The 72089-nt window shown below is 38.6% G+C and overlaps 2 protein-coding genes and 1 long non-coding RNA gene across 5 annotated transcripts; 2 read left to right on the forward strand and 1 right to left on the reverse strand.

Annotated features, from left to right (window-relative positions):
• Nucleotides 1–7916: 7916 nt before the first annotated feature.
• LOC118838404 (proteasome maturation protein) lies at nucleotides 7917–20899 on the forward strand. The gene is made up of 6 exons (XM_036745696.1): nucleotides 7917–8042; nucleotides 9718–9815; nucleotides 10611–10671; nucleotides 15411–15512; nucleotides 17652–17745; nucleotides 19298–20899. The coding sequence occupies exons 1-6, from the start codon at nucleotides 8040–8042 to the stop codon at nucleotides 19363–19365; spliced, it is 426 nt and encodes a 141-aa protein (XP_036601591.1). The 5' UTR covers nucleotides 7917–8039; the 3' UTR covers nucleotides 19366–20899.
• Nucleotides 20900–33145: 12246 nt separating this feature from the next.
• Nucleotides 33146–51488, reverse strand: SLC46A3 (solute carrier family 46 member 3). 3 transcript variants are annotated; one of them, XM_036747009.1, is made up of 7 exons: nucleotides 50747–51488; nucleotides 50064–50247; nucleotides 49369–49582; nucleotides 43933–44803; nucleotides 42631–42714; nucleotides 36731–36887; nucleotides 33146–34053 (listed from the first exon to the last, which is right to left on the reverse strand). In XM_036747009.1, exons 3-7 carry the CDS (start codon nucleotides 49558–49560, stop codon nucleotides 33969–33971), a joined length of 1389 nt encoding a protein of 462 aa, XP_036602904.1. In that variant the 5' UTR covers nucleotides 49561–49582; nucleotides 50064–50247; nucleotides 50747–51488; the 3' UTR covers nucleotides 33146–33968. The 3 variants fall into 3 exon arrangements, with proteins under 3 accessions (XP_036602904.1, XP_036602905.1, XP_036602906.1); XM_036747010.1 differs by lacking the exon at nucleotides 50747–51488 and adding an exon at nucleotides 50315–50475 and having other exon boundaries at nucleotides 33474–34053; XM_036747011.1 differs by lacking the exons at nucleotides 49369–49582; nucleotides 50064–50247; nucleotides 50747–51488 and adding an exon at nucleotides 48463–49341 and having other exon boundaries at nucleotides 33474–34053.
• LOC118839539 lies at nucleotides 51267–52057 on the forward strand. Its single transcript, XR_005009627.1, has 2 exons — nucleotides 51267–51377; nucleotides 51734–52057. It is a non-coding gene; the product is annotated as an uncharacterized LOC118839539 (long non-coding RNA).
• The last annotated feature ends 20032 nt before the right edge of the window (nucleotides 52058–72089 follow it).

The raw sequence follows: 72089 nt of genomic DNA on the forward strand, positions 1-72089 counted from the left end.
ATCACAAGAGACTGAATGCAGATGCAGATATGGGAATTCAGCTGTTTTCTAGTAAGCCAGTCATTAAAGAGATTTGCAAAAATATGTAAAACAATGACACTCATCTCACTAGTTTTTTATTTTAGGAAATATAGTTGCTTTTCATTTAATTTATTTATATTAACATGCAATAAGTTTATTATTTGTAAATGAATTCACATTTTTTAAATGTATCACTTTCAATTTCTAATATGACAAATATTAAAAGACTATGTAAACAAAAACTCTTTGGGTCATCAATAATTTTTAAGAGAATGAAGGGATCCTCAATAATATTAAAAGTGTTAAAGAGATCCTGAGACTAAGAAGTTTGAGAACTACTGATCTAGTCCAACCTTCATATTTTACAAGAAGAAAGGAAGGAAACAAGCATGTTTAAAGCATTTACTATGGTGCCAGGCATTGTGCTAAGCACTTTACCTACATCATCTCATTTGATCCTAACAAAAGCTCTGGGAGCGGGGTGCTATTCTTATCACCATTTTACAGCTGAGGAAACTGAAGCAAACAGAAGTAAAGTCACTTGCCCAGGTTCATACAGCAAGCAAAAGTCTGAGGCCAGATTTGAACACAGCTGCCCACTTGTATTCTGGCTTAAACCAGTGGTGGTATTCAAATGAATTAACAACTGGTTCTCCACGGAACCCAGCTGAGGGCAGCCCCCGACTGCTGATGTGAGGGATGCAGGCCCTGCCCCTGCTAACAACCGGTTGGGGAACCCAATCTAAAATCAGGTTCTGGTTTTACAGAACTGGTGTGAACTGACTGAATCCCACCACTGCTTAACTCCCCATCAACTGCACAATCTTGGGGAATTCACTTATCATCTCTGAGACTTAGATTTCTCATCTATCAAATGAGGGGCATGTACTAATTAGTCTCTAAGACTATTTCTAGCTACAAAGCTCTGGATATTCTATTGCTGGAATTTCAGAATCAAACTAAAAATAGGTGAGGATTCTATTTTTAAGCAACAGAACTAGGCTAGGCATAACTAAATAACATAGGCATTTGCCTACTCCCCATGTGTGAAATGTGTGCCTTCCTCTTGGGTTCTAGACTGTTACAGGTGGTTGAGGTTGCTAACAAGCTAATGAACAGATAAGTGGAATACGGCCATATTTTCCCTGTTCCTGTAGTTTCTCACATAGCTTTTCCACCTTTGCCTTTAATATATTTTTCATTATTATTATTTTTGCAGACTTCTGAAACTTGCTGCTTTCTACCTAAGAGAATTTCAAAAAATATTTTTATTTTTTCCTCTCTAGGTTTAATGTTTGGCTGATCATCAGATGTATCGATAACTTTGTATTTTTATGAGGTTTTTTTTTGACAATGTAATTGGTATGATTGGTATTTGATAAAATGCTTTGTTTTCTTAAAACGTACAGTTGAAAGATCAAATACTGTACTCATATAGCTCTGAAAGAAAGCTTGGATCATGAACTACACTAAGTTTTTGGTTTGTTGTTTTTGCTTTTTTTGAAATCTGTTAAATGTGGGGTTGGCATCCATTGAGGAATAGTTGAACAGAATTGAGGTATATGAACATAATGGAATACAACTGTGTTACAGAATTATTGAGTCAAAACAAACGACAAAAATACCAGAGATCTAATCCAACCCCTTCATTTTATTTATATTTTGAAACTTTTATTGATGCTTTTAAAAAGTCATTTCCTAATATGTCTCCCACCTCCACCCCTACCCTCCACTAAATTCTCTCTTTTTAAAAAGATGACTTTGTAATATCTATGAGGAATTCACAAAAATGTGGGAAAACTTGTATGAACTGATAAAATAAACAGAGCCAGAGCAACATGCCCAACGACTGGAAAAAGGTAAAAAGAAAAACAAAACTAAAAGTTGACCAAATTCAAATTAATTACAATGACCAATATTAATCTCAGAGAAACAATAATGAAATTATTTTTCTCTTCTTGGCAGAGAAGCAGGGGACTATGGCAAAATGTTGCAATACGATCAATCATAGGCACTATGTTGGTTAATTTTACTTAATTGTTTTTCTTTGTAACATAGGAAAATTCAATGGGGATGGGTGAGATGGTAGTAAAAATATTAGCTCTAATATTCAAAATTGAACTCTAATGTTCAAAAATGCTATGAATCTATGATTGGTTCTTATATCCTACCGAGAGACTAATTCCTTGGCCCCACATAGTTTTATGGAATCAATATTCTACCATGCTTATTCCACTACTCAGTGTACCCCATTACCTAGTTATGCTAACTAACTATGGTATTCCTGAAATTTAATTAATCATTCTGGCTGGTGCCAAGATAGCATATTCATTTGGCCATGAATGATGGGGGTCTTTTTTTTTCCCCTAAGGCCCATTGTGTACAATTAGTTCCACCCTGTAACTTAATTAATGGAGTGAAGAATAGCTTCTGGCATCAATCCCTGATCCTGAAGTGGTGAAAAAACATGAACAACACTTGCGACATCCATAAATCCAACTGTATGGCTGAATCCCTGTGACACTGTAAGAGGTATCATTTCCTTGTCAAAGAAGCAGAATCTACACTTTCAGGATATATTCAGAGAGACTGTTTGGTATATAACTATGCTGACAATGAAAAATATTAAAAGTAGCCTATGTGGAACATGGCATTTCTAGAGAAGTCAAGGAAGGATGTACTTTAAGGCTCCAAAGAAAGTAAACTGTGCTATTTGTGTGGAAACCAGGCAGACCAATATTAGAATTAGATAGTCTTAGTCTATTTCCATCAGTTTTTTTGCTTCTGATCAGTATACATCTTGGATATAAATGTCATTTGTAATCTTCCAGTGCTGAAAAGTTGAACTCTGACTGCAAACTAGTAGTGACTCCACAGAACATATCTCCTTCCTGTTAGCAGAAAGGACTGAAGGCACAGAAGTTGAACATCTTATTACAGTGGGTCACCTGAATCTGCTGTCTTTTGTTTACCTGTTTTTCTTTGTTACATGAGACAATGCTGGTATCCAGTTGAGAAGTATAGACGGACAGGGTAGGAAGTAGCCAGAAATGACTGTGATGTAAAAACACAAGGCATCGATAAAATTTCATTTTAAATCATCTTTATCTTCTCTTTCTGATGCTCTTTGTATTCTGAGCACTGCCAAGATTTTTCTTCTCAAGTTATTAAATTTCCTTAGGGCACGACAAACATTTGAAAAACACAGGAATTTAAATTCTCAGCTATTCATGCCAATGGACAACAGCAGTGACACTGATGGACTAAAACAGAAGGCAATCCAAAAATTATTTGTACTGGGCTATGGAATGCAGCTTTACCCCTTACGCTGACATTTCCCTGGGCTGGCATTAAAATCTCTATAGTTCACGTTCCCATGTAAGGGCTAGGAGTTGAAGAAAGATGGTTTGGGAGTGTACAGAGAGAAGAGGGGCTTGCCTAGTCTTAAAAGTCCCTAAAATATGTTCTAAAAATTGGATAATCCACATGTAGATAAATTGAGAGCTGTAGAATATGCAAGTTGTCATTAAAAGTCCAGACGAACTCATGGAACTCTGTAGTGTAGAATACAGAATGCTACTTTGGCTGTGCCTAATGCAATAATAAAAAAGTAAAACAAATCACTTCCTGATCTAAATTCTATGATCCTATGATCTATGACTTCTAGATTCAAAATAATTAGCCTCCTATATATTAGTCACAGTTCAGCTTTTCACCATGGGGATAAAAGAAATAAATCAAGCTAGCTCCCTAATAGTATCAAGCTTAAAAAAAACTCTAATTTATCAGAAGACACTTTTTAAAAGCAGTTCCATTTAAAGTCAAACTCTGGTAAATGTTTCAGAGGAAGTGTGTAAGACTTGTCCCCTAGAGTCCAGAAAAAGAAATCTGACATAATACAATTTCTCCATTCTTTAATACTTAGGAGGGGATTTAGATGAAAGAGGTCAATCATGCCTTATCTTGAGCTAAAAGCTTTGGAACTTTCCCAAAGCCATAGAAATGCAGATTGATTTAATAGTTAAAATTCTGGTGCATCATCTGGGCCCTCAGAAATTAATAGCTGCAAATTTAATATAATTTTAAAAGTATTTCTTTGGTCCCATAGGTCCTTGCAGATAAATCTTTTTCCATTACTCCATTGCTCAGAACCCTTTTACATGAATAAAACCCAAACTTCTTAGTTTGGTATTCAAGGCCCCCTGGAAACTGAAGCCAATTTAACTTGTCTTATCTTGCACTATTCCACTCTCTTGTGTTCTATTCTCTAGCCAAACTAGACTGTTCCATGAGCACATTATATGCTTTTCTCTATTCCTTAGTCTCTGTTTCCTATGAATGGAATCTCTACATCACCACAAATATAACTATGGCATAGTGGAAAAAACTCAGGACTTGGAATCTTAGATCTGCATTTGCTCTGTCCTGGCTGTGTGGCGTTAGAGAAATCATTTAACTTCTGAGAGCCTCAATTTCATTGCTGGAAAAATGAGGATAATGATTATCTACATAGGGTTCTCAGAAAAGCACTTTTCAAACCATAAAGCACCATATGAATGATTACTGATGCCTGTTGAAATCCCACCCATCCTTTAAGACTCAGCTCAGTGCCACCTCCTCCATGGGCCTTCCTGTTTCTAAAAGTCAAAAGTTGTCTTTCCTTCCTTGTAACTCCATTAAACTTATTTTGGTACCTCCCATGCACTTACTATGTTTATTCTGTGCAGTTATTTTGGTAGTTGTATTCCTCCACACTAGGTTTTCAGGGCAGTGTCTTACTTATCTTTATAAACTGCTTAGCAGAGTGCTTTGCTCTACAGTAAGCACTTAATGTTTGCTGAGTTAAACTGGGGAGCTGAATTCAATTAAGCTAAGCGGGAAATCAAAGAGTCAAATAGTACTTAGTACTCTGTGGGCCAGGATTCTTAGTCTTTCTTATGTCATTGACATCTTTAGAAATCTGGGAAAAGCTGAATGAAAAGCTCAATCAATATGGTGATGAGATACAAGAATACAGAGATACCTGTAATCCTTTTTCTGCACCCCAGGAACCATACTGTATTATATATATTGTGGGCATCCAACAAATAGAAAAATCAATTTTACCTGCTTATAGTAAATGAGCTCACCTCCAAATTTCAAGGTTGTTGTTGTCGAGTTATTTCAGACCTTCTGTGACCTCATTTGGAGTTTTCTTGGCAAAAGTACTGGAGTGGTTTGCCATTTCCTTTTCCAGCTTATTTTACAGATGAGGAAACTGAGGCAAATAGTTAAGTGATTTGCCCAGGGTCACACAATTAGTATCTGAATCCAAATTTGAACTCAGGTTCTCCCAACTCCAAGGCCAGCACTTTAATCCACTGCATCACCTAACTGCCCCAAAATTTCAAGGTAAATGTGCTATATATTGAAATCTTAAAATGGAAATTGATATGGTTCCATGTGAATATTTTTCTCTACAACTATGAAAAGATGCACAAAGGATACACAGAGACACATTTATAGGTAAAATTGGTCTATAAGACAAAGGAAGCACAGTACCTATTCTTAAAAGGTAGCTCGATGTAATGAAAAGAGAATTGTACTCTGAACCTTGGCTCTGATAGGTTAGGTGACTGTGGGCCAGTCACTTAAATTTCTTTTACAATGAGAGAGATGAGAATCCTTAGAAACCAACTAGTCCAACCCAAATGTGAACAAGAATCCCTTCTAAATCACATCACGTTGGACCAAACTTTTGCTTGGAAATCTCCTAGGAGGGGAAAGTCACCATTTCTCAAGACAGCACTTTCACTTTTGCCTAAATTTGCCTTCCTGCAAACTTCCATTCCTTGATCCTAGTTCTTCCCAAAAGTAGTTATCATTCCCCTCCCACCCCTAATTCTTTCCTTCTCCAGGCTAAACACACTCTGTCCTTTTAAAAGATCTTCCTATAACATGATATAGAGATCCTTCACTATTGTGGTTAATCTACTCTAGACCCTACTATATCTATCCAGGGGCGGGGACCTCTAGGTCCTCAAGTGTGGCCCTTTGACTGAATCCAACCTTCACAGAATAAATCTCCTTAATAAAAGGCTTTGTTCTGTAAAAATTGGATTCAGTCAAAAGCTTGCACCCAAGGACTTAGAAGGCCACATGCGGCCTTGATGCCCCAGGTTCCCTACCCTGGATCCTCTCCCCAGTTGTAGCCTAAAATTGCCTTAGCACTTTGGGGTGCCACATCAAATCGATGCCTCATAAAGAGCCTGTAACATGCTTATTTTTCAGATGGTCTAACCCTGTTTCTCCCATCTTGTACTAGTGAAAGTAAATTTTTTTTAAGCCAAAGTATAAGACTACACTCATTCTTATAACATTTTATCTTACTTGATTTAGCCCAATGTTCTAGCCTTTTTAAATCTTATTGTCCTGTCCACTAGCTCTCCTCAGCTGTTCATCATCTACAGGTATCAGCACAGTATCTGTGCCTTGATCTGTCATTAACGTGTTAAAACAGCACAGGCACAAACAGAGATCCTTAGGGTATTCCACTATTTCCTCCTCTATTAAATGAGTCTAACTCAATTTGTACAGTCCGTCTCAGAAGAGTGCTCCGAGTAAACACCTAAGGGTATAGAAATATTTATTATTAGATGTAATGAAAAGAGGCGGCACTCTTGTGAACCTAGGCTACAGGGTATTTTCCCCATAGTAAAGTGTGGCGAAAAGCAGCAAGGTAAAGTAGATTGACATTGGTTTTGAGGGACGGCTAAGCAGCACAGCGGGCAGAGCACCTGAGCCACAAAGGCTCATCTTGCTGAGTTCAACTCTGGCCTCAGACACTCACTAGCTGTGTGACCCCTCGGCAAGTCACTTAACCCTGTCTGCCTCAGTTTCCTCATCTGTAAAATGATCTGGAGAAGGAACGGCGAACCTCTCTGGTATCTCTGCTAAGAAAACCCCAAGTGGGGTCACCGAGAGTCTGACACGAGGGACTGAATTGGTCTTGAAGTCCGGAAGACCCGGATTGAAGTGCTGACTCTCTCTATAATCCTTTTCAAACCCTCTCTTGAGAAATCATTATCTTGAAAGCGATTCCTTCCAAGTTACAAACCTCAGATAAAAAGTAAGTTCCTCGGGAGCAGGCCTTTTTTTTTTTTTTTTAAATCTTTGTATCCCGAGAACCAAGCAGGGTCCCCGGCCCATGACAGGGGTTCATGTTCGTCTACAATCTGACTCATCAAGCTGCAATCCTGGACTGACACTTCTGGAAGCCGCTGGATGGATCTCCAAAGGCTGTCAGGCACCGAGCTACGTGGGGGTACTCTCTCTCGTATCTGAATAATGTAACAGCTAGTATGTCTATGGGCTTTGGGATGTTCGTGAAGCACTTCGCAACCCTGGGAGGCAGGTGCTAGAATTATCCTTATTTTACTGACGAGGAAACTGAAGCTAAGAGAGAGGTTAAATCACTGGCCCAGGGCCACACGGACAGTGAGACTGAATTTGAACTCAGGTCTTCACTCCCAAGTCCGGCGTCCTATCCACGGCGCCACCTAGCCGCCTCAAATCAAACCTAAGTCTTCTTTTACCTTTAGCTACAACCTTCTCCCTGTTTCCTCCACCCACGGGTGGGGGGCACTCAGTCCCGGTCTGCACCTCGCACGCGACTGGTCTAAACATAGTTACGAAAGGTCAGGAAGGGGTAACAAGCCTCAGCCGCCCCTCCCTCCCCAACTTTACACAGATGCGCAGGACGCACGCTCGCTCTAACACATGCCTCAGGCCCAAGAGAGCCTCCGGGCTCCTCCCCACGGCCCCCGGGAAGCGCCAAGCGTGGGAGCCTCCGATCACCGCATCTCCCTCAGAACGGCCTGAACCTATTCTTCCTTCCTGGCCCGGTCTGACGCACTTCCGGCGGATGTCGGGCGGGGCGCGGAGGAAGACAGGTCCGCAGCGGAAACGGAAATGGGAATGCGCTGCGTAGCCCTCGGGAAAGAGGAGCCGCGCGGTGGCGGCTGTCAGGCGGAGCGAAGATGGTGAGTATAGTGGCTACGCCGCGCTGGGGGAACCCGAATCTCTCTCTGCGACTTGGGACAATATTGGGTCGTGGCCTTGGCGGCCCGCTTCATAGCTGCCCTTCATAGCTTCCCGAGGTACCGCGGGATGGCGCCGGGACTCGGCGCCCGGCCTGTGCTGATTCATGGGGAGGAGCCTGAGCAGCAGCGGCCGCGGCGGCCATGGCTTTTGTCTTGGCACGGCCTGGGCTTTACTCTTCCCATCGGCCTCCCTCTCGGGGCCTCCGGCCTCAAGCTGGGAAGGACAAAACCGAAAGTGAAATGGGAGGCTGCTAGGTGGCGCAGGGCCTCGAGGCAGAAAGGCCATGTTCAGGTCCAGCCTCTGACAGTAGTTGTATGACCCCGGACAAGTCACTGGACCCCCATTTGCCTCAGTTTCCTTCTCTGTAAAATGAGGATAATAATAGCACCTACCTACTAAAATGACCCAGAGCAAGTCACGTAACCCTGATTTGCCTCGATTTCCTCCCCTGTAAAACGAAGATTTTACAACTACCTTCTAGGGTTGTTGCAAGGATCCAATGAGATAACAAATGTAAAGCCCTTACCATAATGTCTAGCACATAGTAAGCCTACATGGTATAGCCTAGTTACTATATGTATGTGCCTGATATATTTATGTAAGCTGTGTTATTATTAAATATTCTCTCAATTTTTTTTTCCTCCTGTTATGGTTTTCCTAGGGGGTGGAGAAGAGATCCTTCTCTCCCAAACTCTTCAACACCTTCCTCTTTCATAGTTATGACAGTAGAGAGGAAGGGAACTTTTTAAGAAATAAAATAATATTTGATGAGTGAGCAGTGAAAGGGAGGGGTGTGCTGGGTAACTTGGGAAAAGACTGTCATCCATAGAGGAGTTGGATGACTCTAGGTGATGAGGAGCTATTGAAGGTCATGGAGCAGGTTGTCCATTAAAAAGCTTACCTGATTTTTCAGTTTTTATATTGAGATGTTTTTGTGCATGCTAGAAATTACTAACCTATGTAAGGGAGGAAGGACAATATATCAAAGACTAGATTTAGTATAAAATAAAAAATAAACATGGGTTCAAATCCTGATTTTAACACATAATAGCTATATGATGTTGGGCAAGGCATTTATCTTCTCACTGATTCAGGCAACTAAGGCATATAAGTTACTAACAAGTTACCATCTTTTTCATTGAAGGAAATTATACATTAAAACATCACAGATCCAAAAAGAAACAAAACAAAACCTTGCACTAACCAATTTGTAAAACAAAATACTATTAATATGATTTATCTGGTATTTAAATCAATAGGATTTTACCGATACAAAGTAGTTAATAACATCACTAATAGAATAGGTACAATAGGAACTGTTAATGATATAATACTAACCAGATTTAATCTTGTTAACTAATGATTTTAAAAAATTTTCTGCAGAAATAACATATATGTGGTGCTTAAGCAACATAATTTGAAGATAAATTTTATATGACTGCCTGTAATGAAAATTAATTATATCAAACAGTATGATTTTATATATTTCACGGTACAATGTATCTACTAGTCATCTTTTTTTTTTATAGTTAGCACCTTAACCTTTTAAGAAATTAAGCACATAAATTTAACTCATTGCTGATTTGGTAACAACTAATCGTTTCCATTTTGCAGAATACCAGAGGACTTGGATCTCAGCTGAAGGACAGTATTTCAGTTTCTGAACTTTCAGCTAGCGCTCCTTTTGGAAACCATGATATTCTTCGGAGAGGGTATGTCAATAATATTAAGGTTAGCTTTATTGTAATGAAATTATTAGGTGAGAGCCTCAATAAGAAGTTTAGAGTTCAGGCCAAGAGGAAATGGAAAGGAAGAAATGGCTGAGAGAGGCATTACTAAGGAAGTTTTTAAAGGGCTTTAGGATTAATTGAATAGATTTAAGTAGGAGGAGAGCAAAGGATGACTCCAAAGTTTTGAGTCCGGTTGATTGGAAGAATGATGGCACTACAAATAGGAAAGTTCAAGGGGTGAAGAGGCAATTAAATTATTAATTTTTATAGCACATATAAAATGAGTCTTGTAACTTGGCTGTAGTTAACCCTTGACTCTTCATTTATAAGTAAAGAAAAAATGTAAAATGTACCTGGTGGGAGTGACCAGAGATCCCTATTCTCTAGTAATGGAGCTATATAGCGTTGTTGCAGCAAAAAATAACTCCATGGCTGAGGAATTTTTCCATGTGGTATAGCATGAAGATGGGGAAAATACATTTTAAAATATATAGACCTTTATAGAATTCAGAAGCTTAATCAATTTCTTATCTGAAATAATGTTATAACTGAATATTTTTCACAAGATGTCAAATCACCATTAGGAAACTGAGAACTGTTTTGTGCATTCATAAGTCCACTTAGGACAGGTGAGGGGGACGTCTTGTTTTTTAGTTTAAGTGGTTTTTCTGTGATGAATGTGTGTAACCTTCAGAAATGTGCCTTAAAAGTAACATTTTTGTAAGTTATTTTGAATTTTGCATGCTGACTGGTTTAGTCTCTTTTTTACATTTTCAGATTTTCTTGTGTCAAAAATGAACTTTTGCCAAGTCATCCTCTTGAATTATCAGAAAAAAATGTAAGTATATAAATAAATTCATGATTCTCTTATTCTTACCCCATAAATTAAAAATTCACCTGCTAACATTTAACTTATTATGTAATTGTATTAAAGCATTTCCACTGCCAAGGAATAGTCAATAAGCCTTTTATTACTATGTGATAAATAATGTGCTAAGCACTGGTAATACAAAAAAAGGCCAAAACACATGTCACTGTCTTCAGGAGCTCACATTCAAGAGGGCTGGAAGGGGACATATTAAATAAGTGTACATGTAAGAGAGAGACAGAGTAGATGGAAAAAAAATCACAGAAGGCACTAATGGGTAAGGAGGATACACAGAGGGGATAGAGGGATGGATCAGGAAAAACCTCTTGTACAAGGTAGGATTTGATCTGAGTCTTGAAGAAGCCAGGATAGCTAAGAGGCAGAGGGAAAAGGCGGAGCATTCCAGGCCTGGGGGACAGCATAGAGGTGGGGGTTAGTGTGTGTGAGAAGCAACAAACAGGCCAGATTGGGTGGATTGTAATGTGCATAGAGGGGAGGAAAGTTAAGAAGAAGCCATGGTTTTTTGGTTTGTTTTTTTAAGGACTGATTGCTCTGAGTGAACACCTGGAACCTGAGCTACATGGAAAAGTCCAGGGCTTTTCTTTTTTGGGGTCCAGATCCCATTCCCATCACTTCTAAGGCAGCAGATTTCATATTCACATAGCTCTAAGTGTTAAGAAGTTTTCCCTTATATAAAAGCTAATTTTATCTGCTTTTGAAATATTTAAGATTCTTGATCTTTGGTGATTCTGTTCCTTTGTCTTCTTACCTCCAAAATTCCTTTAATTGTTCCTCATGTGCCCAGTACATTTCTCCAGTTTATCAATGCCCTCCCTTCTGACTAGGGCAGAGGACAGTAGCGATATGGTCTGGGGTTGAGGGGTGCTCGAGCCCCCAAAATGCCGACATGCCAGATCCTGCTGAATGGACTCAAGCCTTCTCAGCCAAAGAAAAACGAAGTTTATTAAAGATTCGCCATATTGGGTAGACGGAGCCTGAGCATTTATGAAGCTAATGCCAGCAGGCCAGATTAATCTGAGCTGAGTTAGATTGAATCTGAGCTGAAGAGCCCAGGTTTTAGAGAACTTTAAATGCCAAACGAGTTTATATTTAATCGTGAAGATACTAGAGGTTATGGTGCTCATTGAGCTGGGAGGGAGTAACATGGTCAGACCTGTGCTTTAGGAAGAACCACTTTGGCAGCAGAAGAGTGGATAGTTTGCAGTGGGAAGAGGTTTGAAGAATGAATACTAATTAGAAGACTATTGCAGTAGTCAAGTGAGAGGTGATGCAAGCCTATATGAGACACTATATTAGCTATGTGAGTGGAGAGAAGACAGCAGATGTTATAAAGATAGAAACTACAAGATCTGACACCATTGGATATATGATGAGAGAGTATAGAGTTGAGGATGGTAAAGTTGTAAGCCTGGATGCCTAGGAAGATAGTGGTTCGACAGTAACGTGTGGAAAGAAAACTGGAAAGGGGCTGTTTCAGGGGGAAAGATAGTGAGTTCTATTTTGAACATGTTGTTTTGAGATTCTTATGTTCAGCTCAAGATGTCAAAAAGGCAATTGGTAATGTGGAACTCAGAAAAGAAGGAGCTAGATATATAAATCTGGGAATCCTCTGCATAGAAGTGATCATTGAATCCATGGGAATTGATGAAATCACCAAATGAAGAGTGTAGAGAGAGAATTAGAAAAGAGGCCCAGGTCAGAACCTTGGGGGATATGCCTGGTACGTGGGTATGACTTGGATAAAGAGCTAACAAAATAGACTGAGTAGTTGTCAAATAAGCAAGAAGAAAACAGTGTTGGGAAACTTAAGAGAGTATCCAGCATGGGAGGGTGATGAATGATCAGTGAAATGATAAATTTTCTGAGTTGACACAATATTGCATGGATGCTTACTTTCTACTGACTTTAGCTTCATTTTATCCTTATCCTTTAATTTATTAAACAGTATTATTGTTTAATATTGTTTGTTGGGTACTTGGGATAGGGATAGGGCCTCTTATCTGTGACTTTATTGATCTAAGGAACTACTTGCTGAGGAAAATTTCTCTATCAGAAGACTTAGCCCTTCTCAGCAATACAAGGACTTAAAACAATTCCAAAGGACTCATGATGGAAAATACCATCCACATCCAGAGAAAGAACTATGGAATCTGAATGCAGAGCGAAGCAGACTATTTGCTTTGCTTTGTTTTGTTTTCTTTCTCGTGGTTTCTCCCCTGTTATAATTCTCCTGTACAACATGACTAATGTGCAAAAAAAAAAAAAATTCTTTATCAGTGCAAATCTGTACTTTGCCTGAAACTTAGTCTTAAGAGAGTTAGTTGCCTGAGCATTGTTGAGAGTTTTAAGTGACTTGCCCAGGGTCTTATAGTTAGTCTACAGGTATATGTGCTGGACTGTACATGTTAAAGATGAGAGATAAACCTAGGTCTTCTGACTGCAATACTAGTTGTCTTATTACCTGTGCTATGCCATTTTTCTGGAAATAAAAAGTAAAAAAATGTGACAGTCTGCCTTCAAGGAGCTTAGATTGGGAGGTAGTCAAGAGTTTAGTCCTGCTCTTATATTTTTCCTACTCACAGAGGTTAATCTACCATGCCAAATTTAATTATCTCTTTTCTGTTATTGAGACTAAAATGTATCTCTCTAGCCTTGTTTTTTTCTACCGGGCTCCTCTCCTACACTTCAAAATGAGTATATCTAAAACTGAAGTGATATTTTCTCCAAAACACACCAATACTCGATGGCCAGCACTGTAGTGAAAAGTTTCTTCTAATTTAACTAGCTTGGTTCTTAAACTATGAATTTATATTCCAGGTTTGGGCTTGCATTGTTCTGAGATGGCCCTTAAATTCAGGGCCACCTTTATGCCACAATGAAACTTTTGAAAGGGACTCTGATAAGGAACAGTGTGAGAGGACAGTGCCTGGCACATACCCACTTAGTAAATATCTACAAAAAGACAAAAACAATTTCAAACAATAGAAATACAATGCCTTGATAAAAGGCAAGTCCCTCTATGCGTTTCAGACCACACATCTGGAGTTATTGTGTGGAGTTTTGGTAACCACATTTTACAAACTTAAAAGAAAATAACCAAAAGAAAGTGATTAAGATGAAGAAGGAGCTGGAAAACATCACATGAAGAATAACTGAAGGAACTTGAGATGTTTGGTTTGGAAAATAGAAGACTAGAGAGGGAATATGACAATTGTCTTCAGCTGTGTGAAGGAGTATCATGTGACAGGAAGTAGACTCTCTTATTTCAGAAATAAGAACTAGAACCCATAGCTGGATGGTCCAGGGGACTTTCCTTTTAGAAAGGTCCAACACTGGGAAAAGTAACTGCAAATTACTGAGCTCCCTTCACTAAGAGTGCTTGGCTAGAGGGTGACTTCTACCAAGGTTGCAATGGGAAAATTTTCTTAGGTAGCTTATGCTAGATGACTTCTCATTCCCTTCAAACTTAGATTCTATAACTTACACCTCATCAGTGCAGTAGACACCTGACTGGTCTTCTGATCTCTAGTATCTCATCATTTAAATTCATGCTGCTTGATGTAGGGTCACACAGAAGGGAACTTATCTATGGCTTATCCTAGGCAGTAGTATGAAGCATAGTTAAGTTAAATGACATGGGAGTGTCAGAGATGATATTTGAACCTGACTGTTCCTGATCCTGAACCTAATCTTATGTAGTATGCCATGATTCCTCTACATATATGCATGTATACATATACAGAAGAGATTACTATAGCTATATTTTTGTTATTATGCTGTGACTTCTCAATTAGATTGTAAGCTCTTTGAGGACAGATATGTCTTACTGTACTCTACATCACTTGGCACAGCACTGCATATATTAGGTTCTGAGTAAATATTTCTTGCTAACATCAGTTGCTAACCTTTCCATGATAGATAAAATCTTGAAAAGTTTTGTATAAATTAAATTTTTGCAAATAAAAGACAATATACAAAACTAATATTAGTAAGAGTTTTGTGTTTAAAGGAATCTAGTAACATAACAAGTATTCAATAATTGCTTGTTGAATAGATGAAGGAATAAATGAATGAATGTTTCTGAAACTCATAGAAATTTCTATGTAATTGTCATTTGTATTCGTTCAAGAGCAGTTCAAGAAAAAGTTGCTATTTGAAAAAGATGTGTAGTCTTTTGCACTACTTCAAAAAATTAGCTAAAATTTTGAGACAGTTAAATAGATATGACAGTATATCCTCTTGTGAAATTGTCATTTATTTTTTAGAAACTATTTAAATTTTTTTCTCTCAAAGTGTAATTTTTGCTAAATATACTTTTTTTTGGTGGGAGGAGCACTGTGTCAACAAAGGTTTCTGATGACCTTTGGGCAACAGTCCTCACCTGTAAATGGAAGTACCTTTACATAATGTGAACAAAACTCACACTTTACCACCTTTATAGATCACAATTTCATCTAACACCTTTGCCTAAAGTGAGACTTTACCTGCATTTGTTGCCAAATAAATAGATCTATTAAATATGTGTGTAAAAATATTTGAATTTTTAAGGGATTAAAATAATTATTTTTTGCAATTATTTTATTTCATTTATGATGAATGATATGTCTAATTCAAGTAGAATTTCACATGCATTCACCAATGTCTCTTGAAAAACTCAAGCAACATTTTAATATGCTTGTCTCTTGTAGTTCCAGCTCAATCAGGATAAAATGAATTTTTCCACACTGAGAAATATCCAAGGCCTATATGCTCCCCTGAAGTTACAGATGGAATTCAAGGCAGTGAAACAGGTTTGTTTATCTCAGCAGTGGATTTTCTGCCTTATTCTTTGAAAAAATTGAGAATTGAGTTATTTCACCTCCAGCATTCGTTTCTTCCATGAGTCAGTATCATTTAATTACACCCTCTTTTGGGATAAGATTTTGACAATATTTAGGGGCTAAATTATACTCACTGCCATTTTGTTTTCTCTTCTGCCTATTAAACACTTTTTCCCCCCTTAAAACTAAAGCTATTTTCTTTCAATTAAAATTAGCCTCAAGTTATCTATACTTGACCTGATGTTGCTTTCATTTTCTTCATAGATTATTGATTACGACTTGGATAGCAACAATATACATCAGGGTTAGGAAATGTTGGTACTCATTAAACTCCAAAATCCTAATTCCCCATTAACTGAGTGACATTTAGAACTCTCCTCCTTATATATTAAAACTGGTGTATGCTTTTGTCATTTTGCCTATTCTGACATCCCTTTCACAAGTCCTGTCACAAATGCCTTTTCTGTTAGAATTCCTCTTCTCATAGCCTTGATTAGGTTATCTCTTGCAGGTCACAAGATTCAAAGCATTATTCTTAAGCTGTGTCACTGTCCACGTAGGATAACAATAGTACAGAATTCTATGGTATGTCCAGGTATTATTGTCTTCTTCCAGTAACAGTGTAGTTTAGCCTCGCCAGCTTCTTCCCTTCTCCATACCCTCCCTTTACATCTCTTGTTGGGAGCAGTGTATTTTGAACTAGAGCATTTCAGTTCAAGTTCTAGTTCTGGAACTTAACTCCTCTGTGATTTGGGGGCAGCTTACTCATCCACTCTTTTCTCATTTCTAAAGGGAAGATTTTGGAATCTGGGACTTTTAAGGTCTCTTCCAATTCTAGGTCCTATGATATTTCTCTATCAGAACACTGTTGAGTCACCTCCTTTTTTCATCCATCTCCTAATTCTTTTTCCTTAGTCACTAAGACTTCCGTACGCCATGCATCCAGACCTATTTTTACTATGTCCTTTAACCCACCATTATATTCCTTGGTTCCTATTTTCATCACCATAGCCTGGTGATCATGCATAAGCAGACCCTATTAGGGCACCCATAGTTCTATTGACTTCTGTCCTTTGTCACTCAGGATACTTCTGGGGGGAGGGGAATAGAGTGGCATTAAAAGTTGATGGGATCTTAGAGACACCTGGTGAAATGTATTTTTGTGTAGTGGTTCATAGTATCTGGGGAAAATGTCAGCATAAGTTCTAATTAAAGATATTAGGAAGCTAATAAAGAAAAGAAAAAATAGTAAAAATTTTGATTTTGCTATATTAAAAAGTTAGTCATTTTTTACTAATGGCAAACAGCCCTTTGCTGTTTATGCCTAATTACCATGTTACATAATAACAGTTGTGTAAATCATTAAATATGCCTGTTTAACTTCTGTAAGTCTTAAATTACAAACATGAACCAAGTTCATGCACGTTCATTCCTTCTCCATTGTTACTCGTGGTTGTCTATTCACAAATTAAACATTAATGAGATCACTATTTCTAAGCTGCAACATCTCTTAAAGGGTCCTATGCACCTTTCCTTTTGTATATTTAATGGTACAAAACAATATGCCTACCAGCAAGTGACATTTCATTTGCACAAATTCTGTAGAATTGTTGGGGGCACAATGCACAGAAGTAGTATGGCTGTCATCATATTTGTTTATTCTTAGACTTTACTTGATAGCATTTCATTCATAGCATGTGAATATCAATTGTCAGATCGGACTGATAGACAAAGAGGAGAGCCAACTTTGACAGTAGATAACTATAAACAAAAAGCTACAGTTTTGTATTTTAGCAGTATTTTCTGACATTTTTATCCTATTGCTAAAATCCAATTGTGAAATCATTTTCTTAACTCTTTTCTTGTATCTTCGTGTGAAAGACAATTTGATGTATTTTTAGCTTTCATTTAATAGAATTAAGCACCTATTATGATGAGTGAGCTGCTAGGAAATAGAAGGAAAGAGACAGTGCACTTTAAGTGAATGTTTTCCTTGGCAGGTTATAGCATTTTTAGGTAACATATAATTGTACAACCACATTTTCCCTTGGATTGTAGTACTTTGTGTTGTTTTATATTTTTTTCCCCTTCACACCATATCTCTTGCAGGTCCAGCGTCTTCCATTTCTTCAGAGCTCGAACCTCTCTCTGGATATTTTGAGGGGTAATGATGAGAGTATTGGATTTGAAGATATTCTTAATGGTAAGTATATTGTCATATATACCAGAGATTAAAAAATTAAATCAACTTTTACTGCTTTCAAATCAGTTTAATCTATGTACATTTTTATCAAGCACATTTTCATTATAATCTTAAGCATTAAGTTGTATGCTTAGGTATATCGCACGGTTAGCAACAGAGTTAATAAATATTAGCAAGAAAAATGGCATAGGAACAAATGGAGTAAAATTCCTTTTTTATATTTTTTTCATTAAATTTATTTATTTTTAGTTTACAACATTCAGTTCCACAAGCTTTTGAGTTTTAAATTTTCTCCCCCTCCTGAATAAAATTCTTTTTGAAAAGAAAGGCTTTTATTTTTCTTCTTAGTGACTTTCTGAAATTCTGTAAGCATGATAGGGTACAGGGAGAAAATACATCATTTTTACCAAGTTTCCCCAAACAGTGCTATTGTTCTTGCATGTAAGTGACTTTTGTCAAAGAACAATATAGCCAACATCCTCTACTGTTTCTGGGGCCCAGGAGAATAAACAAATATGATGATAGCCATACTACTTCTGTGCATTGTGCCCCCAACAGTTCTATAGAAACAGACAAACGAATTCTAATTGGATTGCATCAGTTTTGCTTTGCTGCTGATATCCGGTGAGGAAGTGCTGTGGACACAACAGCAGCATAGTTAAGGGATCTTTTTCTTTGAGAATCTTCCCTACAGGAATTTCTTAAATGCAGGAAAAACTAAGGTCTCAGACTCTGTTAAACTTCCTATTACAGTGAAAGGAGAAAGTTTAGTTCTGATGCTTTCTTTCATTATATAAAAGCATTTATTTAAAACTCCGTAACTTTGTGATTTTGAAGGCTGAGTGAAGTGATAACTATTATGAGCCATGTAATGAGGATTTATTTCCATTAGCCCCAAATACTATATAAAACATGTAAGTTATAATGAATAATTTTATAGGAAACAAATGTAGAATTTTTCTGTGTGTTCTAAATGGGGAGGAGCACAGTGATAACTCAGTGTCACCTCCACTGGTAACCAGGGTCACTTAAGTCCTACTTCAGTGCTTTTGTATGGAGGTGACGCCAGGTTCTTGAAAGCTTCTTACAGCATCGTGATATGGTAGGAGTGTTGGTCTGAGAGTCAGAGGACCTGGGCTTAAAATCCCCTTTTGTTCCCTAGTTGTGTGACATTGGATAAGTGCTCCAGACCTTATTGTCCGTATAAGGGAGCTGGAAAGTGCTGCGTTTTAGAAGACCTGGGTGCAAGTCTTGGCTCTGTGCAATCTTGGACAAATCATCCTTTCTGGGGCTTTACTTTCCTCATGTCTAAAATGAGGGCACTGAATTAGCGGACCTGTGATCTCAATTTTAACATTCAGTGAAAGTTCAGCTTCTGGTCTCTGTTGAGTGTGAGTTATATAATAGAAGACAGTGTCAGAACGAGTAATGATCAGTGTGTGGGTTAGAGTTAGTACAAGTTTGGAAAGTACTTAGCATAGGAAAGCAAGCATGAATGTTTCATTGTGGTTCTTTTTTGAGGCTACATTAATTATTTTTCATTGTTTTTTAGATCCATCACAAAGTGAAATAATGGGAGAACCACACATGATGGTGGAATACAAACTTGGTTTACTGTAAGAGAAATATGTTGCTAATGAAAATAGAGGAACAGCATCTTGCTTATAGTTGTCTTTTTATTGTGATTTGATGTGTATAACGTGAAAAGTACTGATATTTACATAACTGTTCTTATGGCTAATATGCCCTATCAGTAATTTGAATTTGTTTGGTCCGTGTTGTACTATTATTATGTCCATGTTATTTTGAGGAACTGAATATTTTAAAGTGAGACAGTAAGAAAAACTGAACTTTAGTTCTTAAATATGGAGAACAAATTTTTGTTGTATATTTAGAGGGATCATCATAAGAGCATAAAACAGGTGTTCTAATTAACCTCATTTTGTTATATCATCTTTGCATTGACACCCCACTGGTTTGAACATAGACCACCTACACACTTAAAATAAAATCTCTTAGGAAAAAAAATATCTATTTGGAGACAAAGCCCTCCAACCCTGTAACTTTAACAGGCTTTGCTTAGCAGAGGAAGAGACCGACACCACTCTTCTCTGTTTTTGTGTAACAATTGTCAAATCTGAAGCTAATCTGAGCAGAATTCCAGTTCCTATTTGAATTAGTACTTAAATTTCTAATTGGAGGAAAGATTAAGGCCTTTCCAAATTGGGAGGGGGAAGGCAAAAAGGTGCAATTCTTTGAAATCAGAAAAAGAGGTTTCCCATTCCTCCAAACATCTGTTCCAGGCGTGGGCACCTGGTGGCCTCAAGGCTGCCAATTCTCCACCCCTAGATTCAATCAAAGGAACATGGAAATAGTAACTGACTAGACAAGGGCCCATTTTCAGATAAGACATGGATTGCTTCAGATATAATTGTGAGAAAACTCCTTGCATCAGTCTTTGGATTTGACTGAGTTTCTGGTAACCTAGGTCCTTAATTAAAACTCTAAAGCAACAGGTAGAAGTGGTCCAGCTTCCCAGTCACGCAGGGCTAAATCCAAACGGTGCAATAAAGTTTTCTCACAGTTCCCATCCCCACCCTTAAATTCAATCAGAGGAACATGGAAATAGCAGTTGACTAGACAAGGGCCCGTTTTTAGATAAGACATGGATTGCTTGAGATGTTAATTGTGAGAAAACTCCTTGCATCAATCTTTGGATTTGACTGAGTTTCTGGTAACCTAGGTCCTTAATTAAAACTCTAAAGCAACAGGTAGAAGTGGTCCAGCTTCCCAGGCACTCAGGGCTAGATCCAAACAGTGCAATAAAGTTTTCTCACAATTCCCATCCTAAGTTTTCTCACAGGATAGAAATTGGACTAGACCCATAATTAAATAGAAAGGGAACTGAGCTAGATCCAGAATTGAGTCACAAGATGGAGTCAGTGTAGTTCACTCAATTCCCACATTATTAGACATGTCTGTGCACCGCCATCGTTCATTTTATTAAGTGTTCAGTCTAGGACTTCCTTTGTGTTTCTCTTTTGCTTTTGTAAGTTGCATCCAGATTCAAGTTATTTTATAAAAAAATAAATTGTACTGTACGGTTTAAAATCTGGGAAAACAGGAAAATCCATAATAAAAATATTCCAAATTATCTGTAAGACTTCAGTCTGGTTTTTTTTAAACCCTGTAGGGGGGTGTAGGAGAAAGTAAATTACATCCCAAGAAAGAAATCATTTGGAATCTAACAACAAAGATGGGATAAAACTTGGGGATCCTGTAGTTTTAACAATGAGAAGCAAAATGCAGGCAGCGGTTTGTTTGTTCCTCCTCTGGGGCATCTTGTTGACAGTTCCTTAAGTCTTATTGTTAGCACTCCCTGAAAGGCCTTGCATCCTATATCTATCTGCTTTAAGAAACACTTTTCCATTGATTTTTGTGCTTTTTGGTGTCTGTAGTTCCTACTGGAATCACAAACTCTGAAACATCTGTAGGAATATGTGCTTTAAATATGGTAAAAATAGACTTGGAGTCAGGAAGACCCAAGTTCAAATTCTGCCTTAGACACCTTACTAGATAATGTTATGTGTTCGATCCACACCGTCCTTGGGTAAATCACTTAACCTCTACTTGCCTTAGTTTTCTCATCTGTGCAAGGGGGATAATAATAGCACTGCCCTCCTAGGGTTGTGAGATTCAAATGAGGTAACATAAGTACTTTGCAAATCTCAAAGTACATGTGTTATTAGCTATGTCATTATCATTATTATTATTAATTCTATTCTTAAGCCTGCAGAACTTGATGGTATCACCCCATTTATCTTATGCCTGTCCCTATTAAGGCCTACGAAAACTTTTTCAGCAAAGTAGTGTCCACGACCATTGCTCTGTACAATTCTTACATAATTCAAAATTTTTAAAAATTTGTATTAACATTTTCAAAATAAATGAGAAGTGAAGTGGATTTGCTACTTTGTGGGGAATTAGACATTTATCATGGGCCAAAAACAGAACCAATAATGTAAAAGGTAGGCTAAGATAGAAAAGGGCATCGTTGGCAGGTAGGGTGGTCTGTATCTGCATTTTTAACTCTGGATTTCTCAGGAAGCTTTAATCAAATACACCAGACAATTATACTATTTTAGAACACTGAGGGAGGTTGATTCAATTCAGTAGTTGAATTAAGTCAGTCAGCATTTTCTAAATTTTTAATTACATCAGGCAAAATAAATAGTTTTCACTGTTTCATCTGACTTGAATCTGACAGAATCAGTACTTAAATTCTGAGTTCAGTCTACAATTTGGATTCTTGAAGCAAGACAGCCAGGAGCACAGATATTAGCTGTTTGTCCCTGATGCAATTTATGCTGTCTGCCTCAATTTCCTCACCTGCAAAACAGATAATAATAGCACCTACCTCCCATGGTTAAAGCATTTTGCAAATCCTGAAGTGTTATATAAATGCTTAGCTACTATTATTGTTAACTGCCTTGATTACAATTTCCATTATCAGTCAGCTGTGTAGACTTTCTTCAATACCTTTTAAGTCTGAACATACTGAAAGTTTGGAGACATTTTTAAGAACATCATTTTCAGGCCATTTAAGGTGAGATAAAATCTTCCCCTTCTTCCCCATGTAAAGTTTGGTTGCAGATCATTTTTACACTTGGATTTATCACAAGAACCAGTGGGTGTGCTTTGTCAGCTGTACCTTGTCCTCTTGCTTATTTTGAGGGTCATGACCTCGTGGAATTAGGACAAGAACATAGATTGTTCATCTGTGACCAGAATCAGTTTCCCTGGTCATGGAGAGGCTATGGCTTCATTTGAGCAGAGCTTGGAAGTCAGGTATAACCTGATTTAAGCTTAGCTAGTATTATTTATGTTCAGAACAGTGAAACCACAAGTTTATTTCACACACTGGACATCTATGAGGAAAGTTCACTGCTAGGTGATATATTACCAGTGTGGTTATTAAATTTGTAACAAGTACAAATGTGTTGCCTAGTAGTTACTGTGTGGTTATAATGTGTTAAGTCCTATACACCATAGTAAACATCACTAAAGGAAGATGAATTAACATTACTATCCCCAGAGGTTGGTTACTCTTTGGGCTATCCCAAAAGTCCCACTGAAGTTTCAAGCTTCAGTAACTATAGAAGTATACATGCTACAAACTTAGAAAAAATATCAGCTGAAAATTTAATTATATTTAAATTTCTTTTGTGAATTTTTAATAATTTAATTTTAACAAGACAGTTCATCCTGTCATTACATTGCATTTCAGACAGTTTGTGGATGACACTTTTTTAAAAATTTAATTTATTTGGTATTTTTAGTTTTCAGCACTGATTTTCACAAGAGTTTGAATTACAAATTTTTTCCCCATTTCTACCCTCCCCCCACTCCAAGATGGCATATGTTCTGGTTGCCCCATTCCTCAGTCAGCCCTCCCTTCTGTCACCCCACTCCCCCTTGCCCTATCCTCTTTTCCCTTACTTTGTTGCATAGCAAGACAAATTTCTATGCCCCATTGCCTGTATATCTTACTTCCTAGCTGCATGCAAAACTTTTTCTTTGAACATCTTCTTTTAAAATTTTGAGTTCCAAATTCTCTACCCTTTTATCTCCCCACCCACCCTTCCTGAGAAGGCAAGCAATTCAACTTAGGCCACATGCGTATCATTATGCAAAACCCTCCCACAATACTCATGTTGTGACAGACTAACTATATTTTGCTCCTTCCTATCCTATCCCCCTTTATCCAATTTTCTCTCTTGACTCTGTCCCTTTTCAAAAGTGTTTGCTTTTGATTATCTCCTCCCCCTATTTGGCCTCCCTTCTATCACCCCCCCCCCTTTTTGATTTCCTTCATCCTTTCCTGTGGGCTAAGATACCTAATTGAGTGTGTATATTATTTCCTCCTCAGGTCAAATCCAATGAGAGCAAGATTCACTCATTCCCCCTTACCTTCCCCCTCTTCCCTCCCAACAGAACTGCTGTTTTTTGCCACTTTTATGCAGGATAATTTGCCCCATTCTATCTCTCCCTATCTCCCTCTCTCAATATATTCCTCTCTCATCCCTTAATTTGATTTTATTTTTTTAGATATCATCCCTTCATATGCAACCCACCCTGTGCCCTTTGTCTATATACATATATATATGTGTGTGTGTATATATATATATATATATTCCCTTTAGCTACCCTAATACTGAGGTCTCATGAATTATACACATCATCTTTCCATGTAGGAATGTAAACAAAACAGTTCAACTTTAGTAAGTCCCTTGTGATTTCTCTTTCTTATTTACCTTTTCATGCTTCTCTTGATTCTTGTGTTTGAAAGTCAAATTTTTTATGTAGCTCTGGTCTTTTCACTGAGAAAGCTTGAAAGTCCTCTATTTTATTGAAAGTCCTCTATTTTATTGAAAGTCCATATTTTGCCTTGGAGCATTATACTCAGTTTTGCTGGGTAGGTGATTCTTGGTTTTAATCCTAGCTCCAATGACCTCCAGAATATCATATTCCAAGCCCTTCGATCCCTTAATGTAGAAGCTGCTAGATCTTGTGTTATTCTGATTGTGTTTCCACAATACTCAAATGGTTTCTTTCTGGTTGCTTGCAGTATTTTCTCCTTGATCTGGGAACTCTGGAATTTGGTGACAATATTCCAAGGAGTTTTCTTCTTGGGATCTTTTTCTGGAGGTGATCAGTGGATTCTTTCAATTTCTATTTTACCCTCTGGCTCTAGAATATCAGGGCAGTTTTCCTTGATAACTTCTTGAAAGATGATATCTAGGCTTTTTTTTTGATCATGGCTTTCAGGTAGTCCAATAATCTTTAAATCATCTCTCCTGGATCTCTTTTCCAGGTCAGTGGTTTTTCCAATGAGATATTTGACATTGTCTTCCATTTTTCATTCCTTTGGTTCTGTATAATAATATCTTTATTTCTCATAAAGTCACTAGGTTCCACTAATTTTTAAGGTAGTGTTTTCTTCAGTGGTCTTTTGGACCTCCTTTTCCATTTGGCTAGTTCTACATTTCAAGGCATTCTTCTCCTCAGTGGCTTTTTGGAGCTCTTTTGCCATTTGAATTAGTCTATTTTTTAAGGTGTGGTTTTCTTCAGTATTTTTGAGGGTCTTCTTTAGCAAGTCATTGACTTGTTTTTCATGGTTTTCTCACATCACTCTCATTTCTCTTCAATTTTTCCTCTACTTCCCTAACTTGCTTTTCCAAATCCTTTTTGAGCTCTTCCATGGCCTGAGACAAGTTCATGGTTTTCTTGGAGGCTTTTGATGTAGGCTTTTTTTTTTGAAGATTTATGCTTTTCTTTTTTTTTTTTAATTTTTTTTTATTTTTAGTTTACAACACACGGTTCTACATAATTTTGAGTTCCAGATTTTCTTCCCTCCCTCCCCAAGATGGCATGAAATCCCATATAACTTCCATGTATAACTTCACATTGAATTAATTTACACACTAGTCAAGTTGTGGAGAAGAATTATGACCAATGGAATGAATAATAAGAAAGAAGAAACAGAACCAAAAAAAAAAAAACCACAACCCAAAAACAAAAGAGAAAAAGGCGAGCATGAAGTGTGCCTCAATCTGCATTCATATTTCATAGTTCTTTCTCTGGATGTAAATAACATTCTCCATCATGAGTCCTTAAGGAGTTGTCTTTGTACCTTGTGTTGCTGAGACGAGCAAAGACTGTCAGGGTTAGTCCTCACAGAATGCATATATCTGTGGTTGTGTATAATGTTCTCCTGGCTCTGCTCTACTCACTCAGCATTATGTCGTGTAGGTTTTTCCAGGTTGTTATGAAGTCCGTATCATCCCCATTTCTTACAGCACAATAGTATTCCCTTTTATATACCACAGCTTGTTTAGCCATTCCCCAATTGATGGGCATCTCTTTGATTTCCAATTCTTAGCTACCACAAAAAGAGCTGATATAAATATTTTTGTACATATGGGTCCTTTTCCCACTTGTGTGATCTCTTTGGAACACAACCCTAGAAGTGGTATTGCTGGGTCAAAGGGTATGAACATTTTTATAGCCCTTTGGGCATAGTTCCAAATTGCTCTCCAAAATGGCTGGATCAGTTCACAACTCTACCAACAATGTAACAATGTTCCAATTTTCCCACATCCTCTCCAGCATTTATCATTTTCCTGTTTTGTTATTTTAGCCAATCTGACAGGAGAGATATGACATCTAAGAGTTGTTTTGATTTGCATTTCTCTAATCAGTAGTGATTTTGAGCATTTTTTCATAGGCCTGTAGATATCTTTAATTTCTTCCTCTGAAAACTGTCTGTTCATGTCCTTTGACCATTTCTCAATTGGGGAATGACTTGTGTTTCTATATATTTGGTTCAGTTCCCTATATATTTTGGAAATGAGGCCTTTATCAGTGACACTAGTTGTAAAGATTTTCTCCCAATTTTCTGCTTCCCTCCCAATCTTTGTTGCATTGGCTTTTTTTTGTACAAAAACATTTCAATTTAACATAATCAAAATTATCCATTTTGCATTTTGTAATGCTCTCTATGTCTTGTTGGGTCATGAATTCTTTTCTTTTCCATAAATCTGATAGGTAAACTATTCCTTGCTCTCCCAAATTGCTTATAGTTTCAGTCTTTCTTCCTAAATCATGAACCCATTTTGACTTTATTTTGGTATATGGTGTAAGATACTGGTCTGTGCCCAGTTTCTGCCCTACCATTTTCCAATTTTCCCAACAGTTTTTGTGAAATAGTGAATTGTTAGCCCAGAAGCTGGCCTCTTTGGGTTTATCAAAGAGTGGATTGCTATAGTCATTGACTTCTCCATCTTGTGTACCTATCCTATTCCACTGATCCACAAGTCTGTTTCTTAGCCAGTACCAGGTAGTTTTGATGACTGCTGCTCTATAATACTGTTTAATATCTGGTATGGCTAGGCCACCTTCTCTAGCTTTTCTTTTTATTGATACCCTAGATATTCTAGACCTCTTGTTCTTCCAGATGAATTTTGTTATTATTTTATCCAGCTCTGTAAAATAATTTTTTGGTAGTTTGACTGGTATGGCACTGAATAGATAGATTAATTTAGTTAAAATTGTCATTTTTATTATATTAGCTCGGCCTAACCATGAGCAACTGATATTTTTCCATTTATTTAGATCTGACTTTATTTACGTGGAAAGTGTTTCATAATTACATTCATATAGGCCCTGGGTTTGTCTTGGCAGATAAACTCCCAAATATTTTATAATGTCTACAGTAACTTTGAATGGAATTTCTCTTTCTATCTCTTGCTGTTGGGCTTTCTTAGTAATGTATAGGAATGCTGAGGATTTATGTGGGTTTATTTTACATCCTGCAACTTTGCTAAAGTTGTTTATTATTTCAAGTAGTTTTTTACTTGATTCTCTAGGATTCTCTAAGTAAATCATCGTATCATCTGCAAAAAGTGATAATTTAGCTTCTTTGCCTATTCTAATTTCTTCAATTTCTTTTTCTTCTCTTATTGCTAGAGCTAACATTTCTAGTACCAAATTGAATAATCGGGGTGATAATGGACATCCTTGTTTCACCCCTGATCTTATTGGGAATGCATCTCCCCATTACAAATAATCCTTGCTGATGGTTTTAGGTAGATGCTATTTATAATTTTAAGGAAGACTCCATTTATTTCTATGCTTTCTAGTGTTTTTTAATAGGAATGGGTGTTGTATTTTGTCAAAGGCTTTTTCTGCATCTATTGAGATGATCATATGATTTCTGCTAGTTTTGTTGTTGATATGGTCAATTATGCTAATCGTTTTCCTAATATTGAATCAGTCTTGCATTCCTGGAATAAATCCTACCTGGTCATAGTATATTATTCTGGTAACAAGTTGCTGCAATCTTTTTGCTAATATTTTATTTAAAATTTTTGCGTCAATATTCATTAGGGAAATTGGTCTATAATTTTCTTTCTCTGTTCTGACTCTACCTGGTTTGGGTATTAGTACCATATTTGTGTCATAAAACGAATTTGGTAGGACTCCTTCTTCACCTATTTTCCAAAATAGTCTACAAAGTATAGGAATTAGTTGTTCTTTAAATGTTTGATAGAATTCACATGTAAAACCATCTGGCCCTGGAGATTTTTTCCTAGGGAGTTCATTGATGGCATGCTCAGTTTCTTTTTCTGAGATGGGGTTCTTTAGAAATTTTACTTCCTTTTCTGTTAACCTGGGCAGTTTATGTTTTTGTAAATATTCATCCATATCTCTAAGGTTGTCAAATTTATGGGCATACAATTGGGCAAAATAATTCCTAATTATTGTTTTGATTTCCTCTTCATTAGAGGTGAACTCACCCTTTTCATTTTTGATACAGGTAATTTGATTTTCTTCTTTCTTTTTTTTAATCAAATTGACCAAAGGTTTATCAATTTTGTTGTTTTTTTTTTTTTCATAAAACCAGCTCTTTGTTTTATTTATTAATTCAATAGTTTTCTTGGTTTCAGTTTTATTAATCTCTCCTTTGATTTTCAGTATTTCTAATTTGGTATTTAATTGGGGATTTTCAGTTTGTTCTTTTTCTAGCTTTTTGAGTTGTATGCCCAAATCATTGATCTCCTTTTTCCCTATTTTATTCATGTAAGCATTTAGAGATATGAAACTTCCCCTAAGAACTGCTTTTGCTGCATCCTGTAAGTTTTGGTATGTTGTCTCATTATTGTCATTCTCTTGAATGAAGTTATTAATTGTTTCTCTGATTTGTTCTTTGGCCCACTCATTCTTTAGAATTAGATTATTTAGTTTCCAATTAATTTTTAGCTTATTTTTCCATGGTTCTTTGTTACAAATAATTTTTATTGCATCATGATCTGAAAAGTATACTTTGACTACTTCTGCTTTTCTGCACTGGATTGTGAGGTTTTTATGCCCTAGTACATGGTCAGTTTTGAGTATGTGCCATGTACTGCTGAGAAAAACTATATTCCTTTTTATCCCCATTTAGTTTTCTCCAGAGGTCTATCGTATCTGCGTTTTCTAAAATTCTGTTTGCTTCCTTAACTTCTTTCTTATTTATTTTGAGGTTAGATTTATCCAGTTCAGAAAGAGGAAGGTTGAGGTCTCCCAAAATTATAGTTTTGCTATCTATTTCTTCCTGTAACTCCCTTAACCTCTCCTCTAAGAATTTGCATGCCATACCACTTGGTGCATAAATGTTAAACAATGATATTGCTTCATTGTTTATGGTGCCTTTTAGCAGGATGTAGTGACCTTCCTTATCTCTTTTACTTAAATCTATCTTTACTTTTGCTTTGTCTGAGATTAGGATTGCTACACCTGCCTTTTTGACTTTAGCTGAAGCACAATATATTATACTCCAGCCTTTTACCTTTACCCTGTGTGTATCCCCCTGTTTCAAATGTGTTTCTTGTAAACAGCATATTGTAGGATTATGGTTTTTAATCCATTCTGCTATCTGCTTCCGTTTTATGGAAGAGTTCATCCCAGTCACATTCACAGTTATGATTTCTATCTGTGTCTTTTTCTCCATCCTATTTCCCCCTGTTTATGCTTTTATTTCTCCCTTTCCCCTTCCACTCCTCAACAAAGTTTTGCTTTTGACTGCTGCCTTCCTCAGTTTACCCTCTCTCTATTCCCCTCCCTTGTCTTACCGTTTCCCACTTGCTACTTCTCCCCTCCCTTCTGACCATCCCCCTCCCTTTTTTCCCCCTTTCCTCCCTTTTTTCCCTCCTACTGCCTGTAGGACAAGTTAGATTTCTATACTTATCAGGGTATGTTATTCCTTTCTTGAACCAGATCAGATGACAGTAAAGATCAAATACTGCTCTTCTTCCTCCCTTCTTTCCCTCTATTGAAATGTGTTTTTGTGCCTTTTCATTTGGTGTAATTTACCCTTTTCTACTAGCTCCTTACCTCTTCTCTCAAAGCCCTCCCTTTACATCTCTTAATTATGTTTTTTATCCTTATAGCAGTTTATGCAGACATTCACAGTCTATGTGTATCCCTTTCAATTGTCATAATAGCTGTAGTATTCTCAAGATTGACATATATATGTATACATATAAAACATACATAAAACAATATAATTCTATATATAGATGCAAATAATTTGCCCTTATTGATTAATAAGGTTTGTGGGGGCTTTTCCCCTGTTTGCCTTTTTATGTCTCTCTTGAGTTTTGTATTTGGAGATCAAATTTTCCATTGAGTTCTGGCCTTTTCATCAGGAAGGTCTGGAATTCCCTTCTTTTGTTGAATGTCCATCTCCTTCTCTGAAAAATTATGCTTAATTTTGCTGGATGGTTGATCCTTGGTTGTAGTGCCAGCTCCTTTGCCCTTCGGAATATCATATTCCTATTTCTCCTGTCTTTTAATGTGGAGGTTGAAAGATCCTGCATGATCCTGACTGTAGTTCCATGATATTTGAATTGTTTCTTTTTGGCTGCTTGCAGTATTTTCTCCTTGACATTGCAATTCTGAAATTTGGCTATAATATTTCTTGGTGTTTTCAGTTTGGGATCTCTTTCAGTGGGTGATCGGTGAATTCTTTCAATGACTATTTTGCCCTCTGGTTCTAGGACCTCTGGGCAGTTATCTTTGATAATTTCCTTGAAGATACCATCAAGGCTCTTTTTTCATTATGGATTTCCGGTAGACCAATAACTCTTAAATTGTCTCTCCTGGATCTATTTTCCAGGTCAGTTGTTTTCCCAGTGAGATATTTCACATTTTTTTTCCTATTTTTTCATTCTTTGCATTTTGGTTTTGCTAGTTCTTGATGTCTCACAGAGTCACTAGCTTCCACTTGCTCAACTCTAATTTTTAATGAGTTACTGTCTTCATTTTGCTTTTGAGTCTCCTTTTCCAGTTGGTTGATTTTACCTCTCAGGGTGTCATTTTCTCTATTTAGATTCTGAATCTCCATAGCCATTTCACCAATCTTATTCTTTAGGGACTTGATTTCGTCAGTGGATTTTTTTTTCCATTTTTTCCTTTTTTTTTTTTTCCATTTTTTCTTTTACCTCCCTAATTTGGTTTTTAAAATCCTCCTTTAGCTCTTCCAGTAATGCTTTTTGGGCTTGAGACCAGTTCACACTACCTTTTGGGGTATAAGATGTGGGTATAGTGTCATTGCTGTCCTCTTCCAAATTGGTATTTTGATCATGCCTGTGTCCATAAAAAGAATCAATGGTTCTTGGTTTTTTTTGTGTTCTTCATGTTGGTTAGCCTTTTCCTGGCTTTACAATAAATTTCTGCTTTTGGGACTCAGGGCTCTCTGTCCCAGCTTTCTTATTCTGGGGATTGTGAGTCTAGTTGTTGGCTTCATGAATTATAGCCTTCAGTTTTCTGAGGTGTGGGGGAGGGGGTCTGGCTGCCTGAAATCTCCTCTTCCCCCGGGGTTGCTGTCCAGCACTGTTGCTCTTCAGCAATGGTCTCAGCTCTTTGCTGTTTGAGCTGATGTCTGGCACTTCCCCTGGGGGAGCAAGAGTATGTCTGGGCTCCTGGTGTTGACCCCTGCTGGCTCTGCCCCTCTGGGACTCAGGTACTCCTACTACTAGGCCACTGAAGCCCCACTTCTGTCTCCTCTATTCCAGCATTCTTTTTTTCTGAGGAATTCTCTGGGTTAGGAGGGGAGGGATTAGGGCCATTTACCTCGCCATTATGTCTCCCGGAAGTTCAAGAAGCCAAATTTCATACCTGTGGGCTGCAAGCCTCAGGAGTTGATGTCTCACACCAGTGGTGTTGCGCTGCCTCTTGTCGCTTCCACAGACTGCCGTCCTGTGTTGGGAAGCCTGGGGATCTCCGCTGGTTTCGGGCACCCGGATTTTTCCCAGCCTGTCTCCCATGTGAGTTTCCTGGCCGGCCACTTCTGCTTTGGTGCCATCTGGAGCAGCTCCGCACACCAAGCGCTCTCCTAGACCACAGATTCGTTCCTTCGGCCTTTCAGATTCTCCTGGCTAGGAAATTTGCCCCACTCAGACTGCTCACAGTTTCTAACTCTCTCAAATCTGCTCAGATTCACTTTTTTATAGGAATCTGACAGAACTTGTGAGAGAGCTCCGGTAAGATGCTGTTTTCTTGCATCCATCTTGGCTCTGCCTTGATGTAGGCCCTTTGACTTTGTTGACTTCTTCTGGCTGTATGTTTTGGTCTTCCTTGTAACCAAAGAAAGATTCCAAAGTCTGAGTCTGAATCTGAGTCCGTTTTCACTGCCTGGCTATGTTCCCAACCAACTACTTGACCTTTGAGTTTTTCATCAGGGTATGACTGTTTGTAGAGTAGAGGGTACTTTGTTCCAAGCTTGAGGGGATACTCTGTTGTTTTCAGAGCTATTTCTCACAGCAAGCTTTGCCACACCAGCACTCCTCCTCCCCCAAGAACCACCAACCTGGACCTGACTCAGCTCTTAAGCAGGCTCTGCACTCCTGCTCTGATCCACCACTTAATTCCTCCCACCAGGTGGGCCTGGGGCCAGAAGCAAATGCAGCTGTAGTTCTATAGCTGCACCACCTCTGCTGCCCCCAGGGCGGTGGCTGAACCCTGCAGCTTTTCCCACTAACCATCTCTGTTGTCTTTGGTGTTTGTGGGTTGAGAAGTCTGGTAACTGCCACAGTGCACTGATTCAGGGTGCTAGGGCCTGTTCTGCCTGGCAGCTCCCTGTCTGGCACAGCCCACACTGAGCTCTGCTCCGCTCCACTCCCAGCTCCGTGCACGATAGACCTTACCCAGCGATCATCCAGGCTGTCCTGGGCTGGAGCCCTGCTTCCCTCTGCTATTTCATGGGTTCTACAGTTCTAGAATTTGTTCAGAGCCATTTTTGATAGGTGTTTGGAGGGATCTAGGGGGAGCTCATGCAAGTCCCTGCTTTCCAACTGCCCTCTTGGCTCCACCCCCTGTGGATGACACTTTCTCAGACCTTGGATTAGTAGTGGAGGTACTCTTGTTTGGCCATTTTAATCACCTGAGACGCTTTCTTGTGAGGTCACATCAAAACTGTTCCAAAGGCATCAAAACCTCAATCTCTCATGATCTTAAGGGTGGGACTCCAAATGCAGTTCATTGCATTTGCTCAGTCACTGAGCAGCAATGGATAAAATTTTTACAGAGTTCAAAAATAGACAAATGATTTCTAAAACAAGACAGTAATTATGTTGAATTCATTAAGAAACTTGCCAATATTTTAACATTTTTTAACCTTTCGAATTCGTAGCATTTACGTTTCTGACATTTAACGCTTAAAAATAGCACTTATACTTTTGGGGCATCCTCTATTTCAATATTAAGTGTTTACTCTGGTCTTTGTTTATACAGTTAAAATTATAGGGATTATTTAGTGTGAAAATCTTACAGAAAAGAGTAACATATAGTCATACAAAAGTTGCTTCACATTGTTTTTTAATTTATTAATTTTTCAAAAGATTTTAAAAATTGATTTTATAAGCCTACATTCTCATATTCAAACCATCACTATGTACAAAATTAGGAATGCCAGAAATTTTTTAAAAAAATTATAGTGCTCTCAGACAGCTTGTCTTTTGGAGGTTCATAATTTTGGCCATAACCAGATTTGGGTTAGCCATAACACAATGATAGCCAATTTTAGGGGTGATTCTATTCCAAATTGTGGTAACTGCCACTAGAGACAATTCAATAAACATTTGTTAAGCACTTATTAAGTGCAATGCATCATACCAGGTACAAAGTGCTGCTATGTCATATTTATTATTATTTTATTATTTCCATTAGTTATTCATCGAAACATCCTTGAGAAGTAGGTCAGTATTGCCTCAGAAGCTACACAGATGAAAAGCCCCAAGGTACAAAAGATGGCATGTATTTTGTTCAGGAGGTAAACATTGATATCACAGGATTGGAGTTCCCAGATCCCGAGTTTCAGTGGCTTCCCTGGCTCCTTACGTTTTATGTCCCTTTTTAAGCATCAAAAAGAAAAAGGGAAGCAGCTCATTGAAAAATTCTATTTCTGTATCGGTATTAATGTGTCATTGTAAGCATCTCTCTAATAGCATCCTTTAAAAGTTAGTGCAAAAAGAAAATACGGTCCCTGATTGGTAGGGGTTTATTTCCAAGTTAGCAGTGAGTTAGTTAACAGTGTGGTAGAGAACCATGTGCTCCATCACTTCATTTAGCATAGAGGTAGAGTATATGAAGATGCTCATGAATAGGTGAAAAATCACAATGGTTCAATTGACTATGTTGTCTTCCCTGGATTCTTCTTGTATAAGGAGCGCACGGTCTTCTTCTTCCCACCTAGTACACATTATAACACTGCAAAAAAAAAAGAATTTATAAATAGATAATGAATAAAATGTTTTCAAACAGATAAAGCAGTTTACCGAGTATATCAGTAATTTGCATTCCATCTAACCTAGCTAACAGTCTTAGCCAATTGTGCAGTATAGAGGCATGCACAGTGTCATTTTGAATAAAATGCAGTTCACAGTCTTGGAGGAAAGTGAAAGAAGGTTCCTGTATGAAATAAGAGGGAGGGAACAAAGGTAGTGGAGTGGATAAAATACAGGACTTGGAGTTAGGAAGGTCTAGATTCAAATCCCACCCCATTGGATGACTTAATATCCCGATGAGCCTGGGGTGGTTGGGCCTGACTTCTAAGATCCTTTCAAGCTCCAAATCTAAAATCCTGTGTCCCATGCTCCTCTGTTTCTTTACCTGCCTCCTTATAGCCTCAGTAGGAAACCACAGCATGGAGGAAGAACAAGAGAACTGTGGTTTGACAGAAGAGCTGGTTCAGCTTTATCTTCCATCTGAGACTAGGTGTCTGACACTTCTGAGACAGTTTGAAGCCACTTGTTTGACTCTGTTGTCAGCAGCCAGAGGGGCTGGTAATATTCCTATTTTAATAAGCACATTTTAGCTTTGTAGGGATCACAAGATTTCAGGAAACCTTTTCAAACTCATCTTACGTAAGACTCTACATGGGCAGTTGATACAGATGGCTTCTATATATCTCATATATTTAAAGATTTTCAACATAATATGGAAATGTTTTGCATGACTGCACATGTAGAATCTATATCAAATTGCTTGTCTTCTCAATAGGGGGAGAAGAGGAAGGGAGAGAATTCGGAACTCAAAATTTTCAAAAACAAGTGTTAAAAAATTTTGTTTACATGTAATTGAGAAAAAATAAAAAATGTAAAAAAATGTAATTGGGAAATGTTTAACAAAATAAAAATACAGTATATCAGAAAAAGAATACAGATTTTCAATAAGAATTCTTTTTAATGAAATTGAAGAGAACATTAATTTTTATTAAACCGATGTAATATCTCAGTTGGGTGGCTAGGTGGCACACTGGATAGAGTGCTGGATCAGGTCAGAAAGACCTGAGTTCAAATCTAGCTTCAGACACTAGCTGTGTGACCCTGGGCAAGTCACTTAACTCTGCCTCAGTTTCCTCATCTCTAAAATGAGATGAAGAAGAAAATGTCAAACCACTCCAGTATCTTTGCCAAGAAAACACCAAATAGGTTTAGGAAGAGTCAGACATGACTGAAACAACTAAACAACATCTCAATAATCAAGATGTCAGGAGCACAGACTTTTTGTTTGCATACATCTGATAAACCAGAAGACAAGCATTTTGCCTGCCCACCCTCCTCCCCCCCCCAACAACCATGGCACCTCAGTACTTCGGGAAAAGGAAACAAAGTCCTGGAACATGATTCATACTGTTGCCCTGCCCCATGTACATGTCCACTATATTATCCACCATTTCCAATGGAGCAAAGAGAGATAGCTGAGTGTCTAGTTCAATTCCCTGAATACAGAATGACAAATATACGTACATATATACACATATGTGTATATACACACTCACATATATACATAATATATATATATATATATATATATATATATATAAAATACATATCTATAAATCTACATATATCTATGCTTATAGAACTGATTTGCTAGGTCCATGGTATAGTGATGTTATTACATCTGTTTTAAACTATATTGAATAGCAATAATACTATAGATAGTTCCTCCTTTTCTAGCTGTCAATGACCCAGATGACATGATTTGGAGTATCTGGAAAACAAAAGGAAATGTGAATCTATGTTCATTCTTCTGATCTTAATTCTTCAACACTTTCTCATAATGTTGGATTTATGAATACATGTCATAGCAGATAAGGCAGTGGATCTGGAGTCTTCAAATCTCACCTCCAACACTTACTAGCTGTGTGACCATGGGTGAGTCCCTTAACTGCTTTGTACTTCAGTTTCCTCATGTGTAAGTTGAGGGGGTTGGATTCAAGGGTCTTCCAGCTCTAAATCCATGAATTCCTTTCTTTTTATATTCAGATACAAAGGTAGGGTCACAAATGAATCCACTAGCACTTGAATGAAAACTCAGGTCTCCTGACAGCCTGCCCAGTGAACTATCTGGTTTTTATAAATTTAGTCAATTATCCAGGCAGAATTCAGGCTTAGGTGATATTATCTGAAAGAATTTATTTTCCATGAAATCAGTATCCTTCTGAATATCAGAATGTCCAAATTCAAAGTAAAATTCCAACCTCCTTATTTCACAGATGAGAAATTGAAGATTTGTCGAAGGCTGAACAGGTATTAAAGTGCCTTCCTGTGGTTTTAAAATATATTTCTATCCTCATGTGCTAATCAAATAATTTTTACTATATTTAAGGAGATAATAGTTAAAACACCTTTGTTTTCCCCTATTAATCACTATTTTTTCTTTGTGCTATTATCTATGACCATCTATGTTTTAATCTTTCCTCTTCCACTCAGATTATTGACAAATTTTATTAAGGCTAAACATTCTTGAGAAGAGTACATTATAATGTGCAATTTGTGCAAATTGCCTAAGTTAACTGGTAGGCTAGGTCAAAAGACTTTCACATTCTTATGCTGACTTTCATATACTTAAGTTAAACGATTTTTATATATTGACATACCATAGACTGATTCCTGGGATTAATAAGAGACCAGCTGAGAACATAAAAGTGAATCCTGAAAACCAAGCAACAGTGGCTGAATAAATGCCATTGAAGGTAGAAACTGCAATAACTCCAACCAGCGTCTCTAAGAAAGCAATACACGCAAACAAGGTACCTGGGGGAAAAACAAATGATTGAATTGGGGTGAAATTGTTCAGAAAGGGATCAGAAACTATCTGGTCCCATTACCTGCTGAATGCCTTGATTTTAGAACCTTTTAGATCAGGTTTCCCACCCCTGCTTTAGGTCATCAAAGTCTCATGAATATGATACTATGATACTAAAGTAGGGTTTCAAGGCAGGTTTATCTTTGTAAGCCACATATGCATGATTAGTTATTAAAATAACCAAAATAAGTCATAAATTTTGGTAATAACTTTTTAGTTTGAACAACTGTTCTGAAAAATTATAAAATAAGTGGTTTATTTTTCTTTGCTCACTCAGCCCTAGCCGAGATCTTTATCCATATCCCCTGCCCCCACCCTTCAAGCTCCCATCCTGAATCCCATTTCTACCAAGAATTAAATGATAAAGCTAATGTGTGTGTCTATTAAAATATTATTCCATCGGTAACCAGTAAAATTCTAGTGGCCCGAAAAGGAGATTTCCCCTCCCGAGGTGTCTAATGTAAGGATTAAGTGTCTAGAAAGGAAAACAAAAAAACAGACAAAAGTGAACAAAATCTGCCAGTGAAGCTATCACATTTGGATCCTAACTTCCCAATATTTTCAGCTTGCTGCAATGAGGAAGTAGAACCGGCATTAAATAAAACAAAGATAGACACTAGACCAAGTAGGTACAGAGAAGTCCATGATGAAGGCACCACAGTTATAAAAAACACTAAGTGATCAAGTCGAGTGCATGCCAAGTCGGATGGTGCATACCAAAGGGCTGTAAATAGTTTCAGACCTTGTTACCCTTCCCCCATAAAAGGCAATTGAGAAAATAAAAGATATGTCTACTTTCCTATCTCTACAAACATTTATTAATCTACTCATGCATTAAGCGAGTTCTTGAAGATAAGGCTAAGAAATGGACTTTCTCAAATGATATTCTACAGCAGACCACATCTTTACAGTCACACAATTGGCTGAAAGGTATAGAGAATACAACAGCCTCCTGGGCTTTTGTTAGTTGACTATTCTAAAAGAATAAAGCATTCGTTATAGGTTCTTCCCCAACATTCATTTGCTTGGTTACAGTAAGCAAGGCATAAAATAGGGAGACATCTGCTTGCCAAAGGTACTTGTAATGCTCATGAATTAAATCCAGTGCAAATTATACCATCTCTATAGATGGTGGGGCCCTCCAGATGATCCCATTGTGGCCAAGATTGTACTGATTACTTAATGCCCCAGAACATTGCTGAGCCTACTAAGTGAAATCCATACTAACTCAAAAGGAGCTTAGCCTTTACTTACGTGGGAAAAAAATTAGTCAATGAAAAATGCCTATTGTCTAATGTGCAGTTATAATGGCAAACCCATGAACTCACCCACCAATGCCTTGGACAGACGTTATGGATGAACAACCAACTAGACCCAAAAATGAACAGAAGATGGAAAACAGGTGGAAATGCCTTTAGGAAATTGTACAGTGTTTTTAATGACCCTCCAAATTCTAGTAGAGCTGCAAATTATGGGACACAACAGTTCTCCAAAGAATAAACTGAAGGGCATATTGGTTCTAAGTAGGCTACAACATGTTACCAACAAAGAGTAGAACAAAGAGAGAAAGCATTTGGCTTTTATTCAAAGACTGGGTCTCCCTATCTCATACTGGCTGGTTACAATGACTATTCACAGGCTCATCCCAGGACAGCTGACCTGGGCTGGTTTGCCTCTCTTTAGGCAACCCTGGTGGTCCCCACTCCTGTGGGCTCATCATATTAATGTTGAACTTTGTTTAGACACTTGATTGGCTTAACCTGCTATAGCTCAGAACTGCTAAGCTCAACTGACCCACCAGCCTTAGCTTCCCCTAGCTGGGCTGACATTTTAAAGGAGGTCATCAGGGACATGTATGACCAGAAAAGAAGATGAGCCAGTCATGGATGGAGAACCAGGGATAAGCAATAGAAAGCTCAAGTACTCCACTGGCATCTCACACAATGTCAAAAGAACTAGAAGCCCCCTAGCATGACGGGTGGGGCTCTGTGGTAGATTTATGGGGGAAGAGTTACACAACAGAAAGTGTGGATAGGTAGCATTCTGTATCACTGAAGGAAGCACCCACATCAGTGATAGAGCACTAGGTGGTAAAGTGGATAGAACATCCAGGCTGGAGTCAGGGTTGGGTTCAAATATGGTATCAGATACTTTCTAGCTGTATAAGCCTGGGCAAGTCACTTAACCTCTGTTTACCTCAGTTTTCTCATCTATAAAATGGGGATAATAACACCTACCCCCCGCCAGGATTGTCATGACGCTCACATGAGATAGTAATTGTTAAGCACTTAGTGCCTAGCACACGGTCAGCTCTATATAGATGTTAGCTGTTATAACAGTTATTATTAGTAATGAGGTCACAGATCCCTCAAAATAGCAGACAGGTTCTTCCAGGGCAGAAAGGCTTAGAACATAGTCCCAGGGACAGAGTGAGCCTGTGTCCAAAAGATAAGCCTAAATGTGAAGAGGCTCATCACCAGCCCATGAAACAAAGGGAAAAAAATCCAAATAATTTGGCATGCAGTAAAGTCTGATTTCTTGGTAACCCCATTTGGGGTTTTCTTGGAAAAGATAATAGAGTGGTTTGCCATTTCTTTCTCCAGAGCTTTTACAGATAAGGAAAATGAGGCAAACAGGATTAAATGACTTGCCTAGGGTCACACAGCAAGTAAGTATATGAGGCCAGATTTGAACTCAGGAAGATAAGTCTTCCTGAGTCTAGGTTCAGCACTCTCTTCACTGTGCCACCTAGCTGCCCTTGTAGTAAAAGTTGATGCTGAATTGATTTTGATTGCTGTATTAGGTCATTCCCAAAATAAATCTATTTCATAATGCCACATTTCATAAGGCATTGGAAAAAAAATCTCTCAGATGCCAAGCTATTCTAATATCCTATATAGTGCCAAATAAACAAATTAGTTTAAAATAAAAATTTAAAAAGTTTTCCTGACTTCTTTTTTCTTCACTCTAGGAAGTCAAATCAAATTAACAAAGGTTTTTTAAGACCTTAGTATGTGCCTGGGGAAAATACTGCTACAGTACATCCCAATTCTCCTGTTAAAAGCTGACAATTTCCCCCTAAACTGTCAGAGCACTGTTAAAATGGTAGGGGAAGGTGGGGTCATCTCATGACTGTCTCAGGAGCTCTTCTCTTTTCTCTCTCTGCTATCTGGCTTGGTGATCTTATCAGCTCCCACGAGTTCTTGCCTCCAAAGTACTAGTCTGGTATTGCCAACCGCTTAAAGGGAATTTCAAAATGGTTGTCCCAGAGCCATCTTAAACTTAACACATACAAAACAGAATTCATCTTTCTCCTGAAACCTTCCCCTCTTCTAAATTTCCCTATTACTCCTGAAGCTGTCACCCTACTCCCAGTCACTCAGGTTCACAATATCACTGTCATCCATGAAAAGGATGTATCTTGTCTGTACCTAGTTACACACATGTTTTCTTCCCCATTAGAATGTGATCCCTTTGAGGGCAAAGACAACTTTTGTCTTTCTTTGTATCCCAGTACTTAGCACAGTACCTGGCATATAGTAGGCACTTAATAAATGCTTGTTGACCAACTGCATAAACAAAACTGGAACAGATACATGTTGATTATTGGTGGGAGAAGACAAAAGCCTTTTTAAGTCATTCAACATCTCATAAAATGTGGGTTAACCCCTGTTTACCAATGGCTTTTACATGGCGTCCAAGTTATCTATGCCTGACAAGGTAGATTTAAAGAACTATAAGAAACAGAATAAGAACCTTTCTTTATTATGTCTGGATTGTTTTTGTATCTCTCTCTCTCTCTCTCTCTCTCTCTCACACACACACACACACACACACACACACTCACACACACAGATATATTTCAAGCAAATTGGCAATAAAGTTAAATTCCATATTTAAGAGGTAGCTAGATAGTTCAGTGGTTAGAATGCTGGACCTGGAGTCAGGATGACCTGAGTTCAAATTTGCTCAGACACTTAGTAGCTATGTGACCCCTGGGCAAGTCACTTAACCTCTGTTTGCCTTAATCCCCTGGAGAAGGAAATGGCAAACCACTCTAGTATCTCTACAAAGAAAATCCCATGGACAATATAGTCCATGGGGTCATGAAGAGTTGGACACAACTGAACAACAACATATGTTTCCTGTGGCTTCCATTTTTAAATGAGAGATTTATTCTACTGAGGTCCTATGAATGCATCATTCATTGCACCTACTTGGTAAAGTGACATATAGCAAGAACACTGGATTTGGAGGGAGGATGACCTGCTTGGGATCAACCCTTCCTTCTGACATGTTAGCTGTGTAACCAGGGGGCAAATCACCGATCCTCTCTGAGACTTAGTTTCTTGATCTGTAAAATGTGGACAATAATACCTATAGTACCTAACCCACAGGGTTTGCATTAGATAATGTAAATACATGAACTGGCAAACCTTTAACTGCTATGTAAATGTCATGTGCAGCTAGATGGCACAGTAGATAGAAAGCCAGGACTGGAGTCAGGACGACCTGAGTTCAAATTTGCTCAGACACTTAGTAGCTGTGTGACCTTGGGCAAGTCACTTAACTCTGTTTGCCTCAGTTTCCTCATCGGTAAATGAGCTGGAGAGGGAAGCAGCAAACAACTCTAGTATCTTTGCCAAGAAAACCCCAAATGGGGTCACGAAGAGTCAGACACAACTGAAATGACTGAAGAACAAAAATGTCAGGTATTATTTCTCTATGCAATTCAAAAACCCAGTTAGCATATACCTATGGATACTGATTCTAGGATATATAGGGTCACACAATCAGTTCTTCCTAACTCCAGGCCATGTTCCATCAAGCTGTCTCTATAAGCAGCTATAAGGATTTAAAGAAATTAAAAGATTTTTTTTAAGTTTACCACCCAGAACAAGTTGACAGCAGAGATTATGATAGAATTTTGCTAGATTATTCACAAAACCTTATCAATACTTTCTTTTAAACCAGACTGATAATTTAATCAATTCATAGAGCTCCCTCCACTCCTGTAGGTCAGTACCATCCACCTTAGAGAGTTGCTTGGGGGTACTAAGAAGTGATTTGTCCACTGGGTGTCAAGGGCAGGGCATGAATACAGATTTTTCCTAACTCAAAGCCAAGTTCCTATCCACTATATCATACTGTTTATCGTGTGTGTGTGTGTGTATACATATATGTATATATGTATACATATACATATATAATTGAAGTTAAATATATCCGCTGTAAATTTTAAACACCAGCCCAGTAACTGAGATACAGCGGATTGACTTCTATAGGTGATGGAGAGCTGGTCTTAGAGTCACAAAGATCTGGGTTCAAGTGTCCCCTCAGACACATGCGATCTTTAGGGCTCTGGACAAATCACTGAGTACCCCACAAACTGTAGGACAGTTGAGGAACTGCTGTGGTAGAGGCAGTTTTTTTCACAGAGAGCTGTCTAAACCAGTGAAATTACAGGTCTATCCCTTCCCTCCTCGTCCTTCCACAACGGATACTCTCAGGCTTCTCCCTAATACAGTTTCCCATTTGATTAGAATGTAGTTTGGTTAAAAAAAAATCAAATAAAAACCTAAAAGCTGTAGGGCACAACGAGGAAGTATAAATTGATCATTCGTTATCTGCAATCCCAGATCTCTTGGCAGTAAGAACAATCTGTCTCTTTCTTTCACATATCAAACTCACCTTGTTCAGTAGAGGAAACCACTTTTGATAACATGGACCGAAGAACAGACAAGGGCATGAAGGTAAAGAGGAAAGGGATCCTGACTGGGAGGAAAAATCATCAAAAGTCATTTATTTATTAAGGAAACAGATCAATGTTTAACTAAATAACAAACCAAACCAAACTCTTATTCCCTTCCCCTTCCAAAAGCATCTCATTCTCCAGACCTTCTTAAGGTCTGAATCAACTTAGCCAATTGTAAATCTCTGGTGAAAAATTAAAAACAAACTTCCCTCTCCCACCCTGCCAACCACACCGTATGGTTTATTTCAGAGCTGTTATTCCATTGAAGTCAGTGTATACCTTAAGCTTAAGAATCAATCAGCAAGCATCTATTAAGAACCTACCATGTGCCCAGCATTATGCTTGTTAGTCTGGTTTGAAAAAAAAAAATATGTCTTACAGCCACTTGTTACTTACATGTTAAAATAAACAATCTGGTCCAATCCCCATTGGACAGATGAAGAAGCTGAGGATCAGGGAAGCTAGGGAACTTACCCAAGGTCATACAGATAATAAGCAGCAGAAAAAGCTGTGATTTGAATGTAGGGCTACTGACTCTAAATCTTGGGCTCTTTCTATTGTACCAGGCTGCTTTCTAATCATTAATAGTTTAAGCATTAGCTATGATATGTACAAATACTGGTGCAACCATATACTTGTCCTTACGTACAGTGATTCAAGAAAATTTAAAATACAGTTTTTTCAAATCAGAAGAAAATGTATAGGGCTGGCACATAGTAGGTACTTACATATTTGTTAATTAATTGATTTTTAGGCGTACGGCATATACTAGTTTAGTTTTGGAATAGAAATTTTGGAACAAACTCTTATTGGCATGGATTGATCTACAAGAATTGTTTTATTTAAATATATACTACTAGTTCCAAAACAAGCATTCTTGAAAGCTTGAGGCCTGAATGTAAATCAAGATTAGTGCATATATTTAAATTTCTTCAGTTAATCCTCTTTCAGTTGTTCAACTGATAATAAATTGAGTCTAATCTTTTCTTTCTTAAATTTTGGGTTAGGGTAAGCCTTTCTCAGCTAATAAATTCATTCATCAATCTACTGGTAATTTGCCTTGTTATTTGTTGAACTTTGATTTTATTTAAAGATAATTGGCCTCTCCTCTTGAGTTTTGATTCCCAGCAACCATTGGCATTTTAAATCCCATCCTTACTATACAGATATTGGGCATCTTATAATTAAAGTTTTCCTTTTTAGTATGGTTGCATCAAAGGGCTGAGTTTTGAACTCACCTAACAACATCATTAGTGTTGTTTTGGCAAAAGCAGCCAATGCCATTCCTCCAGTCGTGGTAAAAATTCCAATGAAGACGATATAAACATCTTTAAGACAGTAAGAAAAAATCCATATCCCTAGAAAACTGGTCAAGAAAGATATGCTTGCTAAAGATGAGCCATATCCTATGAATACTTCATTCCAACAGAGAGGCGAATTCAGCTCGTAAAGGATAAATATAGGAGATGAACCAATTACTACAAAGAAATAAGTAATCATTGTAAAAAGCAGCAAACAGAGCAAAGTCCTTTGTTTGCCAGGAACATTTTTAAAAAGCATATAAGCTCTCAAAAATAATTTTTTAAAGTTTTTACTCCATGACATGGAAGAATCCCATGATGAAGATACACTAATTGGGTCCTCAAGAAAAAATACAATATATATCAAGTTAATGGCTAGAGCCAATGAAGTAATAAAATATGACCATACAAAACCAAGTTCTTTGATGAAGTAGCCAGAAGACAATCCCGTTAATCCAGTAACAAGTCCAATTATTAAGTCAATGATGGCTATCCGTATAGTTTTCTGCTTCTCTTCTTTACATTGGTCAATTATGTAAGCAAAGCATCCTCCCAAAAAGGTTGTTGAATTGCCACAAAATGCGCTAATTAAGGTGGATGCTATCAGAAGTTGGATAGGCAAGCCCAAATATGCGAGCAAACAAAGACAAATACTATTTGCAAGAGCCCCTATAGAAGACAAAATCAGAGGCCCTTTGCGTCCTTTTTGATCACTGCTGGACAAAAGAATGAAGGTAACCACAATGCCAGGAATCAATCCACTCAAGTCCATCTGAAGACTAAAAAGAGAGGCTTTTTTTTGAACTTCCTACAAAGATGAAAAAAAAAAGAAATCAATAAAACTATGTAATCAATCAATATTATTGGTATACTTTAAAACTTAAAGGATCCAGAATTTCATCCCCTTGGACTAATGCAAATGACAACCTCTTAGCTGATAATCTGTTGGATTTCTATGGCCAAAAAACTCATCATCTGGTGGTCAACTCCTGATGATGAGCCTTTCTGAATCTGGTGAGTCTGGGCCTCAGATGGCAGACACAGGGTCCGTATTTGAACCCTTTCCAACATGGTAGGCCCTTGGTCAAAAAAGCAATCAGTCAAAAGCATTTATTAATTGCTTACTGTGTGCCAGGTACTATGCTAAGTTCAGGGAATGCAAAGAAAGTAAAAAAAAAAAACAACTCATCAAGGTCCTTGCCTTCAAGGAGCTTCCATTCTATAAGGAGAGATAATATATACAAATAACTAGGTACATGCAAGATATGTAAAGAGTAGTTGGAAAGTAATCTCTGAGGGGAAGGCACTAGTAGTGGGGTAAGAGAGTAGAGGGCCAGGAAAAGTTTCCTGTAGAAAGTGGAATTTGAACTGTTTTGAAGGAAGCCAGAAAAATCAGGAGGTACAAGAGAGGAGGAAAAGTATTATAGGCATGGGAGACATAATTCATGTACACCACCACAGCTCCTAAAAATCCATGGTTCCATCCATGACACAGTGAGGTGTCAGATGAGTATTTTTAGTGGAGAAACCTTAACACAAGACAATAAAATATATATTGAGAGCTTTAGAAAGGATAAAATCAGCATATCTTCCTTGAGATTGAACTTAAATGGAGGTTAGAAAAACCTTTACCCACAAATTAGCTTCAATCTCTGACTTAACTGATATGAGTTAAATATAGAAGTGGTTTGAGTTTTTTTTGTTTTGTCCAGACTTACAATTATTTTGGTATAGGGAACTCCCTTGTACATCAACAGCTGTTGTGCATGGCTTTGAGAGTGACTTGCCCAAGGTCCTATAGCCAGGATGTCTCAGAGTAGGGACTCTGAATCCAAGTGTCCTTGACTCTGAGGCAGGCTATCTACTACACAAAAATGCTTCTCTGAAGGAGGTAATGTGCCTATAATTGTGGAAATACCACTTAGCTTTGAAAGTTTTTTATGGTGATATGAAAAATGTAAATATGCTAAAGAAGGCCCCTACTCAGTGTACATGGGTATGTATGTGTGTATGTATATGTTTATCAGTTTAAGGAAACATGCAGATTTGGGGGGACAAGCAAAGATGGGAAAGGTAAATAGAACAAAAACAGAGACATACAGAGACCTAGAGGCAGAAGGAGAAAGATCAAGAGGCCTAGGGACAGAGAAGAAGGCTGAGATTTAGAAGAGAAGGGAGAAGGACAGACACATTTAAGACAGACACATTGACAGACAGGGAGAGGACACACACACAGAGAAATAAAGAACAGTTTAAAAAGATGTTTTTGCCAGTCTTCCCAAATACTGGTAACAAAAACATTATTAAGGGGGAAAAATTCAAAGTCTCTCAGGTATATGTCAGCCTCAACTGAAAGCCCTACACTAGTTAACTGGGACTATGCAGAATAATTTCCAAGCTAGTAAGGATCTTCAAAATTGAATGACAAAGTAGGCAGCAGTTGCTTCTAAGGTAGCAAAAGTCAGCTTTATCCTTCTGTCAGCAGGTCTTTCTGCAGGTTAATAAGGCAACTGCCAGCAATCTACATACCTGTGCTAGGTAAATAGAGTAGGCCTAATTAAGAGAGGTTTCTTATCTTATCAGTCTTCCATGAATAAGCACCTAGAGAAAAGCCTGCTTGTATGAGGGCTTGGGGGTTTTGCTTTTGCTTTTGTTTGTTTGTTTGTTTTTTTTCATTACTGAAACTAATGGAGTAGGAAGGGGATAAAGGCAGAATGTAGTGTGACAAGTCTAAGTGGGATAAAATACTAATAGCTGTACTTTTCAGTACAGTGTTGGAAGAAAGAGAGAAAGAAGGAAGAAAAAAAAGAGAAAGAAAAAGAAGACATTTATATAACCTTCATTGTGCCAAGAGCTTTAAAATTGTTATCGCATTTGATCCTCACAACAACCCTGGGAGGTAAGTTTGGTTATTATCTCATTTTACAAGGCATACAGAGGTTAAGTGATTTGTCCTGGATCACACAGCTAGGCCAGATTTGAACAAGGTTCTTCCACCGTGCCGCCTAGCCAGATCCAAATACCACTATATCTAAAACAGTAAGCCACATATCCAGAAATGCCAAGGGCTTCCTGAATAATTTTTTTATTACTTTATGCTCTGCTTTCCTCATTTTAATGGAGAAATGGAAGATTTTGTATTTCTTTATGGAAAAAAACCCCAAGTTAAGCTGTTTTATATTTATATGGCTCATACTACCTTTGTTATCCTGTGGGTCAACAGCTCTTAATTTATACGTATGTGTGTGTGTGTGTGTGTGTGTGTGTGTGTGTGTATGTGTATGCCATTTTCCCAGTCTTGATTGCCATCTCCATATAGATGACTCCCAGATCTATATATCCAACTCTCATTTATCTCCTGAGCTGAAACTCCAAATTTCCCACTGCCTGTTGGACACCTGCCTTGGAAGACCCAGGAGCATCCCAAAATAGAACTCATATTTCCCCTTACACTCAAAGTCATTCCTTTTCCTAACTTCTCTATGGCTATTGTTTCTGTATGCTCATAGAATCATATAAGCCCCAGCTTAAAATAAGGTTCCAGTAAAGACTGTAAAGAAAAACATTACACAGAGAAACTGAATACTTTTGGGAAGACATCTCCCTGCCCCAACAGAATGTGAGCTCCTTGAGAGCAGGGGCTATATTTCATCTTTGTCCTTGTATCCCTAGCACTTAGCACAAGGCCTGATACACATATACAGTAGGCATTTAATAAATGCTTGTTGATTAACCGATTGAGTTGTTGTTGTTGAGTCCATCACCATCCTTCCAGTTACTCAGACTCAAATCCTAGGAATGATCCTTGACTTTTCACTCTACTTCTCTCTTCCCCTCCATCTATTCAGGTACCAAGTCTTGCCAATTTTATCTCCACATCTCTTTCCAGTCATTTTTCAGATGTGTCCAATTTTTTTGTGGCCTCGTTTGGGGTTTTCTTGGCAAAGATACTGCAATGGTTTGCCACTTCCTTCTCCAGCTTATTTTATAGATGAGAAAACTGAGCCAAACAGGTTGAAGTGACTTGCCCAGGGTCACACAGTTAGTGACTACCTAGGGCCGGGTTCAACTCAACTCAACTCAAGAAAATGATTCTTCCTGACTCCAGGCCCGACAGTCTATCCACTGTGCCACTCAGCTGTATCTACCCCTTCACCTCCCAAAGCCATGCCCTCTCATCTGGACTGTTACAATCATCTTCTCATTAGTCTCGTCTTTCCTAACTCCAGTCCCTCCCCAACACAACTGCCTAGCGCACTGCCTGACACATAGTAGGGACTCAACCAAAGCTTGCTGAATAAAACTGAGGTGTCATCTAATATACTAGCAAACATTACTGTAGCTTTCTCTATAAGCCAGCCTGTTATTCACAAACTTTAAATATAAAGTTCCCATCTAGGATTCTATGCAGACAACATTCAGGAAACAATCCAAACAGCTGATGTCAAAATAATCACAATAACTCACATTTACGTAGAGCTTCAAGGTTTCACAGTATGTTTCACTTGCATTGTTGCATTTGTGCAACCCTGGGATGTAGGTGTCATTACTATCTTCATTTTACATATGAGGAAACTAATGATCAGAGAAAGGCTAGGTGACAGAATTAGAGATTTAAAGCTGGAGGGAACCTTTTACATTGTCTAGCCCAACTTCCTCAATTTACAAATGAAAAAAGAAGGGACCAGAAAAATGAAGTGATAGAAATGAAGGTCCCAGGGGAGGTGGTAAGTAGTAGAGTCTGAATTCAAACCCAGGGCCTCTGGAGCAAAAACCAGGTCTCTTTCTTTTGTACCAACTTGATTAGGGTAACCCAGCTGTCATGTGTCTGAGACAGGATCTGAAAGCAGGCCTTCCTGAGTCTGAGTCGAACACAAATGTCAACTATTAAATGAATGTTCCTTTTTTACAGCGAATCTCACCCTTATCTATATGCCCTAGAAGAATGTATTGGATACCAACTGTGGGCACACAGGAAGTGCTACCCATGATTTCCCTACTCTTTGAAATTCTTCCATTGAGCCATTTCTGAAACGTATTTGAAGAATCATTGAGGCCTAGGACGTAGCCATTATATATTTAGACAATGGCCTAGGAGTTCTGCTAACTGCCATATTTCCCTCTCCCTGCTTTGTTTCCAGATTATGCAATGCTATCAGGTTTAGATGGGAGACTGATTTCTGGAATATAATATTATATCAAAATAGCTCATGTATAGAACCAACACCCTGTTTTGAACTTCTGGTCTCCACTTCCCCAAATGTTTGTTGATAATGGAGAGTATGTAGTTAAATTTTCTCATTCATTACATGTTAATTTACAATTACAGGTGATTTTCATCATTACCTTTTATTCCATCTTTTTATTTCTTACCTTTTGGATTTCATAAATTGGGTTGCTTTTATTTGCTTCACATTCAGAGATATTGCTATTATCTATATAGCTATAGTTGCTTGTTTCCTTCCATATCCTCTGATAAATGTATTGTGTGGTCAGTGGACTAATCAAAGACAAAGCAAATGCACTAAGGAAAATGGAAGGTTCTATGAACAAAATCTTCTTCATGATGAAGGTCTGGTTTAGTTCTCTGAAAAAACAAAAAAGAAAACCAGTAATCAAATGCATCTCAGTATCATAGTATACTTTTTAAAAAAGCAAATGTGAAGTTGAAGTTTTGTGAAGCAAAGAGGAAAAATTAAGGAGATCTCCGGAAGTTTACACTTGACCATAGGAGAAGTTATTTCGCCTAGGAGCAGGAGTCTCAGTAAATTGGAGTATTTCTGATTCTCTATTTTTAAGAGGAGGTATCTGAACTAAAACTTAGAAACAACCTTTACTAAATTACATCACTAGCTCTGGCCACCCATCATGTCTTTTTTTAATTCTTTTAATTTAATTTCAGTTAATTAATTCACCTACTGGTTTTCATTGCGCAAATTAGCAGGGCCCTTCAGAGTATTGCCTAATCAAACATATTTATCTTGGCATATTTACCATTCCCTCACACAAAGGGCTGTTTTTACAAGACAATACATAGGAAAAACTAAAAGAGGATTGTGGAGACTCACCTTAAGCTCAGATCTTCCTGTTGGTCATGCAGGGCAGGAGTATGGGAGTGTTAGGGTCCCAGTTTATCCTTGGCTCTCAGTACTGCTGCTTCCCCGTGCTCTCATGGCCACTCCTCTGGGAGCAAGAAGACTCACCTGTCCCTCGAGATAAGGCCGGCTGTGATCACGTCTTTGTCCTGGGCAACTAGAGAAAGAGAAAGAGGAAAAGGAGGAGCAGCAGGAGGAGGAGGAATACGATGCCATTGCCCAACCTGAAGCGGCCAGTCTGTGTGGCCAGATTTACATCCCTGATGCAGCCAGTCTGTGTGGCCAGGTCTACCCCCCTCAAGTGGCCAGTCTGTGTGGCCAGGTCTACCCCCCTGAAGTGGCCAGTCTGTGCGGCCAGGTTTACACCCCTGATGCAGCCAGTCTGTGTGGCCAGGTGTACCCCCCTGAAGCGGCCAGTCTGTGCGTCCAGGTTTACACCCCTGATGGAGCCAGTCTGTGCGTCCAGGTCTACCCCCCTGAAGTGGCCAGTCTGTGTGGCCAGGTTTACACCCCTGATGGAGCCAGTCTGTGTGGCCAGGTGTACCCCCCTGAAGCGGCCAGTCTGTGCGTCCAGGTCTACCCCCCTGAAGCGGCCAGTCTGTGCGGCCAGGTTTACACCCCTGATGGAGCCAGTCTGTGCGTCCAGGTCTACCCACCTGAAGCGGCCAGTCTGTGTGGCCAGGTCCACACTGCCAGAGTGAAATTAGCAAGGGCTCCACCTGAGTCCGCTAGGCCAATCTAGGACCCTCAGGGCCACTCTTGAGACGCACAGACGAACCGAACGCCACTAGGACGCGCACCGTTTATAAGGAAGGGGTGGTGATGGTATGAGCTGGATGGTCTGATTACTCAGCCCCAGCCCAGAGTCTTCCTTGCAGTGTAGACCCAGCACATATAGCTGTGCCCGAACGGGAGACGCAGATCCAGGAGCCTTCTGAAGCCGCTGTCCAGGTGAGGTCGGCTCCCTCGCCCCTCACCTAAAGTGGGCTCCCTCCCTCCCCTCTTGGGACTCCCCACCCCTCTGCTCCTTTCACTTCCTTCTTCGTGGGGGACCGACAGCCGCTCCGCTGTCACTCATTCCAGCCCATCGCACCCGAACCGGGCAGAGCCTTCCCTCGCCCCCTTCCGCCTTCTCGCACAGGACGGTGACAAAGACAGTGACGTCCGCCCCCCGGCTCTGCCCAATCGGAGCCTCGGCCGCCTCCCGCCGGCGCCCCGCCCGAAGACAAGAGAGCTCGGGAGAGGGGCAGCCCCACGCGCCCTGGGACAGCGAGCGCCGCGGGGAAGGTAGGGAGCGTGGGGGGTGGCTGGAAGCAAACCCGAGGCCCGTAGCGTCCTCCAAGACTTTGTTGCCCTCTTTCTGCGCCCGAGCCCATCACGGGGACCCGCGGTCTGCCCGATCCCAGCCATTGGTCTGGGCCGATGTCATTCACTCTCCAGGCCCCGCCCCTCTGTCAAGTTGCGTGCCTGTGTTTGTTTGTGCTGTCTGAGAGGTTTTCAGTGGAGGGAGGGCGGAGGTGGATTACATCGCTCTAATTCTAGCGTCACGAGTTGTGAACCTTCACCGCACCCTAGAATGGTGCTGTCTTGTAGAGTGCAATCTGTGGGTCACTTTCTTTCTTTCTTTTTTTTTTTTACTGAAGCAATTCCCGGTCCTAAATATTTGCTTCAGCACCAGACACTTTAATCACATGAGATGACTCAGCGAAGTCAACCGCCAGGTCGACCTAAAGCGGTCTCAGCCTATTTCAGAAAATACAAAAGAGAAAATTGGCCGGCCCCTCAGAAGCGTTTAAATTCTGGGACAGCTTCCAACGTTTTCTGTGCAGCTGTGGTGGAGGCGCAACCTGTTCTGCCTGTCCACATCTCTAGATAAACTGCTCAATGGGTCTGCCCCTAGGCCGGTGCCAACAGTCAACCCAGATAAACACATTCTCATTAAAACATGAAAGCTAAAAATAGGAAAATGTGTCGTGATCATTTTTTTTCTTCTATGTATCAGGGGCAGAGAGAAAGGGCAGAAGGCACATATGTTCTCATTCTTGGCTATTCTTATTTTTCTTTTATTTATAGAAAAAAATTCTTTTCAGAAACTCTTTTACTCTGGCTACTCACCTCTGAGATGATAGCTGCATATAAAACATTTTCTTCTTTCAGCAAGAAATATTTAGGGAAGGCATTATGGCAGAGTAAAAGGAACATTAGCCCCAGAATAAAGAAGCCCGGATTGTAATCCCGGCTTTGCCACTAGGTAGCCCTACGACCTTGATCAAGTCACTTATAACCTTGCTGGAGACTCAGGTTCCTCATCTATAAAGAGCAGATTGTAATATCTCCCTAGATTTCATCACAGGATTATATGGAGGAACAAATGATACATTTATGAAAATTAATTCCAGTCAACAAATATTTATTAAGTTCAACTCAAAATTTTTTACCTTCTACCTGCCCCTCTTCACTTCCCTATTACTGTGGAGGGTACCACCATTCTCCTGGTCTCAATCGTCCATTTCTTATTCTCTCTTATTCCTCATATCCAGTCCATTGCTAAATCCTGCCATTTCTACCTTCATGACATCTCTCTAGTATAAGTATTCATTTGCATTCCATGAAGCTGACACAGAAGAAATCTGGGCAATAGGAAGGTTTGAGATGAGGCAGGAAAACTAACAACTGGGAATATTAGAATGAATTTTGGAGGAAATGGTGTCTCAGTTGGGCTTTCACAGGAGATAAGGATTCTGAAAGGCAGACATGAGGACCAAGTGCATTGAAGGCATAGGAGGTGGCTCCTGTGAATGTACCCCTGTGAATGAAGATAACTGCAACATGTGAATCAATATTAATTTAGAAGATGAGTGAGTACAAAGAACTTCACAAGATTCTCCAAGCAGAGTCAATATATACTCAGTGTAATATTGGACATAGGGAGGATGATTGAAAACTTATGCTGGAAGATATGGTTTAGCTATCACAATATACAAGACCAAGAGCTATTCCTCACTTGGATAAGTGGTTAAAGGATATGAACGAACAAATTATTAATAACTTTAAGAAATGTTGCTCTAAATCTCTAATAAGAAACAATAAAAATATAAATCAAAATGACCTTGAGGTTGTACCTTGAGTTCAGCTTGTTGACAAAAGTGACAAAATGTGAGGATTGTCAATATGGGAAGAGTTATGCAAAGACAAACACACTGATGTCTCATTGGTGGAGATATTAATTGGTCCAACCATTTTGGAAAGCATTTTGTAATTAGACTAGGGAAAAACTCTAATATTTTTTACCCTCTAGGTAAATACTGCCCGAAAGATCAAAGATAGAACAAAGGGTCCCACATATACCAAAACATTTGTAGAAGCAATTTTTGTAGTTTCGAAACTGGAAACAAAAATCAATCGAGGGATGACCAAAAAAGTCATGGTGTATGAAGGGATTTTAACTGTAGTATAAGAAATAATGAAAATTAAGAACACAAAGAAATATAGGAAAATGTACATGAATGCATGCAAATGAGGTCAGCAGAACCAAGAAAACAGCATATGCAACTTTTCTGGGTTTTTCTCAGCAAAGATGCTGACATGGTTTGCCACTTCCTTCTCCAGCTCATCTTACAGATGAAGAAACTGAGGCAAACAGGATTAAGGGTCTTGCCCAAGGTCACACAGCTAAAGCATCTTAGGCCATATTTGAACTCAGGAAGATGACTCTTCTGGACTCCAGGCCCAACACTCTATCGACTGTGCCACCTAGCTGCCCCAAACACAATGACTACAACATTGTAAAAGAAAAAACAACAAAGACAAGTAAATCTGAATGCAATTTAAATATAATGATCAAGCTCAGCCCAAAAGAAGAGAAGAAATTCATCTCCCTCTCTTCTTACAGGTAACTAAGTGATGCCACAGTGCACCAGGCCTGGAGTTAGGAAGACCTGAGTTCAAATTTGACTTCACACACCTACTGGCTGTATGACCCTGGGCAAGTCACTTAACCTCTATTAATGGGAATAATAACATGCATCTCACAGGGTTGTTGTGAGAAACAAGATATATTTGTAAAGCATTTAAGCACAGTGCCTGGTGCATATATAAATGTTAGCTATTATTCTTTGCAGAAATAAGAAACTATGGCTGTGCAACTCTTATATTGCAAACTTGGTTGATGGGTTGTCCAGTTATGCTGAACTGCTTTTTTCCCCCTCTTTTTTTATTCTTCATTATAAGGAACAGCTCTCTGAGAAAGTCAGGCAGGAGCAACATATTTCCAAATGAAAACGATATATAAGTGATATAAAAACAAAACTCATCAAAAAAATCTGAAGCAAAATATAGCCTTGAAAGCTCTTCTAAAACATTGTGCAAGACTACTAGAGGTCATTTAAGTGGGGAACGAATGATGGCACCAGAAGGAAGCTAGAAAGCACTACTGGGGATTATGGAGTCCTGGGCAAGGAACCAAAGCTCCTAATCTGAGTTTTTCAGTACCTGTGCTTCTGTTCTGTCGGGGAGTCCAAAGCATTTATTAAGCACTTACTGTGTGCTGGGTACTCTGCTAGGTGCTGGGGATCCAAAGAAGGGCAAAAACAATAAAAACAGTCTTTGCCCTCAAGGGTGCCCTCTAATGGGTGAGACAACCTGCAAAAATGGCACATATATATGTGCATATGTATTTGTGTATGTGTGTAGATATAAAATATATATTACAGATTAATTGGAAGTTAATATGTGCATATATTATATATGAAATGGAGGCTCATCTCAGAGAGACAGTTTTTGCAATGGGAGAAGGGGGAGGACTGGGAAAGGCCTCCTGCAGAAGGTGAGATTTAAACTGAGTCTTGAAGGAAGCCAGGAGGCCAAGGTGAGGAGGGAGAGTGTTCAGGCACAGGGGACAGCCAGTGAAAAAGCAAGGAAGTGGGAAATGGAGTGTGTGAAGAACAGCAAGAAAGTCAGTGTAATTGGATCATAGCATATGTGGAAGGCAGTAAGGTATAAGAAGACTGGAAAATCAAGAAGAGGGACAGGTTATGAAGTGTTTTAAAAGCCAGGGAAAAAAAGGATTTTATATTTGATCCAAGAAGTAATAGGATACCACTGGAATTTATTATGTAATAGAAGATGAGGAAGAAGGGAAAAGAGGAAGCTCACCACATATGGCCTCTGTTTTTCATCTGTAAAATATGAGGCAAGATTCTCAGCTGAGAAGGGGTGGGGGGAGGGAGCCATGGGAGTTTTGATGACGGATAAATGTTTTGGAAAAGCTGCTATGGAGAGTGGGATGGCGAACTGATTAGGGAGGTGTAGGAGCAATGAGGGCACATTTGAGGTTGTGGGATTTTCTTCATCTTCATCAAGTACCACATGTCTAGGCAGGGGATAGTGGGAGTGATCCAAGGCTGAGGCTTATCAAGGTATATGTCTCCCGTAATCAACATTCCTGTAGTGCAACATCCCAGACAAAGGATCATAGGAGCATAGATTTAGAGATGGAAAGGATTGTCAACTGTACCGAACCAGCCTCTAACCTGTGGGTGGTCAGAGCCAAACAGAGCAGGCTGGAGACAGGAGAGTCAGGAATCAAACAGAAGCTTAATTTCAAAGTAAGGGAAATGGCCACAAGCAAGGAGGCAGATTAGACACACGTGCTGGGGCCCTGCTCCCTAGTGGGGGGACCCGAGGCAGTAGGGATAAACCTTGATTTATATACCTGTCGCTAGACAAAGAGCTAAACAGTGTCATGTAGCATGGTGAGACATAACAGCAACAGTGAGGCAGGGCTGTCTAGTGACAAAAAGTCCGTTCACAACAGGGCTTCATGTCTGGATCTGTTGGTGCTTGCCTGAGCTCAGGGACCTTCCGTTCCAGAAGGTGAACACAAAGGATTTTTGTTATGCCAAGCTCTGGAAAACAGGGTGTCTCCTAATATCTTGACAGGATCTTAGAATGAAGGAAGGAAGGAAGGAAGGAAGCAAGCATTTAAGTGCCCACTATGTGCCATGCACTGTGCTAAGAACTTCACAAATGTCTCATTTGATCCTTGCAATGACTTTATGGGGTAGGTGCTGTTATTATCCCCATTTTATAGTTGAGGAAACTGAGGCAGAAAGAAGTTAAATGACTTTCCCATAATCACATATCTAGTAAGTACCCAAGGCTGGATTTGAGCTTGTCTGCCTGACTCTGGGACCAGTACCCTATTGACTGCACCAGCTGGCTGTTATCTGACTACCCTGTGGGAGGGAAGGTACTTAAGGAGAATTAAGGGGGATCAAGAAAGGCTCCCAGCGGAAATGGAGATTTTTTTAGCTGGGTCTTGAAGGAAATCAAGGAGGTCAGAAGGCAGAGATGAAGAAGGGGGACATTCTGTGCATGAAGGTTAGCCAGGGAAAATACATCAAGTCAGGAGATGAAATGTCTTGTTTGAAAAACATCCAGGAGGCCAGTATCTGGATCACAGAGTATACGGAAGGAAATAATGTGATACTTTCTCAATGAGAGCCAGAAGAGGGAAGGAGTAAAAGAAGAAAAGTTTTACTATGAGAGCAAGTTTGTTTTTAACTACGGAACAGGCATTCTACAGGGCACAAAGAATGGAGCAGGTACTGTGGGATGGGGATAGGATTGAAGGGAATAGGTGTAAGGGAGTGGGCAGTAGGGGGTAGGACGTGATGTTGATACAGTTGTAGTCAGGAGTTGAGAGTCCTTAGGATGAGGGATACATTCAGGGATAGGAGTATACTAATCATTGAGGAGAGTCCAGATAGTATGAGTGTCTGAAGAGCAGTCTATTGAGGGAGCCAGGTGATTAAACTATTCAAAGCCCTCCCTCCAGGTTTGACCTTGTGAGGGATAGCTATGTTGTGTTCTGTGAGGCCTGGGAGATCAAAAAGGAGCAGGAAAAGGTATGGTGGGTTTCTGGACAAGAGGCAAGGGCTGCCCTTTCAAGGTTAGTCTGGTCTGGGAGTTAGCTTTAAGGTGCTTTTTACATGTATTATGTCATTTTATCATCACAACAATGCTGCGAGATAGGTGCTGTTACTACCCCTACTTTTACAGATGAGACTCTGACTTGCCCCATGTCGCACAGCTACTAAATGTCTGATGCAGGATTTGAATTCAGGTCTTCCTGACTCCAGGTCCAATATTCTGCCTACTGTGCTACCTAACTGCCTCCTAAATCATGACTTTAGGCACATCGGTTTCCACCATGATGGACTTTGTGAAGCTCCAAATATACCAACATAGGAGTTGAGGTTAAACACTGCTTGAGCTCAGTGCAGTGCCTGGTACATAGTAAGTGCTTAATAAATGTTTATTGATAGATGATTTATGGATTGAACCCATTAGCAGTTTCTATTGCCAATGGAAGAGCTTTGGAAACTTAAGTGGGTCATTAAAGGGTGCCAACAATCTAGAGAATTTCAGAATGAAACAACAATAATATCTTAGCAAGCCCAGAAACTAAGACAGATCTTTGTTTGATGTGGCAATTCCCACTGAAATTTATGTAGCCTCCACCTCTTGAGAGGGTCCATTCACAGATCTTGCTGACTTAGAATGTGTCTCAGGAACATTATAAATCTCTTCTTGGGCCCACTGGCATTCCTTCAGTCTCATGAATAAATGGTTTTGGTGCAGCACTAGAGAATGGTTCAGGCCAAGTTGGTATGCTGGTCAAGGTTTCAGGAGTTAATTAGTATGTCATAAAAGTAAAATACTACCCATCAGAGTGCTTGATCTCTGAACCGATGACAATGACATGCCTATTTAAAATAACATTTTATTTCCCCCCCAATTACATATTAAAACAATTTTAAAACTTTTTTAAAAAAGTTTTGAGCTCCAAATTCTATCCCTCATTTTTCTCCCTCCCACCTAAGGCAGTAAGCAATCTGATGTAGTTTATAAATGTGCAATTATGTAAAACATTTCCATATTGGCTTGACATGCCTTTTAAGAAGGGCGAGCAGTGAAAAAAAAAGTGAATCTGAGCGGATTTGAGAGAGTTAGAAGCCACTATTTGACTGAGTGTGGCAAATTTCCAAGACAGGAGAGTTCTCAGGGTCAACAGGACAGATCTGTAGGCTGGGGAGTGTCCAGCCCACGGAACTGCACCAAACTACACCAAAGCTGAAGCAGCTGTGAAAATCAGCCAGCCATCCAGGCTGGGAAAAGGCTGGGTGGGTGCGAAACTGGTGGTGATCCCCAGGCCTCCCAGTCCAGGACAAGAGTCTGTCCGAGCTACAGGAGGAAGCAGCATAGTGCCTGAAGCAGTGCAGCTCCTGAAGCTGTGAGAACAACTACTCCAGAGGCTTGCAACCAGCAGTCTAAACATTTGAAATGCACTTTCTTGAACTTCTGGGAGCCATAATGGCAAGCGAAAATGGCTCTCATCCCTCCCTCCCCCCCAACCCAGATAATGCATACTCCTTAGGGAGAAACAGAAATAGAAGAGCCAGAAGTGGGGCTTGTCTCAACAATTCAACTAGCAGCTGTTGTGGGGGTGAAAGACCAACACAAGCCCAACAACAAAAATGCTGCCAGCACAGGTTCTTTTGATCTGCTTTACTAAGGAAAGCAATGTTAAGGGGTTAACAATCTTACTTTAATCCAACATATACATATATCATTCACTTAGTTCAGGGGAAAAAGCCAGCACCCTGAACTTCAGAGCAAATACAAACAAATTACAAAGATACATTATAAACAGACCAAATACAATTCATAGTTACCAAGAAGGCATCAACATCTGGGTGAGCTGAGAGACTCTTAGAGTGGCTGCCCAGAGTACCGTGCCTTCAGGAGTGCGAGCCTCAGCAAATAGCTCTATTCTCTCTTTTTATACACTCTTTAGCCATCATCAAATGTCATCTGAGTGACCAGAACTTAGGCTTCTACTATTTGCTCTGGTCTTAGCAACTCCTCTTAGGACCCTGAGGGCTTCATGCCTACATAGGCTTAGCACCTAGTTGATAATGGTTTGGGCCTGGGGCTTTGTACCTAGTAAGGCTCAATCAAAAACACTTAATTTATCATTCTAAAACAGTAAAAAAGTCCCAACTTAATTGATATTACAGGGCTTCAGTAGCCTTTTAGCTTGAGAAGTTGGGGAGAGGGCCCTTTTGGTGGTGGTGGAAGGAGACTAGTGCGGAGAGGTGTCCCAGTAGGCTCCATCTCAGCAGAACAGTGGGAGTTCCTGAGCCTTAGGAGGGCGGAGCCAGCAATCCTCAACACCAGGACCCCAGATGTGCCTTCCCACAGCCAGGGGAAGTGGCAGACATCAGACATCAGCACAGAAAAAGACTGTACCATAGCGCTAAGGGAAGAAGAGACTTCCAGCCGCCAAACGACCCCTCCCCCACACTTCACAAAACCAGAGGCCATAACACACAAAGCCAATAACTGTGCCCACAATTCCCAGAACAAGAAGCATGGGACACAGCCCCCTGAAACCCAGAAGCAGAAATCCACTTTAAAGCCAGGAAAAAGTTAATTAACATGAAGAAGAACTCTAGGAAACCAAGGACTATTGATTCTTTTTATGGAGACAAGGAAGTTCAAAATACCAATTCGGAAGAGCACAGCATGGACACTATACCCACATCTGAAATCTCGAAAGGGAATGTGAACTGGTCTCAAGCCCAAAAAGCATTCCTGGAAGTGCTCAAGGAAGATTTTAAAAATAAAATAAGAGAGACAAAAGAAAAAATAGAAAAAAATTCACTGATGAAAACAAAACTTTAAAGAGCAAAATTGGCAAAATGGCTAAGGAGATTCAGAATCTAGTTAGAGAAAATGATGCCCTGAGAAGTAAAATAAACCAAATGGAAAAGGAGGCCCAGAAGCAAAATGAAGAGAACAATTCATCAAAAATTAGAATTGAGCAAGTAGAAGCTAATGACTCTATGGGGCATCAAGAGTCAGTCAAACAAAATCTAAAGAATGAAAAAATAGAAGAAAACATGAAATATCTAATTGGAAAAACAACTAACCTGGAAAATAGATCCAGAAGAGACAATCTAAGAATTATTGGTCTACCGGAATGCCATGATGAAAAAAAAAGTCTGGACAGTTTCTTCGAAGAAATCATCAAGGAAAATTGCCCTGAGGTCCTAGAACCAGAGGCCAAAATAGTCATCAAAAGAATCCACCAATCACTCCCTGAAAGAGATCCCAAATTGAAAACTCCAAGAAATATTAAAGCCAAATTCCAAAATTATCAGGTCAAGGAGAAAATACTGCAGGCAGCCAGAAAGAAACAATTCAAATATCATGGAACTACAGTCAGGATCACACAGGATCTGTCAGTTTCTACATTAAATGACAGGAGAAATTGGAATAGGATATTCTGAAAGGCAAAGGAGCTTGGACTACAGCCAAGGATCAACTCCCAGCTAAATTGAGCATAATTTTTCAGGCAAGGAGGTGGACATTCAATGAAATAAGAGAATTCCAGATCTTCCTGATGAAAAGGCCAGAGCTCAATGGAAAATTTGATTTTCAAATACAAAACTCAAGAGAGACATAAAAAGGTAAACAGGGGCAGGAAAACCTTATTAATCAATAAGGGCAAACTGTTTATATCCGTATATAGGATTATATTGTTTTATATATGTTATATTTATGTCAGTCTTGAGAATAGTACAGTTATGACAATTAAAAGGGACATACATAGACTGTGGATGTCAGTATAAAATAACAGATACAATGATAAAAAAACATAATTAAGGAACGTAAAAGGATGGATCTGGGAGAAGAGGTAAGGAGGTAGTAGAAAATGGTAAATTACATCCACAAAGAGGCACAAAAACATAGGATAGTAGAGGGAAAGAAGGGAGGGAGAAGAGCTATATTTGAGCTTTACTCTCATTGGATTTCGTTCAAGAAGGGAATAACATACTCTGAGAGGTATAGAAATCAAACCTGTCCTACAGGTAGTAGGAGAGGAAAAGGGAAAGAAAAGGGGGGAGGTGGATAGAAGGGAGGGAAGAAGTAGCAAGGGGAAAAGGGTAAGATAAAGGAGAGAAATCAATAGAAAGGGTAAACTGAGGAAGGCAGCAGTCAAAAACAAAACCCTTGTGAGGAGTGGAAGGGAGAGGGGAGAAATAAAAATATAAATGTGGGGGGCAGAAATAAGATGGAGAAAAAGACAAATAATAATCATAACTATGAATGTGAATTGAATGAATTCTCCCATAAAACGGAGGCAGATAGCTGAATGGATTAAAAACCATAATCCTACAATATGTTGTTTACAAGAAACACATTTGAAACAGGGGGATACACATAGGGTAAAGATAAAAGGCTGGAGTATAATATATTGTGCTTCAGCTAAAGTAAAAAAAGCAGGGATTGCGATCCAAATCTCAGACAAAGCAAAAGCAAAGATAGATCTAATTAAAAGAGATAAGGAAGGACACTACGTCCTGCTAAATGGCACCATAGACAATGAAGCAATATCATTACTTAACATATATGCACCAAGTGGTATAGCATGCAGATTCTTAGAGGAGAAGTTAAAGGAATTACAGGAAGAAATAGACAGCAAAACAGTACTAGTGGGGCACCTCAACCTCCCCATCTCTGAACTTGATAAATCTAACCTCAAAATAAATAAGAAAGAAGTTAAGGAGGTGAATAGAATTTTAGGAAAGTCAGATATGATAGACCTCTGGAGAAAGCTAAATGGGGGTAAAAAGGAATATACTTTTTTTCTCAGCACATTGAGCACATGCTCAAAAATTGGCCATAGGGCATAAAAACCTCACAATCCAGTGCAGAAAGGCAGAAATAGTTAATGCATCATTTTCAGATAATAATGCAATAAAAATTATTTGTAATAAAGGACCATGGAAAGATAAACTAAAAATTAATTGGAGATTAAGTAATCTAATCCTATAGAATGAATGGGCCAAAGAACAAAACATAGAAACAATTAATAACTTCATTCAAGAGAATGACAATAATGAGACAACATACCAAAATTTATGGGATGCAGCAAAAGCTGTTCTTAGGGGAAGTTTTATATCTCTAAATGCTCACATGAATAAAATAGATAAAAAGGAGATCAATGAATTGGGCATGCAGCTGAAAAGACTAGAAAAAGAACAAACTGAAAATCCCCAATTAAGTACCAAATTAGAAATACTGAAAATCGAAGGAGAGATTAATAAAATTGAAATCAAGAAGACTTATTGAACTAATAAATAAAACTAAGAACTGGTTTTATGAAAAAACCAGTAAAATTGATAAACTATTGGTCAATTTGATTAAAAAAAAGAAAGAAAATCAAATTACCAGTATCAAAAATGAAAAGGGGGAATTCACCTCCCATGAAGAGGAAATTAAAACATTAATTAGGAGTTATATTTCCCAATTGTATGCTCATAAATTTGACAACCTGAGGGAAATGGAGATGGTTTTATATGTGAATTTTATCAAACATTTAAAGAACAATTAATTCCCATACTTTATACACTATTTGGGGAAATAGGTGAAGAAGGAGTCCTACCAAATTCTTTTTATGACCCAAATATGGTACTAATACCCAAACCAGGAAGAGTCAAAACAGAGGAAGAAAACTATAGACCAATTGCCCTAATGAATATTGATGCAAAAATTTTAAATGAAATATTAGCAAAAAGATTGTAGCAACTTATCATGAGAATAATACGCTACAACCAGGTAGGATTTATTCCAGGGATGCAAGGCTGGTTCAAATATTAGGAAAACTTTCAGCATAATTAATCATATCAACAACAAAACTAGCAGAAACCATATGATCATCTCAATAGATGCAGAAAAAGCTTTTGACAAAATACAACATCCATTCCTATTAAAAAAAACTAGAAAGCATAGAAATAAATGGAATCTTCCTTAAAATTATAAGCAGTGTCTACCTAAAACCATCAGCAAGCATTATATGTAACGGGGATAAGCTAGATCCATTCCCAATAAGATCAGGGGTGAAACAAGGATGTCCATTATCACCCCTCTTATTCAATTTGGTACTAGAAATGTTAGCTCTAGCAATAAGAAAAGAAAAAGAAATTGAAGGAATTAGGATAGGCAAAGAAGAAACTAAGTTATCACTCTTTGCAGATGATATGATGATTTACTTAGAGAATCCTAGAGAACCAAGTAAAAAACTACTTGAGGGGGCAGAGCCAAAATGGTGGCTGGAAAGCAGGGACTTGCTTAAGCTCTCCCCAGGTCCCTCCAAACACCTGTAAAAATAGCTCTGAACAAATTCTAGTGCTACAGAACCCACGAAATAGTAGAGGGAAGCAGGGCTCCGGCCCAGGAAAGCCTGGATGGTCACTGGGAATGGTCTATTGCATGGAGCTGGGAGTGGAGCAAAGCACAGCCCAACCTGGGCCACACCAGGACCAACGAAACTGGGAGCCAGGCGGAACAGACAGTAGGGCCCTGAATCATTGAGCTGTGGCAGTTACCAGATTTCTCAACCCACAAACACCAAAGACAACAGAGAAGGTTAGTGGAAAAACTGCTAGAGTGAAAGGAGTGCGTGGGCAGCCCTAGGCAGGGGGCACAGAAGTGATGCAGTTCTAGGGCTGCTTCCAGAGGTCCAGCTGCAGTTGCTTCCAGCCCCAGGCCCTCCCTGTGGGAGGAATTAAGTGGCAGATCAGAGCGGGAGTGCAGAGCCTGCTTGGATCTGGGTCACAGTCCAGGTTGGAGGTTCTTGGTGGAGGAAGGGCGCTGGTGTGGCAGAGTTTGCTGTGTAGAAATAGCTCTGAAAACAGCAGCACAGCCCCTTAAGCTTGGGACAAAGTACTCTCTACTCTACAAGCAGTCATACACTGACAAAAAGCTCAAGGGTTAAGCAGTTGGCTGGGAACATGAGCAAACAGCGAAGACGAACTCAGATTCAGACTCAGATTTTGGAATCTTTTTTTGGTGACAAAGAAGATCCAAACATACAGCCAGAAGAAGTCAACAAAGTCAAAGAGCCTACACCAAAAGCCTCCAAGAAAAATATGAATTGGTCTTAGGCCATGGAAGAGCTCAAAAAGGATTTGGAAAAGCAAGTTAGAGAAGTAGAGATAAATGGGAAGAGAAATGAGAGTGATGCAAGAAAATCATGAAAAACAAGTCAGTGACTTGCTAAAGGAGACCCCCAAAAATACTGAAGAAAATAACACCTTACAAAATAGACCAATTCAAATGGCAAAAGAGTTCCAAAAAGCCAATGAGGAGAAAAATACCTTGAAAGGCAGAATTAGCCAAATGGAAAAGGAGTTCCAAAAGACCCCTGGAGAAAATGCTACCTTAAAAATTAGATTGGTGCAAGTGGAAGCTAGCAACTTTATGAGACATCAACGTATTATAAAACAGAACCAAAAGAATGAAAAAATGGAAGACAATGTGAAATACTTCATTGGAAAAATGACTGACCTGGAAAATAGATCCAGGAGAGATAATTTAAAAATTATTGGATTACCTGAAAGCCATGATCAAGAAAAGAGCCTAGATAACATCTTTCAAGAAATTATAAAGGAAAATTGCCCTGATATTCTAGAACCAGAGGGTAAATAGAAATTGAAAAAATCCACTGATCACCTCTTGAAAAAGATCTCAAAAAGAAAACTCCTAGGAATATTGTCACCAAATTCCAGAGCTCCCAGATCAAGGAGAAAATACTGCAAGCAGTCAGAAAGAAACAATTTGAGTATTGTGGAAACACAATCAGGATAATCCAAGATCTGGCAGCTTCTATATTAAGGGATTGAAGGGCTTGGAATATGATATTCTGGAGGTCAAAGGAGTTAGGATTAAAACCAAGAATCACCTACCCAGAAAAACTGAGTATAATGTTCCAAGGCAAAATATGGATTTTCAATAAAATAGAGGACTTTCATGCTTTCTCAATGAATAGAATATTTGACTTTCAAACACAAGAATCAAGAGAAGCATGAAAAGGTACACAAGAATCAAGAGAAGCATGAAAAGGTAAACAAGAAAGAGAAATCATAAGGGACTTACTAAAGTTGAACTGTTTTGAGCAATTTGGGAGAGCAAGGAATAGTTTATGTGTCAGATTTATGGGAAAGGGAAGAATTCATGACACAGGAAGAGATAGAGAGCATTACAAAATGCAAAATGGATAATTTTGATTATGTTAAATTGAAAAGTTTTTGTATAAACAAAGCCAATGCAACAAAAATTAGGAGGGAAGCAGAAAATTGGGAAAAAATCTTTATAACTAGTTTCTCTGATAAGGGACTCATCTCTAAAATATACAGGGAACTGAGCCAAATATATAGGAATACAAGTCGTTCCCCAATTGAGAAATGGACAAAGGATATGAACAGGCAGTTTTCAGAGGAAAAAATTAAAGATATCTATAGGCATATGAAAAAATGCTCTAAATCACTATTGATCAGAGAAATGCAAATCAAAACAACTCTCAGGTATTACATCTCTCCTGTCAGATTGACTGATGTGATAAAACAGGAAAATGACAAATGCTGGAGAGGATATGGGAAAGTTGGAACATTGTTACATTGTTGGAGTTGTGAACTGATCCAGCCGTTGTGGAGAGCAATTTGGAACTATGCCCAAAGGGCTATAAAAATGTGCATACCCTTTGACCCAGAAATACCACTTCTAGGACTGTATCCCAAAAAGATCACACAAGTGGGAAAGGGACCCGTACATACAAAAATATTTATAGCAGCTCTTTTTGTGGTAGCAAAGAATTGGAAATCAAGGGGATGCCCATCGATTGGGGAATGGCTAAACAAGTTGTGGTATATGAATGTAATGGAATACTGTTGTGCTATAAGAAATGGGGAAGATACGGAATTCATAATAACCTGGAAAGAACTACATGATATGATTCTGAGTGAGAGGAGCAGAACCAGGAGAATATTGTACACAACCACAGACATATTGATTCTGTGATGACTAACTTTGATAGACTTGGCTCTTCTCAGTAATACAGGGTTCAAAGACAGCCCCAAAGGTCTCATGATGTAAAGAGCTATCTACATTTTGATAAAGAACAATGGAGTATGAATGCAAATTGAAGGAAACTATCTGCTCTCTCTCTTTTTCTCTATATCTTTTTTTTTGGTTTTGTTTCTTCTTCCTCATGATTCAATCCATTGATCATAGTTCTTCTTTACGACCTGCCTATTGTGTAAATAAGTTCAATGCAAAGGTATATGTAGAAGATATAATGGATTCCATGCTGTCTTGGGGGCAGGGGGAAAGAGAGGGAGGAAAAGAAACTTTGGAACTCAAAAACCTGTGGAACTTAGTGTTGTAAACTAAAAAAAAGTTAAAAAAAGAAGGGTGAGCAGTTCAAAGAATGCTTTTAGGGATGTAGCCTCCATTGACGGACTGACTGAGACTCATGCAGTAAGGATCCTTCAAGTTGATGGAGGTCTTAAGGCAAGATATATACCAAGGAGTTCAGGCAATGATGATGATGTATTCCAAAGACAGCAATGGCTGCATCCCTGATAACCAATTCTGAATCCTTCTCTAATTTGTTAAAGCATGTCTGTGCCAGAAGTTATGGAACTCAACAGTCATTTGCACTCCTTGATCAAAATTCTCAAAAGAACTCATTAGAAGAGAGCTAATGACTCATTATAACTCAGTCAATAAATACTTATTAAGTGCCAGGCACTGTGCTCAGCACCGAGGATATTAAGAAAGGCAAAAGATGGTCCCTGCCCTCCAGGAGTTCACAATCTAATAGGGCAGACAACATGCAAGGAACTGGGAATAAACAAGCTACACATGGGATGAACTGGAAATAATCCACAGACACAGGGGAATACACAGGAAAGTTCATTCAAATAACCACGTTCTCCAAAGTTCCAAGGAAGTCCCATCCTAGTCATTGATTCTCTCTTCTAATGGCATAGTCCACTTTCTATGCAATTAATCACTACCTCTAATGCTTGAAATAGCTTTGTGCTTATGCGTTCTGGCTATTGCATCGTATGCCAGATAAGCCACTTTTGAATTTGAATATTAGGGAAAGAAATCAAGTTTTCATTTCTGACCTATCAAATTATTACTGTCATTGAGCATCCATGTTTGTGTAACTTTAATAGGAAAGGAATAAATATTTATTAAGTGCCTATTATGTTCCAGGCATTGTGCTAAGCACTTTACACATATTATCTGGTTTGATCCTCACAACAACCCTGGCAGGTAGGTACTGTTATTATCCTTATTTTAGAGTTGAGGAAACTAAGGCAGATAGTGACTTGCCCAGTGCCATATAACTAGTAAGTATCTGAGGCTGGATTTGAATTCAGGTCTTTCTGATTCCAGGCCCTGTGTTCTATCCACTGAAACCATAAAACATTAGCCGTAAGATATTTGAGAAATGATTTTTTATAGTGAGATGCAGCCTGGTGGTAGATCTAGCAGGCCCATCATACTAGCTCCTACCCAGGAACCCTCTGTTCTTGATTGGTGATCAAGCGGTCCAAGATCCACCACACAGCGCTCCCATAATCTTTCTGCCATGTTGCTTCATGAGTTATTCTCTCCCCTACTTTCTTCTTCTTGCTCTGGGAATAATAGTCAAATTCCTATAAAGGACATGCCAAACAAGTGTCCCACCCTAGCCATCACTCTCCTACACGTGTTGCTTTTCCTTATTAGAATGTAAACTGCTTGAGGGCAGAGTTGTCTTGCTCTTTACATTTGTATCCTTAGCATTTGGCAAGTAGTAAGTACTTAATAAAAGCTTGTTCGTTCATTCATTCATTCAATGCTGGATAGAGGCAGCCTCATAAGAGGAGAGAGATTGGTGCCCTTGTAATATTGGCAACAGTGGCCAACAGATCAATTGCTCAGTCTTCCTGATTTGGGTAACAATAATTAATGAAATAAAATGCACCAGTTCTTCACTGGGAGCCAATCTATGAGGGGACTTGATTATAAGGCTTGGTCCAATGTTGAGAGAATCATCTGATAACTTTCAAATATGTGGATGGGAAATATGAAGGTCTCCCAGTAGAATGAGGTTGAATCTATGCCATATGTTAAAATCTCCCTTTTCCTTGTAGGGAAAATGAAGTTGGGACAGGACATTCAACTGTATGTCAAGTGCAAAAATATTGTGAGGAGTTTATTATATCAAGTACTTTTCGGCAATTAGAAATGACCTTAGATAAGGAGGTACGAGAAGTCTGTTATTGTAATGATACAGATGAACTTATGCAAATGTTCATACATTATATTCATACATAGAAGATGATAGAAAACAGGAATGTTCCTGTCACATGACAAGGGTCTGAAGATTATATTGAAGCAGTGATTTTGGAGGTTCAGAATAGTTAACATTTATGGTTTAATGTTTACAAAGCATTTTACTGGATCCTCACAACGACTCGAGGCAGCTAGGTGGCATAGTGGGTAGAGTGCTAGGCCTGGAGACAGGAAGACTCATCTTCCTGAGTTCAAATCCATCCTCAGACACTTACTAGCTGTATGACCCTGAAGAAGTCATTTAACACTATTTGCCTCAGTTTCCTCATCTGTAAAATGAGCTGGAGAAGGAAATGGCAAACCACTCCAGTATCTTTGCCAAGAAAACCCTAAATGGGGTCACAAAGAGTCAGACACAACTGAACAACAACAAGTCTGTGACATAGATTCTATTATTATCCCCATTTTACAGATAAGAAAACTGAGTCTAAGAGATTACGTGACTTGCCTCAAGTCATAGAGCTACTAAGTGTTTGGATTTTGACTCATATTTTCCTGATGCCAAGTTTAGCTCACCAGATAACACTACCACCCATCTGCCTTAAAAGGGAGTACTATCATCACCCTGGGTTATTCTCATTCTAGCAGAGTAAGAAAATAGAGAGCCAGTATCTATGTAACACATGTATTCTACTCGCTCTGGAATCCCAAGGTTGTTGACAAGTTTTGGGGTTCAAGATAGTTGTAATATATTGTCTGAGCCCTCGTCCAGTGTCTGCTCCATTAACAGATTAGAAAGAATCATAAATTAAATAGTGAAGTATCTTGTTGAGAAATAAAAACAAAGTAAAGCAACAGGAAAAAATCAAACAATGAAGTCATTTTCAGCAATCCCCCTTCATCCGCCCCACCTTTCTCAAATGAGCATTACCTTCTGCAGACATTCTCTAGTAAAGAAGGGTTCAGGACCTTTTCACCAAACAAATGCCTGGAAAACTCACACTCCCAAGTAAGGCTTCGGTGCTGCCTGCTTTGTGGTACAGTGGAAAGACTTGCCTGAGTTACAGAATTTCAGAGTTGGAAAAGACCTCACTATTTTATATAATATACATATACACCTACACATACACCTACACATACATAAACATATACACCTACACCTATACATACATATACATATATACATACACACATATACATACATATACACATATACATACAAAAATACAAAACACACATATGCACACATACATATGTATATGTGTATATGTATATATATAATATAGATATACCTAATATATTATATCCAGTATATTGTACTATATATTATATAATGTACAACAATATATTAATTATATTAATAGAATAACATTATAATAACCAATACCAGTAAGTAATAATTATAATTAACAATATACATTATTAATATGGCATATATTTTAGCATATTATTTATCATCTAATACATATATATGTGTGCATGTGCATACATACACATATGTGTATACACACACACATACAGTCATCCATCCCCGCCGCCCCCACCTGAATCTGTTTTACAATAAACATAATAAGTAGTCATCCAGATTTTTTCTTGGAGTTTTTTGATGAGGAGGAAAATATTAGCATCCTAGGAGTCACACTCCATTTTTGGTTAGCTTTAATTATTAGGAAAGTTTTCCTTATGTCAAGCCTAAATTTGCCTCTTTGCAACTTTCCCCCATTACTCAATAGTTCTTTTTTCTGGATTCGGGACTGAAAAAAAAATCTAATCCATCTTCCAGTTGACAGCCCTTTAAATGCTTAAAGATACATGTCATGTTCCCCATAAATCTTCTCTTCTCCTGTCTAAACATCTCTATTTCCTTTGACCTCTTCATGTATGGAATGAACTTGGAATTCTTTCACTATCCTGGCTGCCTTCCTCTGATCACTCTCCTGGTTGGCATCATTCTTCTAAAAATATGGTGCTCTGAACTGAATACAATACCCTAGACACGGTCTATTAGGGCAGAGTGCAATGTAACTATCACTTCCTCATTTCTGAAAGCTAAGCTCTCTTAATTCAGCCAAAGATGATTTTTTTTTTGCCATATCACCCTCTTGACTCATTTGAGCTTGCGTTTCATAGAAACTCCCAGATCTTTGACTCAAACTGCTATCTAACCTCATCTTGTACTCATTAAGTCAATATTTTCAATGCATGTGTAAAACTTTATTTTTTACTTTTTTCACTATCAAAATTACTATTTTGGATTCAATTCAATGTTCTAAACCGTAAAGGGTTTTTTGGGACCCTTTATCATCTGCAGGACTTTATTCTCTAGGATATTTGCCATGCCTCCCAGTTTCATCTGATTGATGAAACAGTACATGGCCAAGGACAAATCCCTTGGGTATTCCCTTAGAGACTTTCTTCTAAGTTGCCAGTGAACCATCAGTGATTATTCTGTGATTCTTTGGATCCACCAGTTTATCTATTTTCAAATCCATCTAATTGTACTTTCATCTATCCCACATTGCTCCATATTTTTCATGAGACCTTATCAAATGCTTTGTTAAAATTTAAGTAACTTAGATTTACCACATTCCCTTTGTCTATCAGTTTAGTAACCCTGCCAACGATGGAAATAGAATTAGTTTGGTTTGACTGGTTCTTGATGAAACCTTTCTAAATCCTGGCAATTCCTGCTTCCCTTTTCTAAATATTCATTAACCATCTCTTTAATAATGCAGTCTAGATTTTCTCAAGGATCAAAGTCAAATCACTGGCCTACAGGGCGAAGAGTCCATTCTTTCCTCTCTTTTGACAATGTATTTTCTAGCTTATACTCCAAAGAAATCAAAGAAGAAGGGAAAGGACCCATATGCACAAAAATAATTATAGTACTTCTTTTTGTGTTGGAAAAAACCCTGGAAACTATGGAGGTGTCTATCAACTGGAGAACGGCTGAGTAAATTGTGGTATATCAATGTACTGGAATACTATTGTGTCATAAGAAATGGTGAAGGGGATAGTTTCAAAGAAACCTGGGAAGATATGTATTAACTTATGCAAAATGAAGTGAGTAGAACTAGGAGAACATTTCATACAGTAATGATAACATTGTAAAGACAAACAACTTTGAAACACTTAAGAACTCTGATTCATGCAATGACCACCTATGATTCCAAAGGACTCATCATGCAGTATGCTATCTACCTTCTCAGTAAAATATTTTTGACCACAAACCCAGCTATATGTATATTTATCCTATATAAATTATATACATGTACCCCCTGTACTAATATATTAAGGATAGCATAAAATATACACAAAATAGACATTTTAAAGCATTCATTTTTAATATAAAATTTTGAGTTCCAAATTTTCTCCCTTCCTCCTTTTACTCCCTTCTCCCTTAGATGATAAGCAATTGTATATAGGTTATATATGTGCAATCATGCAAAACATATTTCCATATTACTCATTTTAGGAAAGAAGAAACAAAACCAAAGGAAAAAAACATGAAAGGAGAAAAATTTTTAAGTGAAAATATATGTTTCAATCTGTATTCAGATTCCATCAGTTCTTTCTCTGGATGTGGATAGCATTTTCTATCATGAATCTTTTGGACTTGTCTTAAATCATTGTATTGTTTGGAAAAGCTAAGTCAATTATGGCTGATCATCTCGCAATGTTGCTGATACTGTATACAGCATTCTCCTGCTTCTGCTCACTTCACTTTGCATCAGTACATGTAAGTCTTTCCAGGTTTTTCTGAAATTGGCCTGCTCGTCATTTCTTATAGCACAA

The sequence above is a fragment of the Trichosurus vulpecula genome, chromosome 2 (assembly GCF_011100635.1).
Source record: "Trichosurus vulpecula isolate mTriVul1 chromosome 2, mTriVul1.pri, whole genome shotgun sequence".
Taxonomy (NCBI): Eukaryota; Metazoa; Chordata; class Mammalia; order Diprotodontia; family Phalangeridae; genus Trichosurus; species Trichosurus vulpecula.

Bases quoted from the DNA above. Each gene is read 5' to 3' on its own strand.
- SLC46A3 (XM_036747009.1), bottom strand. From the start codon at position 49,560: ATGAAGAAGATTTTGTTCATAGAACCTTCCATTTTCCTTAGTGCATTT. The intron at 44,804-49,368 runs GTAAGAAATAAA...TCATCTTTGTAG, and splicing joins CAATTTATGAAATCCAAAAG to GAAGTTCAAAAAAAAGCCTC. The intron at 34,054-36,730 runs GTATGTCAATAT...TTTTTTTTGCAG, and splicing joins ATCCCAGGAATCAGTCTATG to TGTTATAATGTGTACTAGGT.
- LOC118838404 (XM_036745696.1), top strand. The intron at 10,672-15,410 runs GTAAGTATATAA...TGTCTCTTGTAG, and splicing joins TTGAATTATCAGAAAAAAAT to TTCCAGCTCAATCAGGATAA. The intron at 15,513-17,651 runs GTTTGTTTATCT...TATCTCTTGCAG, and splicing joins AATTCAAGGCAGTGAAACAG to GTCCAGCGTCTTCCATTTCT.